This window comes from Drosophila busckii, chromosome 2L (genome assembly GCF_011750605.1).
Source record: "Drosophila busckii strain San Diego stock center, stock number 13000-0081.31 chromosome 2L, ASM1175060v1, whole genome shotgun sequence".
Lineage (NCBI taxonomy): Eukaryota > Metazoa > Arthropoda > Insecta > Diptera > Drosophilidae > Drosophila > Drosophila busckii.
In genome coordinates, this window is record NC_046604.1 from 8,393,862 (window position 1) to 8,448,082 (window position 54,221).

Below are 54,221 nucleotides of genomic sequence, written 5' to 3' on the forward strand. Positions count from 1 at the left end.
GCTGTCGCTGCTAATACCACCGCTAATAAAATCTTACTGCCATTGCGTCGCAGAGCCATGAAGCACAGCTGTGTGCAGTCATTTTTACTGCTGCAGTAGAAAATGGTCATGGCCGCTGGCTGGAGGCAACAGAAGAAACTGAGAAACGTTGAAAACAAAAGGCCAAAAGGCCAACGCAAGTGGCGAAAAGACACATTTAGAGGCGTCTCAACTAGCTGGGAGAGTAATTTGATCGCAAATGCAGTTTTCAAGATAACCAACTGCTTAATTTTTACTAAATATATTTTCCCACTTAACTATAAGCTTCTTTTTTATCCATTACAATGCAAACTATTTCTGTCTTTGTCTTACTTTCCGCACAGGCAGCTTACAATTTTCTAATACTCTTACATAATAAAATTTGTATAATCTTTTCTTTTTCCACACATTGCTTTCAAAGGCGCAATAATAAGATCAAAAACTAAACACAGGGTATATCTGAGCAAATCAGAAATCTGAGCACAACACTAATTTTAACTTCTTTCTAGGTAGATATAGTAAATTTACGAGCATTAAGAATAATACCTATTTGACGAAATTAGAAAGATATTTATACATATTTATACAAAAGGAGGAATGGTCACCAATGTTAGTAAATGACAGCTAAGCAACGTGAAGTTGGGTTCAGTTGTTGACACGGTGCAACTTCTCTCTTTTCCTGCAAAACGTGCGAAAACTCGTTGTACTCGAGTGTTAGCTAAATAATTAAACTAAATTATTTAACTGATTAAAAATGAAAACCAACAATAACAACAATGCCAATTTGGGCCTAACTGACAACCATAACGCGACTTATACATATATGTACATATATACTGAAAATCTCTTGCATTAAACAAAACGTCAGTTTCAATATGGTTTAAAATTGTCGAATGAAACTTATTTTTATTGTATCAAACGAACCTCAGAATCAACACATTAAGGTTGGAAAATCGTCGAGTACAAAGGACGCATCTCGGCCATAAGACGTGGACGAAGCTACGGTTACGTCTGGTGATTCCTTTTGGCTTTGTGGGAGCTACAGTTGACCTGAGAGCACGTTGCAACTGCTTGGGCTGGAAGCGCTGCTTGGTCTTTACATTATTTCCTTTCTTCTGTGTACAAAATATCAATTACGACACATTTTGTAAGTCTTCCACTAGGATTTATGGTATACCAGCCTTGATTCAGCTTGATGCACCTACTATATAAAGCACAATCGATTAAATAAATATATATCGTCAAATAATTGATTAAAAGTATCCACTGTTTAATTTCCTATTCCTCAATCCAAGGCTTTAAACTAATACATTTATATAATTATTCTGTACGAAATACAGCAGTAACTATTAGAAACAATTAAGCTTTGCTGATGGTACGATGTTCACCGAGTCCACTAGTAGTCAATAAAAAACATTAAGCAAAATCAACATAAGTGTTCCAAATTAATTGTTGGGAGTCTTGATTGCAAGGATTAACAAAAAAAGGCGCATTTGCCAAAAATATTGTGCTATTCGATTTCTTATTATAGTAAGCAATTTATTAAATTATTTTTTATTACTCTTATTACACATATTAGTCAACAGCTGTATTATGCCATTTAGACGCACCCACGGACATGTTCTTGTCCACGTCTGTTGATCTGCCATTTCGTTTAAATACAAATTAAAAGTTGACAACCTCGCCACTATGCTTGTTGTAGCAATTTTTATTTTTTTTTTGTGTTGTTGTTTGCTCTTTGTTACCGCTTAGCGTTTACATCTAATGAAACTTTATGGCGAACACTGTAGCTAAGGGCACAGGTCATTGGGCAGGGCACGGACTTGAGCCACACCTTTAAGTGGCTGCTTTCCTTGGCTGTTTGCGGCTTTCACTAATTTGTCCGGCAATTTACATAAAGGCCGCAGCGGCCAAAGTTGTCAGCCAGCGTAATTTTTGCATATATTTGAAGCTACGCAAAAAAAATATATATATACCTAACTTTCCGGTCTTTGCACTTGCACATAACTTGATTAAATTACTTGTGTAGGGTGGTGGCGGGACAGTAGGCGGTTAGTCTAATGACAGGCAGCTGCATTTTAGTGCCCGTCGAAGAATATTTCCTGGACAGCTGCCTGACGTTACATTTTGGTAGTTATGAGCCGTAATACGCCGTTTTATTTATGCATGAAATGCAAACAAAATCTGAATAATTACCAACAATAGCCCAAGCAACACTGACTGACAGCCAAACAAAAGCTTCAGCAGCTTCACTATATGCACATATGCCCAGACAGACAGACAGATAGACAGACAAACAGACAGATATTCAAAAGCTTCGTCTGTTGAGCTCTCCCATGTGGGCAAAGAGTTAAAATTTCTGATTTGCGCATTTGAATACAACTGTCATTTCTACGCTTCTACAAGTGGAATGTGTTTGAGAAGTGCAACTGACGTTTTTTAGACAGCACTCAGCAAAATGGACATTAATTGTCTGAAATAAAATATTTTTCAATTGCAAACAGTAGAGAAAACTTTAAGTCAATAAAGCTTAACACATTGTAATTGGCTAAATATTGTGACAAGTATCATCTTCCAGTTATGAGATATACCTAATATAAATTTTAGATATGATAGAAATTTAGTTTGTGCTAAACCAATTGTTGCAAACACTTATGCAAATATTAATAATATCAATTTAAATTAAAAAACAATTTTATTATTAATATATTCAAAATTAAGCTAATTTTCGTAGTAAGTCTTTGTAAAGCAATAAACTTGTAAATGTATTTGAATTTTTTACCTAACCAAAATCATTTTTAATAACCAAGATTTTCAAGATACATAAGCAGTTGATATTATTTAGAGCATAAAGTATGTGCTTTATATGAAAATAAATTTACTAAGAAATTGAAATTCTTTGTTAGCTCGTTTTCATCTTCTTCAGCTCAACGTGAAGCACTTCAAATCAACTTTAGCGTTTGCTATTAAACTTAAATAGCTTACAGGCTTACAGCTCACGGATATTCGACTAATCCCGCTCGTTTTGTTTGCCCATTAAACACGCCAATAATCCACGCACACACACATATACACACACTCATGCAGTTACACCTAGAGAGTTTTGCAGTTTGGTTGTCATCAGCATCAAATGTTGCCCAGGCTAACAATTAACAATCGAAACCCCAGAGCGCACAACTCAATTTTGTCAAACACCCGCAATATTCACACACACGCACACAGACACACAATTTCATATACTTTTGAGATAGCTGACGTCGATAGCAACCGCAGGAGCAGCAACAACAACAGCAATTGGCCACTGTGAAAACTCGAGAAGCGCAAGCTGAAGCTGAAGCCGAAGCCAAGCCAAGTTCTGTGGACTCGAAACTCAGCGCACTTACAACTAAAAACTTGTTACGTATTTAATTGCAATTAAAAAGTTGTTTGTAGTTGCAAATGTTTCGTTGTATTTATATGTTCTTGCTGTTGTTGTTATTGTTATTGTTGATGTTGCTGTTGCTGTTGTTGTTACAGTTGCTGTTACAGTTGCCGTTGGGTAGAGGAGAGTTGCCGTTTGGCTAAGAAGAACGCTGCCAAATTGTCTCCAACCAAAGCAGGACAGAGCCACAAAGATGAAGTCATTAGAAGGCGAGCCAAAAGGGTTTGCGCTTAATGAGTTTGTTGTTTGGCCAGGCGCGGGAGCTGCTGCTAACCAGCTTTGTGCAAATCCCTAACCATGCTTTATATAAAGATCTGATACTGATGTTAGCGATAGCTTTCATACGACTTTTGGTAATTTCGGCTTAAACACAAAACTTTGCTCATAACAATTGGCCATGAACGCAACTGTCCAAAGAGCTATGAAAAGTATGGGGCAAGCAAATTAATAAACTTAATTGATTCGTCTAAAAATGAATTCAAAATTTAGCAAAATTTATAAGTATTTCATTTTCACAGACTTTCGAGCTTAATTTGTTAATTTGTTAGATAAGTTACTATGCTGTTTATTTCTAGAAATTAACAAAATTTTTATTAACTATTTATTATTTGTTATAATATTATCATTAGTGCTGCAGACACAATTGCAACGCATTTTTGGCTCCTGCTGATTATCAAAATTTAGTTGCTGGGACTTGCCTACAATTAAAGCAACACTTTACTTCACTTGGTTGTTCATCTGCCCTGTAGTAATTTAAGTATCCTGGCGGTGGCTGCTGCTGTCCAGTCAAATCCCAGCCCCATTCCGCCATTGTGACCAGCAAACTAGCAATAGCAATGCAAATAATTAGCTGCAATAGACTTTGATAGAAAAAATAGTTTGTTGCTAAACTATAACTTACAAGGAACTTCATTTTTGTTTAGCCGGTTAGGGCTTTCTACACAATGAAAGCAAAATTGAAACTGCTGCGACTTTCGCTACCTAAGGCCTCTTTAAATAAATTTACACAAGCTCTTATCTGTAATGAGTATGCCTTAGTACTTCACATGTGACCCTTCATAGATTCAATTAATTACATTGATTTACATTTTAATTATTAATTAGTATTCAAATGCGCACAATAATGATGAGCTAATGCTGCAATCGCGAGAACCAGATTATAAATAAGTATACTTGAGCCCAGATGCCCAATCTATTTGTTTCTCAACTGTTAAGGATGGTCAGTGTAGAAAAGCAGACTAAACCGATTTTAGGGAAGAATGTAATGCCCGAAAGTCAAGCCTTTGTTTGTTGAGGAAGAATATTATTTTTGCTTAGATGGAAAGAACTTTTTACACGACTAGCAATTGTTTCGACCGACTGTACAAAAAATGTATTTAATTATTTCTTATCTTTAATGATGTAAACTGTACTCAATGTGTGACCCACTGATGCAAAATCTCACTGTATTGCATTATTTTTATATTTTATTAACTAATTAGTATTAAGATGTGCAGTCATGATGATCTCACGGCCTTAACAGGGTCAGCAGTTGATGATGTAAATATGATACAAATATAAATAAATATGATAAATATGATAAAAAAAATACAATAAGATGACCGACTAAGCACAGTCGGTGTAAGAAAGCAGACTTAAAAGGAACTGCTGTCCAGTGATGTCGACTGTATATTAAACTAAGTAAACAACCGGTAATCATTGCCAGATATACATATGTTAAGTAGCAGCCGATAATGTCCGACGTGTTTGACTGAGTCCTGCAGTCGGCTGTTTTTCTATCTATTTTACCGGTGCCTGCGACATATACCTAAAGAATTCAATCTTTCGGACCAAGAGCATTAATTAGGTTTGCATTGATAAACGATAGACAGATTTAGCCACTGTTAATTGTAAATATTACTTAAATAACATAAGTCTCAATAATTTGCAATCGTAGCTAAATATCAATAAATATTAATTTAATTAAATAGACGTGGCTATGATACTGTGTGATTAAAGCCTTCTCCAAGTCCTGGTTTGTGCTCATAGCTGAATCCAAATTCTGACTCCTGTGAAAATTTTCCAGTAAATGCAAACAGTTACCCCAGCTCACTTGATTATCAAACTCCCTTACCATAGTCCATCCCAAACCATCCCATTATAAATTCTCTTCTGAAAAGCTCTTAGCCGTATAATAATAAGCATACCACAGCACTTAAAATGTGGTCTTTTGATGTATTTTTCATTGATTCAATTGATTACTTTAATTTATATATTAATTATAGAAGTATATTATGTTTAGTATAAAGCTGTATATATAGTAGATTGGATTAGATTAGATTACACCTCTGGAAAGTCCTTGTAAAAACGTAGACTAATTAAATTGCTGAATAATATAAATTCAATTGACTTATCACAAAATTATGATAGACTTTTCCTTGGAAAATACAAGAGATAATAACTTTCAGCTTTATTTTTGTAAACTGTGCATTATTAAAAAATAATTACTGCAGCCGCTCAATGAGTTGTGTACATTAAAATCAACATCAGTATAATCAGTTCTACGGTAATAGACTAAGTAGAAGAGCTAATGCTGAAAGATCCATTAGTGGCCTAAGAAGAGGTTAAACTCTATTGCTTGTTGTTTGTATATTTCTGTACCTTTGCAAGATTGATTAAAATCTGGCTACGCCCATGCTTCTTTCCATTTATATAAAAGGCCAAAGATATAAAGAAATAAAAGTTTGTTTAAAATTTCATGCGTAAGCGACTAAAAACCTGTTCTAAATTCAATAAAAAGTTCTTAAGTATGTTTTCCATTAATAAAAGAAAATCAAAAGGTGCAGAGAAAATGTTTTGAATTTTTTTTATTTACTTGAGCGCTACCATTCTAAATCTTCAAAGTCTTCTGGCCCTTGTTGTGGATTGAGACCAAATCTCATAAAGCCAGCTGGCTGCTGTCCGAAACCGTCACCAAATGTGGACTGCTGCTCAAGTCCAGCATCAAATCCCAGCTGTTGTCCAAAGCCGCCTTCAAATCCGGGCTGCTGCTCAACAGCGCCATCAACAAGTGCAGACTGCTGCTGCACAGATTCTTCAACAAATGCAAGCTGCTGTTCCAGTTCACTTGGCTGTCCATATGCATTGCCAAAGTCCTGCGCAGAGAGTCCTAGCAGTGGTGCACCCGAGTTCCAACCCCATTGCGCTGCTGTGACTGCCAAGCTGGCAATAGCAATGCAGCCAATTAACTGAAAATTACTCGGTATAAAAAACAGCTTGGCATAGACTATGCATAACTTACAAGGAATTTCATGTTGATTTGGCTGGAAAGAACTTTCTACACTATTAGAAGCAGCGCTGTTACTGTGGCAACTAACGCTGCCTAGGGGGTATTTATATAAAATTCTGAGTTTAGTGACAAATTCTTCTTTAGTTATCACAAACTGGTTACCAAGAAGTTGAATAATAAATGCTGCTACCTGCTTTATGCAGTTAGTTTACCCGGCCGTGACAACAAATGGTTTGAACTGAGTGCAGCAAATGGTTTAAAATTTAAAGCATTTGACTAATGGAACATAATTTATACAAAATTATTGAAAATTGACGGTAATTGAAATGAATTTTGTACAAATTTGAATGGCATGGCCATGTGTCGTGTTGGGCAACCATCAAAATAACCAAAAGTGTCGAAACCAAAAACGCTTCAAGTCAATGGCACGCGATAAGAAAACTTCACTCACTTCCTTTTTGCCAGCACTGCAATTTAAAGGCCCGAAAGCGCACATTAGTCAGTTTACCAAAAGCTGTAGAAATTATGTAGAGCTGCACTATGATTAGGCAGGCTCTTGTGGATTTTGGCTATGCGTGGCTAGCACAAAAGTGCATTTAAAAATTTTACCAACTGCTGTAAAATGCAATTGAAGCGGTTTACTTATATAATGCATTTAATCGCAGCTGTTTTGCTTGTTATTGCCTTGGGGTTCCCAACTAAGCTCAATAAATATAAAAATAAATTAACTGCAACTAAATGAGCCAAATAAATTCATTTACCGCTTACACGCGTCAATAGTGTTGCAATCCCCTATGCTGCATATATAGCTGCAACCCCTCGGACTGCGCTGCTCTGCACTAAACTCAATTGCCAGCGGCCACCCCAGAGCGCATTTGGGGCCCAGCACAACCTGTGCACTTGAGCCAGGGACACAAACTGTCAAGACTTGAAGCAAAAAAAATAAAAAATGAATACTTATAAGTTACGCAAACAGTTTGCAATGTATTATTATTAATAATTAAAGCTTGCCACTCCTACTCTGTAGTTGCAGCTACTTGGCATTATATCTGTTACCATGGCTCACTGCCTTTCGTTTGCTGCGCTCTTGTCTAGCGATTTCTCTCTACTTTTCTTTGTGTAAAAGCCACTTTGGTCTAAGCCAATTTGAAAGCCAAACTCCCACACTCGCTGCAACATCAATTTGAATGACATTCATAGAAAACGACGCAAAAGAAATTGTGACATTTGTGTATAGAAATAGTTTTGCAGTTTGTCGTAAAATAGTTGTGCGAATTGTTAACTACGTATCATATATTTAACGTAGTTTAAATTAATTAATCGAGTGCCAGAATAACAAATTTTCATATGTGTTTATTAAAGTTAACACTTTAATTATGTGATGCAGCAAGAAATATTTAATATTTATATATATTTTAGGAATCACTACAATTATATTCTTAAAATAAATTAATTGATTAGTCATGGTAATTGAAACCATTTTCAGTTGAATTTGTATTCGGTTCAAATTTGTGTCTGAACTGTTCCATTTGAAATTTAATAAACAAAATAAATTAAATATAACTTAGTTCATTTAAGTGCTGTAATTCAAAAAATTATTATCGCTTATTTAGTTTAATTTATCTTGACCGCACTACATTGCATTGAGAGCTTGTGCCGGACCATCCCAACATGTTGGCTAGTAATATAGCCAATCCGCTACAGATAAGAAGACTGAATCCACTCATTAGATTTACCTAACAGAAAGAAAAAATTGCCATAAATACAAACACCAATCATTTTTAACCTTGACGGCCCTAAAGTGCCACAAATACCTTCCCATACTGAGTACTGGTCAAATTCAAAGAGTGAATGATTCCGGACACAATAAATGATTTAATTAATATAAAAAATAAAGAAATAGAACTTGTGCATTACAACTTTACTTTCTACCCAACGGATTGCCTTTGTGGCGATATTGTGTCTGTAATCTGTGAACAAGGCCATAACTAAGGCTCAAGATGATGACTTGTGCCCAATACTTGCCTAAGTGAATATTAGCTTTTTATTCGTCAGCTTATTAAACGTTTAAAATTCACTTTTAGTTATATTATTATTATGTAAGACGACAATTGAATAGAATTTGATTAATTACGTTCGAATACATTTTAATTAATAAAACGTACAATATTCTGACCAAGCTCATTTTACATGTAACTAAATCTATTATTGTAATATTTAAATTTTTATTTATATATTAAGAAAGACATTATTAATTTTTGTAAGTAATATTTAAGACAAAGTTTTAATTTACCGCATCCTCAAAAGATATCACACTGTGTGTCAATTTTATGCTACGAAAAAAATTAAGATATGCAGTTAGGAAATCCAGGTACGTTTAATTTTAAACTTTTGATGTGGCAACTTTCTGACTGCGCCTGCATGAGTACGGAGTGCACTGTAGGTTATTTGGCTTGGTAATGCATTAGCTTGGCGCTGTATTTTATGTGCAATGCCTTCTCGCTCTCTCGCTCGCGTCGCAGGTGTAAAATGCGAGCCAACAGGGCTCGGCTAGCAAGGCATAAGGACTCTGGCAACGGATTTTTGCCATCCGGCTGTGCACTCATATGAATTTCACATGCTTAAGCCGCAAACTTATGTATGTGCGCGCACAGCTTGAAATCCACGACGCCACGTAAACTAAACTTCAACAAACCTAAAACTCCGCTACCCACTAACTCATATCTAAAGTACACTGTATGTGTGTGTCCTGAACTTTGCTTTTCATCGTCATCGCCGCTGCATTTGGGCTTTGACTCGACTCTCAGATGTTAGCAGAGCTTAGGGCTCACAGCTCACAGCTTAGAACTGCGAACTGCGTGCTTGCAGCAGCGTTGCCAAGTCAATGAGCAATTGACTAGCAACGCATAAACGTTTTGCATTGGCATAAGCCGCACCTGCTCAAATGCATATTTATTTATTACAGCGACCGCTTGCTGGCCCCCATTCACATTTTGAGGTACAACGTTTGGGCGCACCATGCGGACAAAGTTTTTTCAAGTGCATTGCGAGGGCGCAGCAAAATTTAATTTACTCTTGATAGATAAAGAAGAGAGCGGATGCGTCAGTGTGCACCGCAGCTGAAGCGTTGAAATTTCTCATATTATGCCTAGAAGTATGCAACGCGAAATTCAGCAAAGTACCAACAATTTTGGTAGAAATTTTAAAAATTAAAAATAAATTAAAGCACATATAACAAATATTGCATATGAAATGATTACAATGTAATGAAAGGCAACCTTACTTATAGGTAATCAAATTACAAGAACTAATATAAAAATTCAATACCATTAGACTAAAATCTTGAGAACACTTGCAGATTTTGAGAATTCTAAACTTTATCAGCGAGATTGATGTCTTGAAAGATTAAATATATCAATAGTTTTTTTTATAGACTTAATAAAAACAATTACCATCTAAGGTATTCGGGCTAACATTTTCTATTTCTAGTTCTACTTCTAAGCATAATTCTACACTCCCATAGGGGAGTGTAGTAGTAACTCAAATATCACGTATCTTATAATATGTCTACATATTTATGAATAAAGTGTAAATTTGCCAGTGACCACAGTTTTATTGAACGAGACGCTTGTCGAATTCATTTATTGCTGTTGACTCTCAAACAAGAAATAATACATGAGATGGTAAAAAATAAAATATCGCTTGCAATGTCTTTGGCTATCGGTTCGTGTGTGCAACCTACTGCTGCTTGTTGTCGCCTTGCGCATATTGCAGGGCATTGAAGTTGGCAACTAGGCTTTGGGCCTGCTCGACTAGTTGCTTCATTTCCTCGAACGCTGGCTCCACATCCTGCACATACTTGAGCAGACTCTCGTTCTGTTCTAACGGCAGGCTGTTCACAATTTGATCAAAGTTTTGCTTGCAATCCCCCACGAATTTGAAAAGCGCCTCTTGCTGCACGATTATTTCCATTAGTTGCATTTCGGGAGAATCTTCTTTGAGATCAATATTGTAAACGCTGTCACACGCCTCCATTTCTCCCTTGCCGACAGTCTTGTCTGCTTCGTTGTAGGACGATACAGAATCATTGTCCGTACCGTTGTACTCAGGACTGTAGCGTGGAGTTTTTTTTAGCTGCTGCATGGGCGTAAGCTCATCCTCCTTGGCCACCAAGGCCTTCACGCGATCAGCGTAGCGCAATGTGTTTAGCGTATTCTCCACAGAGCCCAAGCCAGGCGAGATCATTGCTATCATGCAAGTCTTGTTCTGCTGACCGCCAATGAACGAATCACGCAACACCTGCGTCAGCTTCGAGCCACGAAAGGGTAAATGCGTAGAATGGCGGCTCATAGCGCGTATGCACTCCTTGAGCGCCAGCAAGGACTTGTTTATTTCGGCGCCCTCGCGACGTGTTTGCAAACTGGCCGACTGCGTATCCGCACCACGCTCATTGCCTGCCAAGTCCACAAAGGAACATTTTCCACAAGGCTCCCAATCGCCAGGCTTGACCAAACCAATCTGGAAGATTGCATGCGAGCGGGAGGACTTTATGTTCACCGAGGTCTGACCCGACGTACGCACACGATTGCCACGCTCGATGAGCTGCATTATCTCATCCACCTTGGAGACGGGCGTACGTGTCAGGCCCACTATGACCACCTGCTGGCGACCATCTTCCAGCACGCGCAGCTGCGGCTTGCCAGGCACCAGCAAATCAAATACCTAAAACAATAAGCAAATAGATCAAGATTGTTATGCCTTATAATTTGTTTGTAAGAAAGTTCTCTAAATTCAAAGATGTTCCTCAGTCTAGGCATGGTCTTGTCGGGACTTGAATTTGATCCTCAATGTTGAGTTTTGACCATTTCTACGGTAAAAAGATATAAGCACAGGATCCAACAACTTCGCTGGCTGATTAAGGGCACTTTGCGCTTATGTGCAAATGGGCGGTATATGTACATTGTATCTTGCCAATATGGCAATATTTGGGCAAAGTCAAATTATAAACGAATCCAGATTGCAGACTGCCCCTGGTATGTGCGAGGCTCTACACTCCACAGATATATGAAGCTCTAGACAGTGGAGGAACAAATTGGACGACACACAAGCCGATACACGGACAAATTGATGGGGCACTCCAGCTTGCTAGCAAGAGGCCTATTATCCGCTAAACCCTTAAGGCGACTACGTCAGCAAGTGTTTGGTTAACCTACTGGGTTAACTCCTCATTAGGCTTAATCACATTCCATAACTGTGATGCTATAGTACGCTTTATAGTATCTTTAAAAAAAAAAGTAAATCATGAATAAATGACAAGACTCTTCTCGAAATGTAAATCTGTATGATAAAATCAGATTGTAGTATCTACTAGTAGTATTCTTCCACAGAATTATTGCACGAGTTAAAATTCTCATAGCAGAGCAATTTTGTTTCTAGACATTTTCAGCTATCAACGATATATTGCCTACTAAAACTTTCTGAGCCCATTATCTTTTGCAATCTTAAATTAATGAATAAAAAGAACGATATACGTTTTATGTCTGTTGTGCATACCTTACTGCCATAAATCTCAAAGTAGCTGCAAGTGATCTGGGCTCCCTTGTGGGCAACATCCTTCTTGTGCATCTCGAAGACATCGCGTGCAGCCAAAGCATAAATTCCAGTGGTGCAGTCCTGGGACTTGCCGCTGAATTCGCCACTCATGGTATGGGTCTTGCCGCTGCCTGTCTGACCATAGGCAAAGCAAGTAGCGTTGCCGCCCTCGAACATGGTACGGATGAGCGGACGCGCCGTATACTCGTAGACCAATTTATTGCTGCAGCCCTCGTCAAAGGTGTAGTCGAAACGAAAGCGATGATGATCCAGCAGCTTTGTCAAGTCCACCTTGTTGCGCAGCTCGTGCACTATGAGCGAATCGAGTGTGGGCACCGAGATAATGTCAACGCTCTTCGCCTCGCGGTCACGCAGACTCATGGGACGCTTGCGCACACAGACCGTGATCTGCTGGGTGCGAGCGCCACGTGGGCTGATGTTGCGCAAAGGACGCAGCACTAGCTGATCGCGATATTCACGCACCATTAGAGCCACCTCCCAGTTAGGATTGTCCGGATCCTTGCTCATCAGCACATTCTTCTCGCGTCGCTGTTCAGCCTGCAGTGCGCGTCGACGCTCACGCTGCTCCTTCAGACGCTCCACGACGTGCACGACATTCGAGCAGGGCATGGTATTGGAGTCTTGTCTTTTCGGCAGGGCCTTGAGCTGATTGGGCTTCAGCGGCGAGTTCTTGTTGGCCAGCGCCTTGTTTGACGCCTTCATGAGTGAAGCAGGCTTAATGCTGTTAGTGGATTTGCAATTGGCATTGGCATTGGCCAGGGCTGGCCGCAAGCGCCTGTTGTACGGACTATTGCCCGGCTTCTTGTTGTACATGCTGAGGTTGATGGGTGTTGGTGGCGCCGTGGCTGCTGCTATTGTGGGCACTATGCGTACTACAACTTGTAGCTTGTCCTGGTCCAAATGCAGCTGGTCGGCTATGCTGGGATTATGTTGCAGCACTGCGCTCCAGGGAATCTCCTTGCCTCTGAGCTGCTCTTGCTCGGACCACTCAACGGTGACACACTGCTGCTCGTGATGAAGTGAGACAACTGTCGCCGGGTGTATGCATCCGTTGGTTCGCTTGATGTTGATCTCCTGACCGGTCTTTATCAGTTCCATATAGCGCTGGCTTCTGAAAAAATTGCAATGAGCACAGTAAGCCACTGTTACTTATTTAGTTGAATATCAGGTTGGACGTTGTATTAAAAATTTAGTAAAACAAATTTTCACAAACAATTTTAAAAAGATACTGTATGATTAAAATTACAAAGCGAATGTTAAGTTAGCTTGTTCCAAATAGACAGTTATTGCAAAGTATAAAAAATAATAACTCGTTTGTCTTGCAAAGTTTTTCAGTGATCGCTCTCAAAGAAGTTCGTCATTGAAATTAATTGGTCATTTATAATTCAATGAAGATGAACTTCTAAATTGAGATATATAATTGTAAGTAAACATTAAACTTAAGTTTCAGTTAAGAATTCTAAAACTCGAAAGTCAAATTAAATGTAAATAGATATGAAAAAAAAATTCAAAATCTAATTCGCTATACATTTTTCTTAAATTTTTCTGCGAGTTAATAATACACAAAAAAAATATTTTAACTCATATTATTCAGTTGAGTTTCTTCAAAAGATTTTCCAAGCCTCATGGCTATTTGTACAGAGATGAAAAAACAAGAAGCAATTGATTCTACGAAATACGCGCTTGGATACACAATAAATTCCATTTAATATTTTTACTAACATTCAATACTAAATTAATAGAATAAACAATGCAAATTTATAAGAAATATACTGGGCATAGATGCTCTGCTTGCTTGCTCTAGTAACTAAACATATTAAGTATACGTATATGCAAAATGCAAGTATGACTTTCAATTGATTGACAGCTGATTCGTATTAAAGGCACTATGCCTAATTAACTTACAATAAGCTTGGGCTACTGCGGCTTGCTTCCCTGCTTTGTTCCACGACCTTTAGCAACTTTGCTCTTGAGCGACTTGATGGCTTCCGTTCGTTTTCAATTTACTGTTCTTTCTTTGCCAATTTCCCACGATTGGGCACATTTATTTTGATTAAGTGTAAATGTGTAACTGTTGAAGGCAATTGAAAACAAAAATTGTTTAAGCCCTGACAACTGTCAGCGCCTGCTGAAGTTTCGAGTAAATTTAAAACAAATTCAGAGGGCTTGAAATTATTGAATATAAATTTCGGTATATGCTTAATTTTATCTAAAGCAATTAAGCAATGGAAATCTACAACAAGCAAGAAAACTAACTAAGCTGATGACAACTATAGTTGGAGTAGGTGCCAAGTTGGAAGTTTGTTAGTCGATCAAGAGTGTGTGTGTTTGTGTGTGTGTGTGTGGGCGCACACAAGGGCCTAGATAAAGTCTTAAAAGTTAAGTTTTAATTAAAGGAAATTTGCGTGCAAGACACTTGATTTGTAGTGTTTCCGTTTCGTGTGTGAGTGTGGCAGCCCTCATAAAAATATAAATATAATTGAAATTCTAAATTGCAATTGCCACAAGCAGCGGCACTGGCAACGACACTGGCAGCATCCCGATGCGGGCAAAGCACCCTGCATCTGCCGCTGTAGGCCTCAACCAATTGCTTTCACGTGCTGTTCTACGTAATTAGAAGCAAATGCAAATTTACACGTCGAGTGTGTTGGTGATGACGGAAGTCATTGAAAGCGCCGATGCGTTCGCTCGCATTGTGGCAGCAACAGCAGCAGCAGCAGCAGTACTGCCTCAGCTAAAAGTTTCCAACTTGTAAGTGTGCACATACATATATGTGTGTGTGTGGATATAATGAGAAAAGTTTGAGGTGTCTGAGATGTTGCAGGATGTGTGCTCAGCTTGGCTTGCGCACTCTCGTAAGGTGAAACCATTTCCGGCCCAAGAAGTACAAAATATTTGAATTTATAGTTGCCTGATGGTTTGGCTCAAGACTTGCCGCACAACGGAATTTACTTATGATAGATTAAAAGCTTACTTACTTACGTATGAGGTGATTTTAGAGCTGCTAAGAGAAACTCAATGATAAGGATATTCCAATTTTTTTCTAAAAATCATCACGTTATACATAGCCTAAGAAGTCAGCTAATTATAATAGTCAGCTAAATATTAAGTAATAAACCAGGCAGAAACTGTTGTTGCTTTAGTAAGATCCAGTGAAATCAAAATGAATTCATATTCTGAACCGCAAGCCAAACTAACTTTGAATTGATCACATCCTATGTCGGAGGATAACAAGATTTGACCCTCTGGTGTATATTTACCAATTCAATTCAAAAGCCTGAAAAAAAAAACAAACTTTAGAGGCTTTTATGAAATGAATCCACAAAATTTATGAGCAAATTCTCAAATAATAAGGAAAGGTCCCATCTAAATTTAATTTGGGATTTTAATTATAAAATTATTCATTCTTATGTAAGCGTCGAGCTTAAAGCAATCTATGGATTTCAAAGTCTAAATGTTGAAAATATTGAAAATTTCCCATGAAGCGTATGAAGCTTGCATTGAATTTTATTTTTGTATATTTCAGCAAATATATGTATTTAATTTTTTTGAATAACAAGACTAATTGTTGATTCATGTAATAAATCCGAGCACATAAGATAAACAAGAACACATAAGGAACACACAGGTTCATTAGAATGCCTGCTATACTTTGCTAACTTGTAGATATCATCTAGAACTAGAGGTGTTGATTATCCAACTATCTTGCCTACAGGTCCGTCCCTAGTAACGCTCTATCTTGCCTACAGGTCCGTCCCTAGTAACGCTATAGTATGTTGCATATATTTATATTAAATTTGTATACATATTCACTACATAAAAACCAATTTCGCAAATAAAAATTTCGCATCCTTTTACTAAGTAAATTGTAAATTATACATTTATATATATATTTTTGTTGTCGGACTAAAATATAATTAAAAATCTTATTAAAACATTTTCACTTAAGCTACTTAATAGGTAGTTAAATTTTTCACACTGTCCGCAATTAAAGCTTTGATGGATTTAAATTTAACACTCTAACGAGATTAGCTATAAATGCATATTAAACCTTAATGCATGCACAATTAAATAACAACACACATACACAGACACAAATACAAATACATATCAGTTGCTTGTGTTCAACGCTTCACTTCATTCAAGCCAAATTAATTACCACAAAGCTATTTATCAATGCGAAGCGAGATAAACGGCAGATAAAATTCGCGTCTCGCTTGTAGACAAGTGACAAATCGTAAATGCTGCTGGTGGGGCTAATGGGTGGTCGTGGTCGGATGTGGTGCGGTGGGTGGACTGTGCCGTGGTGTGGTTAAGCCACCCTAGAAAGTTAATTTAGTGTATTAAAAGTAGCCACAGCAATAAGTTGTAATGGGCATTGTGATAGACATCAACGCAAGTCTTTCAAGTGTAAAATGCGCCCAAAAAGAAAAATGAAAATATAAATGAAAATGAAAATGGAAATGAAAATGCCATTGTCAGTTCAACTTTGTTTCAACTTTTAACTGTTGGGCAACAAGTGGAAATAAATGAGGCTAAATGCAGCGCAGACCGAAAAGTAATTAAAATTTGCCAACTGCGACGGCTTTGATATTCTCAATAACGGATGTTGCTTCAAAACACACAAGTTTCCATACATTTCAGCCTTGTTAGCGCTGCTAACGTGGCCTAAAACGGCAGCACACTTGAGCGACTCCAAATGATTAGCAAGCCACACGTAATTCTCTCTCTCTCTCTCTCTGTCTCTCTTTTCGTGTATCACTTTGGCAACTGCGAGATCCAATCTTCTATTGATGTCGTTGGCGTCGAGTTGATTTTATAACGCGCGTCAAGGACGTAAAAACAACCACAAGCAAATGAGTTCTGATATTGACATGAATTATGCGCCTCACTGACTCCCACAAATACGGGAAATGCGACTTATCCTTATACATGTGTCTATGTGGATGTGGGTGAGTTTTTCTAGAGTGCGCTTGTTAAATTCAGTTTTACTCTGTTTAATTTTAATGGGCACTTGGAAGCATTTATTAGGAACAGCACTTGTGCTTATGAAGCATTCTCAATATTGAGAACTCTGTATATTTAGTGCAAATGATTAATACTGTTGTTAATTGGCACAGCTTCAAAATGAAAACAAATTACAGCACTCGCAATAGTCTAATTTATATATGTGAATTTGTTGTAGATTCATAGTGACCATTCTAAATAGCGGAATTGTCGGTTGCAGTCACCTTTTTTAATTTTATATTTAATAATTACATTTTATTCAATATTCAATAAAAACCAAATTTATATTATTGTCTCACTTAACAATATTAGTAAGCTTACTTTATGTCGCTTTTAACAATGGCTCAACAATAAGTAAATTAGACAATCTTTTAGAAGCTTTTGTTTCAAGTTCACATAAACAATTAATTTTCCCATGTATGAATTATATGTATTATTTTGTATATATCCGCGAATGTACTCTTTATAATTAATTATAACTTTAAAAATCAATATCGAGTTTTTTGGGTTTAAATTTATATTTTATAATTCAAAATGAATCAGAACACTTTTCACCATTCTGGTGATATAAAAACAAGAATAAACAATTTGCAATTTATTAGAACAAGAAAATAAATATTACATTACGCGTCTAGCATTTTATAGATGTGTGTCCTATTTACGTGGCGAGGAGTGTAAGTCCAAAGAGCTCGTAACTGAAGATACACAAAGTAATTATTTTCATAAAATATCGACTCCTAGTATCGAAGGAGTTGACGAAACCACATACCTTGAAATGAGAAATTTTACCAGCATTAAATTATATCTTTATAATTATCTTATAACTAGACTTTCGTCCTAATATTTCGTAGCCACAGTTTATAAAAGATTTATGGTTTAAGTTTCTTAAAGTTGTCGTTTTTATTTGAAATAAATGTAATACTTATAATTAAGGCATGTATAGTATTTCAAAAACTAAATTTAAAACAAACCCAGCTCTAGAGCTCTGTCGTTGCCACGCCCCAATACTTGCGCATGCGACTTTCATGCTCAGCATAAACATCCCCATCCTCATCCAACTCCTCTTCATCCAAAATATTATGATCTCGCTCCTGCGCAGTTGGGAAGTCATATTCCAAGTTGCTGGGCATTCGCCGTTGGAGCGAGCCAAAGTAGGCGGCATGTGGACCACCGCCCAATTTGGAATAAGCTGAGCTTGGGCTCTCGCGCAATTTGCCATCGAAGAGATTGTAGCCAAAGGTGTGCGACTGCTGAAAGGAGCGCATGCTGCCGAAATGATCGGTGAGCGATTGCTTGGGCTGCTGATAGTTGGCGCCAAGCGGCGACAGAGGCTGTGGCAACTGCGGCGTGCTGCTCGAAATGAACTTGTTGGTCACATTGCGTATGAGATTGGACTTCAGATCATTGCAATCGGCAGTGGTCAGCTTAGCTGTGGGCAGACGTTGTTTTGTAAACGATTTCGATATGGTGTTTAGCTCCTTGTCGAAGAGCAGTTGTGTGTTCTGCTCCAGCATATACTCCCAGCACTTGAATTGCTCCTCCGAGAGCACAGATTCGGTCTCATCCAGCATCTCCAGCTGCTGTTCCTCTTGCAGCACACGCGCATGCGCCAAAATGAACTCATCCTTGGCTACGGCTTTCAGCTCCTTGCCCAGCAGCTCTGGATTGCTTTGGCCACTGGGCGAGGAACGCCCCGTCAGCAGCTCCTGCTCCATCGCGCGATGCCTACACGCATTGCTGCGATCGCAACAGGTTCGCTTGCTAACCGACACACAAGGCGGACTGGGCGCCACCAGCGGCGGCTTCTTGCGCACACTCTGCTTGAGTTCACGTATCAAGTGATCCACATCCGTGCTTAGATGACTGAAGCGCAGCACAATGACGCTTAGATTGCCAGTGGCTCCAAAACTCTGCGCTATCTCCAGCAATCGCTTGGCGGCCAGCAGCGCATTATCCTCCTTGCGTAGCTCACGGGCTGCTCGGGTTATATCCATGACTGACCAGAGCTCATTGTTGGCCACCACCAGGTACTCATCATCGTTGCTGAGAGTTAACTGTAATTAAGTGAATTTATTTAAAATTAATACGGATTGCTACTAAAAGTAAACTATCGCATACTAATGAGCATTTTGTAATATTCAGTTTCCAATTCAAATATTAAATATTCTAAAAAAAAAAACTTGAATATAATAATCTTAAAATAAAAATGTAACTTTAATTCATTAATTTGAATAATAATTTCCAAATTTAGAATTAATACTATAGAATAAGTCTGATTAATTATTTTAGGGTGCCACAGAATCCAAATTAAACTCAACTGACCTGAAAAGAACTTTGAGCTCCTTTTAGGAGGCACAGATTCCTCTTTTTATAGTCTGAATGGTAACATCGCAACTTAATTTTCTTAACAATGAACTCTTTTAGAGTTCTGCACCTCCTACGATTTGGTATTGATTAAATGCAGCCTACTATTTCTAAAAATATCTATGACACCCTTGATGATGTATTTGCAAAGTATAATCGGCTAAGGCTTGGAAATAATATGTTAGGACTGAATTGTTTCCATTAAATAATGTAGCCCTAAATTTTGTATCTGATTTTTAATCAGAACTACATTTTGGAATCGTCTCTCGACTGCAACAAACATAAATTTCTTACTAATTGAATCGAACCTATAGAATATTCTAAACTTCGTAACTCTAAAATATAATAAAATATATAATACATATGTACGCACCTCTAAAATATCGGGCTCGCTTAGAGCATGGGACTGAAGGCGCGTATTTTTACCCGAACTGACGGCATTTTCAGTTAGATACAGATGATTGGTGCGCCGCACTAGATAGGCATCGAAGCCAGCCAAGCTGGCCATGCGCAGCACATAGCGCTTGGACTTGAGTGGACGCACCTTGGAGGGCATGCGAATCAAATGCAAGAGCGTTGCACTGTGAGCACTGCCGCCGCTCTTGCGCTGTGCGGTCAGCAGGGTATACTTCATGTAATCATTGGAATTGGTTTCCTTAAGAGATTGCTCCTGCTTGAGCAGTCCTGGGACAAGCTGTGCCATTTGCTGAGCTATGCGCGCATCGCCTGCAGATTCAAACATGCCAAAGAGCGCCTCATCCGGACTATTGAAGTGAGCAAAGCGCAGCTGACGCACAAGCAGCTTGCGTTGGTCGCCTGGCGTTTCGGCAAAGCCCACGCTCCAAGGCGCCGACTTGCCCTTGAGCTGTTTACCAGACTCCGCGGGCACACGACGTGTGCAAGTGGGCAGAGCCTCTCGATTGTTGCCAGACACATCCACCAAGCTCCAGACACGCTGGCTTTGCGTCTGGCACATCTTCATCTGTTGCTCATCTACCTGCAGCTGCAGATTGCCGGACAGGTCCAAATGCTTGAGATTGCGCACCGGCACTAGCGACAACAGATTTATGCGATCCAGATGATTGTGCGCCAGATCCAGAATCTTAAGCTTGCTTAGCTTCGCCAACGGCGGCGTGCTAAGCAGCAGATTGTTGCAGCAACGCAGCACCTTGAGCTGACTCAACGTGGACACCTGCTCCGGCAGCTGTTGCAGCATGTTGCCGGATAAAACCAACACGCTCAGCTCTGGCCAATTGCGCACACATTCCGCCGGCAGCAGCCCAATGCGATTGTAGGCCAGGCGCAGCGTCTTCAATCTGCCCGCATGCAGCAGAGCATCGAATATGCTGTCGTTGAGCTGATTGGCTGTCAGTGTTAATTGCTCCAAGGCTGCGCTGTTGTTCTGCTCGTAGCGTGGCAAAGCCGAGAGTCGATTGCAGGCGGCATTTAGAGTCTTGAGCTGCGCATGCGTAACGGCAAAGAAATTATCCGGCAGACGCTGCAGCTCGTTGCTTTGCAGTTGCAACTGCGTCACGCTGCTAAAAGCCTCCGGTAAGTTCTCCAGCTGTTGCAGCCCATTAAAGGATATGTCAAGTGTGCGCAGGCTATCAATTTGGTAGTTCCTTAGCAGCTCCTTGATGTTGTTCAAATGATTGTGTGCTGCATTCAATGAGTTCAGAGCCTCGCACTTGCCAATCCATGCGGGCAGCTCGCTAAAGTAATTATGTGAAATGTCTATGTGTTCCAGTTTTAAAGGCACTGTCTTGCATATGGATAACCGCTGCAAGCCTAGAAAATAAATGTGCTTATTAATCAATTAATTACAAATATGAAATTCAGCTAAAGTTTGAAACACAGTGCTTTCAAAACTGTACAGCGCTACGCAACACTTCCGCTCTTTAGAAACTGAGAGGCTTTTGTGTTGATAGCAACATGTTGCCTACTCGCTTACACACATGCTTTACGCATAATGCCCAAGCTGTTACATTTGACCCGCTCTCTTTCTCATGCTCTCGCTCGCTCTCTTAATGCAACGCTCTCATTTAAGCTAAACAAATTATGACACCACCAGCAACAAATAAACAAAAACATTTATCAGTTCATAAGCATAATGTACTCTTTAAACTCAAATGTGACTAATTAGATTTAATAAAATTAATGTATGGTTGATACGATCGCATTATGGTACTCTATAACAAAACCACTTTCATCTTTTATCCCCAACAGCTGAACTTCTTTTTTAAATTTTATTCTTATCGAATTTTTGAGTTCTTTCCTCTTCCGGCAATCTTAGTGAAAGTTAAACTCGATTATATACCAAACACTTTTTAGCAACTAGAATTTGAAACCGCTTTAGCTGCCCAATATACATACAGTTATGATCCGCTATGAGTGTCTGTAGACTAGTGCCATTTAAAATGAGCTCCATTAGTTTATTGCGACTGCATTTCAATGTCTCCAACTGTGCCAACGTGCTTAGATCTAGCACTTCCATCTCATTCTCTTCCACCTCCAACTGGGTCAAGTACTAATACAATGAGTTCGAGAACATGTCAAATCAAGAGTTGTTTATATCGTGCTATAGCTTCTTGACTTACGTTATAGTTGTCGATCAGAATGCTGCCGCACAGTTGGTTGCCCTTCAAGCTGAGCTTCTTAAGCGGTGGACTATCACTGCCTTGTTGTTGCTCCAATGACTGTAGTTGCTGCAACTGCTGCTTGCCACAGATGGAGGCACGTTTCATAGTCAATTCTGGGACATTATTATTGTTGTTGTTGTTGTTGTTTTTTATGTTACACGCACTTTGCTCGTGGCCATTGCTGGCAGCAACTTTTAATTTCGATTTGTTTACCGTGGTGGATTTTTTTGTGGCTTTTAGCATGGCTTATAGATGTTTTCGTTTTTTTCTCAAAACTTGCTATGGTTATAAGTCTGTGTGTAAGTGTAGGTGGGAGCTCCAAAACAACTTGCAACTTACCACACAGCATGCATGAACGAACACGCTCAAGTCAAACTCAAATTTACTACATGGGCCACAGAAAATATATTTTTGAAATGTATAAGTTAACTTATATAGTATGTCTCGAGAAAAGTCTATAAAGATAGAATTTACTTTTGTGTAATCTTAAAACACTTTAATTAATGTCAACACTGCTGAAAATTGTAACAATTTTTGATAATGTATTCTTAACTGCGTCCACACCGGATTCAAGTCTATGCTCAACTGAAGTCGACTTGCCGTTAAGAGTAGTCAAAACTGATACGCTTCAGAGAACGTGACGGTTGCTTCCTCAGCAATACACTCCACCAAACTTCAAAAACACAGATACAAACACACATACATACATACATATGTATAAATGCATGTTTTTGAAGCTTTTGTTGCAATATTCGTAGGTATAAAGACACTGGCGCAACTACGATATCCAAGTTTTGGTAAGTACAGTAGTAACTAAGTCACACTTTAAAAATTAAACTTGGTTTAAAACATAACTGTTAAATAATAATTGTATTAATTACTTATTAAATTATTTTCATTTTAAGGCTGAGCTACACTTCTTCGGGCTTCCTTTGTTTTCAAATTATTTTATAATTTTATCTTATATAAATTTGAATTATTTTTCTACAAAACTAATACACATTTCTTACAAGAAAGATTGCTTAAATAATATTTTATTGTTGAAAATAAACTAAAAATATAAACTATCTAATAATGTCAAATAGTTGCGAATTAGTTTTCAATTCCTTGTAATCCTAATCATTAATAACTGAAATTATTTCACCTGAATTTATGTATAAATATTTTCCAGAAATATTTAGTTGTAGTTTAGACCTCGCCATTAAAGAATACTGTCAAAATGCGTTTCGTGATCATTGACTTCTTAGCGAATACTCACTGTAAATGAAGTTGCGTTATTTTTGCAGCTCACCATTCTAGCATATTGCCCTGTATAATTTTCAAGAGCGTACATCCAATATCCACCATACAGGCTGTTACCTCAGCACACATACACACACGCACATACATGTATGCGTGTGTGTGTTTATCCGCTCATCAAATTGGCACATCTTTATAACAGTGAATGTGTCAGTTGGATCACCTGGCTTAAGAAATGAATTCATCTTTTGTTTGTTAAAGAAAAAAGAAAAAACATTGCACATGTAGCTTTGTGTTTTTTACACGAATTTAAGAAACAATTTGTTTTTTGTTTTATTTTTCACTGAAATATAATAATTGTTTTGTACTGCATTTATTGGCAGCAACGCTCTCATAATAATGTTGTATATTAGATTAACTTTTTTGTTTTGGAATTTATTCTTTTTTTGTTGTTATTTTACTGAATCTTGTGTAACTTTTGTTTGTTTGCTTCGATAAAAATGGTTAACAACGTTTTTACATAAGAAACCAAAACGCAGGTAATTACATGGATTCTTTTTTGTTTAACTGTGGGCGAGTTTGGAGTGATCAGTATATAAACATAATATGGATCTCGAAACTTGACTGCAAACAATTTCATAATTTCTATACGTATGGATAAAGTTTGTATACGGAGGGGGTCAAGTTTAAAAATTTACATACATATGAATCACAAGAAATGTTATTTATATATAAATATTATTTATATAAATTCTGTTTGCCATAATGCAGTTATATGTATGTATGTTTATATATTTAAAAAATACAGTTTATGAACTAATTCTAATAAAAATCAATTTAAACAAGGACGCAGCAAATAAATAGTAACTAATTAGGTAGAGAGAGAGAGAGAAATAGAGTGGGGTGGAGAAAAAAAAATAAAGTAAACGTAATGTATTACAATTAGAATAATAGTTAACGTTAACTACGATCAATTGTTTATACACATTTTGCATAATATTAACTGTTTTTGCTAATGTTGCTATTTCTTGCTTGCTTGCTTGTAATTCTTTATATATTTAATATAACGCTACATTATGTTTTATGCTTAAAATTATAGTGTTGACGTGCGCAAGCTTACGTTACGTGTAGTCCTATGCATTTTGCTTTAGATGCTTTACAAATGTCATTAAATTTGTTGTTCTTTTGTTTTTGATAATTGCTTGCTGATTTTTGTTTTCTTTCACATTTTTGTTTGTTTATACTTATGAATTGTTTTTTTTTGTTGTTTTGTTTTGTTTTGTTTTGTTTTGCACTAAGCTTAAGTGAGGCTAAATAAAACTGCGTTTCTGATTAACTCGAGCTAATTATTTTTTACATACAACTTAATTATAAGTATTCATTTTTTTTGTTTTCTTTTTTGTTTTCAGTTTTCAGTTGATTTTGTGGGAATATATATGTATATGTTAGATAAGTAGTATGACTACAGTTTACTGTATACACATGTACTGTCGGCAATTAATATCCCTGGTTAGCTAATTATTTCTTTTTAAATTAGTGTTTCAACTTGACAAAGGTTCTTAACGAGCTAAGAGACGTGTGTGTTTGTTTGTGGGTTTGTGGGCTAAGGCGTGAAATTTGATTTCCGCACTTGACATTCGTAGTAAATGTTGCATATAGCCTTACTAGCAAGTATTATTTGTTTCCATATATATAGATATATATATAATAATGTATGCTGGTTTATAAGTATTAATTATGCATATATGTATGTGTGTGTGTATGCTGCCGCATATTCAACATGCCCTATTTGCCCATGCTGGTCACAGCGGCGACTGTTGTTGCTGCCGTTGGTGTCGTCACTCCTGCACTTTTGAGCATGGGCATAGCCATTCCCATATCCTTGTGTTCCATGCTGGCATCAATGTTGCCGCTATGCGCATTCGTTGTTGTGCTATAGTCCAGCTTATAGGTGGCGCTGCGCGTCACATCCTCCATGGATGCATCCTGGCATTCACGTCCCGTATGCGTCTGCGAGCCGCAATTGTAACAAGAGATAATCTTTTGCGCCAGCGTCGTATAAGGTACTGCTGCTGCCACTGTAGCCGCCAACAGTTGCTGTTGCTGTTGCTGTTGTTGCTGTTGCTGCTGCTGCTGTTGCTGTTGTTGCAGCTGTGGCGTGGCAGGTAACGTTTGAGTTTGCACGTTAACAGCTGCATTGCTGCTAACTACTGTATTTCGCGCGGGGGCACCAACAGTGGGCGTGGCTGTTACAGGCACAGGTGTGAACGTTAATGCGGCGGGATATGTTGAATAGAGCAGTTCGCCGTTATGCAGCGGCGGCAATGGAAAGCGAAACGGGCCATGCAACGCTGTTGGCGGTGCACCCGCATGCGTCTGGATTAGTGTCTGTGGCGGTCCACGGGAATTTGCGGTATGATATGGATATGTGGCTGGATTATACGCGCTTGTTGTTACCTGTTGCTGTTGTGGTGGTTGCTGCTGCAGCAGCACTGTGGTTGTTGGCGTGCTTACTGCTGAGGGACTAATAAGCAATGCCTGCTGCTGCTGCTGCTGCTGTTGTTGCAACGCTTGCGTATCGCTGGCATTGCTGGGCGCATACATTTGCGCCTGCGCAAAATTTTTCTCCACGCCATTGCGTCCATTAATGCGCTGCTGCAGATTCACCTGCTGCTGCTGTTGTTTGTAACTTAAATGATGCTTCTGTTGTTGTTGCTGCTGTTGCTGTTGGTGCTGCTGTTGCTGTTGCTGATATCCAGCTATGGCTGTGTTTACCATGGCAATTGTTGCCCCCGCTGCGTTATGCGCCTGCAGCGGCGTTGGGGTTTCGGGTGGCGATATATCACCACACGAGCCATTCGAGCTGCCCGGTTCGCTGCCAGTTTGTGGCACATTCTTGCTGCGATACGCAATGCCATCATCACTTAACTGCATATTATGCATAGCATGCACCAGCTGCTTGCTCGGCTTCATGCCCACATTGTTGCTAACTTGATAATGTTGCTGCTGCTGTTGCTGCTGCTGATTCACCGACGACTGTTGCAGCTGTTGTTGCATGTAATTGTTGACATTGTTGCGCTGATGGAGTGCGCGCGGAAAACTGTTGCGTATTTTGCTGGACAAGCTGCCACTGTCGATTATATTCTGCAATAAAACAAATTTCATTATTAATCAAAAGTAAATGTGACTAGTGGCCGACGCACTTCTTCCATATGCTTCACATGATGCGTATTAAGCTCGCTCAACGCTGGCGGTGGCGGTGTGGTTTCAACTGAAGGTCTACGCACATTTTTCATGCGACTTTGTGTCAGTGTACGCATCTGTTGTTGCTGTGCTGCTGCTGCTGCTGTTGCAGTGGCATGCTGTTGACTCGCTCACGTTGCGGACTTGTGGTGCGACTGCTTGATGGCGATGATTGCTGACTGCTTAGCATGGGCGAACTGGCTGGCGGTGGCATTTGATGCTCCAAGCTTTGTGGGGGCAGAGATGACGGCTGCTGCGGCGTGTACATGGACCATGCTGTAGTGGGCGTTGTCATTGGATTATATGTTTCACCTGGAATGGATATATGTGCCTGAAATAAATGAGGCGCGCACTCAACGTCCTGTAAATAAATAAGAACAAGCATGAGTTAATTTGTATACATTTTCCTATTTACTCTTTGCTACCTTGGGCCACGTCTGCGCATAGAGCAATGGATTTGGCATTTGTGGCAGTTGTATCATATCGCGGCGATAATACGCAGGCTGCGGCTGCTGCTGACGCTGATGTTGCTGTTGCTGAAGGGCTACATGCGACTGTTGTTGCTGGCACTGTTGCTGCTGGCACTGTGGCTGCTGACATTGTTGCTGCTGGCACTGTTGCTGCTGCTGCTGCTGCTGCTGTTGTTGTTGCTGTTGTTGTTGCTGCTGTTGCAGTTGCTGCTGCTGCTGCTGTTGCTCAAACTGTGCAGATTCCTTAAGCTTGGCCAATATCTCACCACACTTGGTATTTTGATGATAGGAAAAGACCGGATGCTTCGCTGCCATAGTATAAACCAGTAACAGCTCCAGCAATGTATCCTTATCATTAACGCTACTAAAATCCATTTCGCCCCAACACTCAAGCGTGCGAAATATTTCGCTAATGCAATTGCGATTGCAGGCACGGATAAGCGCCAAGTAGAGCGCCATTTTGCGTCGATGCTTGATGTCTGTGGGTTCGCCCTTTTGGCAGTTGTACATGTCGACAGCCAGATCTTGCGGATTATTGGCGCGCAATTCCATCTCCCGCAATTTGCTGGAATCGCGCCGGCCTAGCTCCTCGAGACAGGTGCCCAAGAAGCGCAGCTCAAACGGCAGGCAGGCTTCGAATAGTGAACACATGGTATCAATGCGCTTGTAGCTCTCCAGAGTCGTAAACCACTGCAGCACGTCTTTGGGACAAATCATTTCCAATGTTGTTGTGGCACGAACGCATCTACTATGAAGTCCAGCCTGGAGAGTGTGTGTGTATTTGTTTCTGTTAGCAAATGTATTTTCTTCTTTTTGTATGGATGGTGGCTGCTGCTCTAGTTACGTGTGTGGTGTGTGCTTTAGTATTTGTGTTTGTATGTGTGTGTGGTGGGTGCAAAAACCACAACAACAATATAAGCACACCAACAACAATAACTATTAATGTCGCTTTACGCTTCTCTCTCTCTCTTTCTCTCTCTCCCAGTTCCACTCTCCCTCTCACTTCCTACTGCTTTCGTAGGAACGTTTTGATTCGCGTTTAACTCTTACGCACGTTTTTAGCGTTCAGTTTCAACTGATCCGTTGTTTTTGTCGCTTTTTAATGTGTTTGCCTTCACAAAGAGTTTTGCTGCTTTTGCCCACTACAACTAGTCGCGGGCGCTGCTGCACCAATGTGGCCAGAGAGACTCCAATTTACTCGCTACTCGACCGACTCGTCGCTGCCACAGAAATGCTGTGGCTGCTGTTTCTTGCATGTAAGTTTTAAACAATAAACGCTCCCATTTATTGCTTAATACTATTGATCCGCGTTTAACGTTGTATGACATACTTTTTGCGTATTAATTTTGCGCATTCACATTTTTTCGCTTTGTATAGTTTTCACAAAAATTTTCTACTTGCTGCTGCTGATAATAATAATAATCCAGCTAAAACTGTGCAGTGCTTCTAAAACCTCAAACAGTGCTGCATTTTTAAGAAACGTGAGTTTGCCAACACTGAGCAACTATCGTTTATACATGCGCTTTAAATGTAACTGTTTGTTTCTCTGTTTTGACATTAACAGCGCTCACTTTCCCGCTGTTTTAACATTAACAGCGCTAATTTTTCCACCGTTTCAATTAAATTATTGCATTTATTTAAGCAAAAACTGAGTATTTATTATTTGGATTTTGCATACTCAAAAAATTACTAGCATTTCTATTTTGCGGTTTGTCATTTACAAAACTAGCGTGCTTACAATTTGAAAATTAATTTTATTAGCGTTATTAAATGTTTTGTTAGACAGCTATGAATATGTTTACAGATTTATGCAAAACAACACACGCAGTGTGCTTAAAAACCATCTTCATCATCTTCGGCCATTTCCTTAGCTAACTCCAGATCCTGCTGCTCACGTTCACGACGCTCCTCTGCGCTCTCCAGGTCTTTGCCATACGACTTGGGTGGATAGCGCATAGCCTTGACGCTCTGATTGTGCAGATTAAGGCAAAATGAGATGCGCTCATGGAAAGCTAGCTGCGGCTCGCGCGTGCTATAAATATCAGTGCTCTCCTTGCTGCGCATGAAGTTCTGTGCCGGATCTAGTGTCGCTTCAATCACACCATCGCGTATGGCCTTAGCCACAATGAACTCGGCATCCTCCGCAGAGTCAAGTACCAATCGCTTGGCAATATCCTGCGGTGAGATGCGCGAATATGACAGTCCAATGGAACGAATAGCAGTCTTGATGACATTGTGACGCAAGCGTATGATCAAAGTAAATGTGTGATCCAGCTGGAACTTGGGTCCGTACTGCGAGACAACATCACCAAAACGCTTTAGATTTCCCAGACGCACTGCTTGAGTTAGCTGGAAGTAAGGCGTCAGCGACTGACGCAAGCCTGCTTGACGGAACACCACACGCTCAGGTATGTTGCCCAGCAGCAGCTCCACTACAATGATGAGCTTTTGTACTGTCTGACGGAAACCAATGGCTGCATGTTGCGGTGATTTGCGCAGCGCCTGAACCAGATGCTTGTGAGCATCGCTATACTCCAGCTTGGCAGCCTTAATGCGTCCCAAGTAGTACAGGAAACGAGCCCACTCATTATTGCTGGCTGACTCCGGATAGATGGACTTCTTTACCAGCTTATCCGCCTGATCGTACAGCGCATAATGCAAATAATTGCGCAGCAGGCAGTTTAACAACACAGCCTGTCCCTCAAAGTCGTTGCGCAGCGTTGCCGTGCGCAGGCGAGCGTGGAGGAAGGCGCGTATGCCTTCTAAAGCATTGTTTAGCTCCGCTACGCGCGAATAATAGAAATATGACTTGGCGCCAATAAGATCCAATGTACGACGATTCTGTATGGATATCTTGGACATCAAAGCATCTGCACAAGTGCCCGAACGCTTTAAATCGCCAGCGTCGATGAGCTTAACAAGCAGCAATAAATAGAAATAAGCATCAACTTCAGCAATAGGAGCCTTGGTGGCCACCTGCTTCTTGACTACATCTGGGAGCTCAGTGGCATCCTTGTCTAATGCTGGTGTCAATGCAAGTGCAGCTTCACGCTCTGCGCCCACTGGATAAATGCTTTGTGCCAAATTGCGGAATACAACTCCGTTCAGCTTGCGTCGTGTATTGGGCAAGTTACGCAGCACACGCAATATAAAACTAATAATAACCAATTAGAGCTGCAGACTTCGTTAAATAAATTCATATGTAACTACACTCACCGCGATTCCTTCGAGGCGACAGACTTTTCAATTTGTTTTATTTGTTCACGTATTTCCTGCACTGTGGCAAGATCTTGATTTTTTTTCTCATCCGCTAAGGTTTCAACTGTAGCATCCACCTCCATTTCGACGTCATGTGTACCAACATCTGCAGCCTTTGTCATTATTAAGCACTTGCAATTTGCTGTTTCTTATTAATTATTGTATTATATTTTAGTTTTGCTTTGCGGCAACAAATTTTGCCAAGTAATGCCAGGATTTAGTGTTGTGCAATGCATAAATATGAAATCAATTACAGTTACATTGTGAAGTGATTAAATAAAGACATTATTGTTGAGTAGCAGTTACTTAAAAGCGCCTAAACAGCTGTTATTTAATGCACTGCACGTTATGTATAATCAACAAAAATAATAGAAATATAGTGTTTTTTAATTAATATTAGGTTAATATTAAAGCTTGTTGAAATTGTTTTAAATATGTTACGATATGCAACTGTTACACGGCTGCTGCGAAAGCCGGCAGCAACGAGTATGCAACGCGCCTATTCAAACGGCACGAATAAAGAAGGTTCAGGAGCTGATGGTCAAGAGGACAATCATCCCATAAGGCGCACTCTCCGTTTGCTTGGAAATGATATGCGCAGAGTAAAAGAATTCTTTGTGCCCAAGGACCCACTACCAGAGGATGATAATCCAAAAGAAGCTCTGGCACAGAGCAAGTTCAAATTCAAGGGTCAGGAGGGACCGGCAGATGAATTTCAGACCCACTGCGATGTGCTTGTGGTGGGCGGCGGCACAATGGGCAGCTCTATAGCTTACTGGCTAAAAGAAAAGGCTCGCAATGGTCTCAATGTGGTAGTTGTGGAAAAAGATGATACGGTAACAAGAATAATTTTATATTTTAAGTTATTGTTAATCATTTACATAATTCATTTTAGTATGCCAAATCCTCCACACATGTGTCGGTGGGTGCGTTAAGCCAACAGTTTTCACTGCCAGAAAACATACAGATGTCGTTATTTGGCGCTGACTTCTTGCGTAATTCAGGGGAATATTTTGGCGAGGATATACCGATGGGATATACACCACATGGACAATTGACGCTAGCTAATGAAGCGGATGCGGCAATTCTTAAGCAATCTTCGCAGCTGCAAAATGAACTGGGTGCACGCAATGAACTCTTAAGCCCAGAAAGACTAGCCTCACGATTTCCTTGGTTGCGTACAAAAGACGTAGCGCTGGGTTGTCTGAGTGTTGAGCGTGAAGGCTGGTTTGACTCCTGGGCACTGCTAGCAAACCTACGACGCGCTGCCAGCGGTTATGGCGCTCACTTTGTTCATGGTGAACTTAAAAGTTTTGAATTCCAAAGCCAGGCAGACATTATTGTGACTGGTGAGGGGGGAGCTAATGCCGGCGGCTATGAAAGTTTAGACAAAGCCGTAATCCAGCTGCCTGACGGCACGGAGCGCTCTTTAAAGTTTGCTCTCTGCATAATTGCAGCTGGCGTCGGCTCTAGCGACGTGGCCCGCTTGGCGCACATTGGCATGGGCAGAGGCATGCTACAGGTGCCTTTGCCTATAGCTCCGCGTAAGCGGTTTTTATATGCGCTAAACACACAAGCGGAAGAAGCGCCTAGCCTCGGCATGCCCATGCTTGTGGACACTAATGGCAGTTTTATACGCAGAGACGGCTTGGGTGGTCAATACATCTATGGCTACAATGCGGAGCATGCAGAAGCAGCTGACAATGAGTTGGCCTACTTTGAATCCAAACTAAGACCGGCGTTAGCTGAACGTTTGCCCGTCTTCGCAGCGGCTGAAGTGGCGGGTAGCATGAGCGGCTTATACGACTACAATGTGTACGATGAGAATGGTATTGTTGGCCCGCATCCATACTATCATAATCTATACATTGCCAGTGGCTTCGGTGGACAAGGTGTGCAACAGGCGCCGGCTGTAGGTCGCGCTATATCCGAGCTTATTATCGATGGACAGTTTAGAACGCTTGACTTGTCACGTTTAAGCTTCGATAGACTAATTGTGGATAAACCCATGTTTGAATACAATGCTTTAAATTAAATTGCAATTTATTTAAAAAGAAAAAACAAAAAACAATGATTGTTAAGAAATTTATCTATTTAAATTGGCCCGGCGCAGGTCCAAATAGTCCGCCTCCTTGTTTGCTTGCCGCACGGGATGGGGCAAAGCCCAACAACTTTTGTATGTTTTGGCGTATGGACATGGTACATAGTATATATAAAAATATAAACGAGCAGTCGGTATAATCATCGCCAGAAAGATTACGATGACTCAAGCCCTGAATCCAGGAGATGGGCGTAAATGGTAGCTGTGCGACCACACGGCCGTCAAATATACTATTAAACATGCTAAGCAACGCGGTAAATGCAAAGCCAGTGGCAAACATAGATTTCATCTTGACTAGCGACAGATCGCGGTTGTTGTTCTTCAACTTCTCCTCATAGCGTTCAATTTTCTTCTTAACTGACTTGTCTAATGAATCGCCATGCGTCTCCTTGCGGCGCTCCACTAATAAAAGTACACGTTACTAAATGGTTGCTTAATTTATTTTCATTTGTAGGTCACTTACGCTTTTTGCTCTGTTTATCTACCTCTGCCTTTAGCCTTTGGTACTTTTCTGTGCGGTACACCAGAACCCAGGTAAGGGCTATAAATTACGAATACATGTGAGCTCACATAAATATTTATTTTTCTGAATTATAAACCACTTACCTTCACCCAAAAATGCAGTGCATATTGATATAAATACTATCAAAATGGTATCAGACCACATTTTTCTGATTTTACAATTTTTTATAAATTAATTAAGTGCTGGCTACTTTTTTAGTGTTGAACAATTTCTTCTTTTCACTTGCGTTCTCGGTGGAGGTCAGCCGACAATTATGAAATACGTTTTTACAACACGCGCGTAGATTCGAACAGTACGCATTGAATAACGTTTGAAGTCTCTATGATCTCTAGTTTCTCAATGACTTCTTAATAAAAGTTAAAAAATTGTATTTTTGTTTAACATGAAGACGTGGTGTTTATTTTAAAATAATTTTTCAGATGAATTTGAATACTACAGTTTTATCAATAACTTAACTGAAAATTTTCAGTTGAAGATGGACAATTCTTGTAAAGATTATACAAGCACTTATATTGTTGGAAAACATGGGTTATTTGGATGAGTTAAAGCTTTTCGAATTGAAAATTAAGCTCATTTGGTAAGTTGGACTGATTCAACTTACAATCGTCTATGATCTAATAAAATATTCGTTGCAAATTTAAATATTTCCATTTCCTGGTATTTTATGCAAATTATTCTCAATTTTGTATAATATTCTTATCCTATCCTTATTCTTATTATATGTTGATCCAATTAACAACGAATTTAGATTTATGCACTTGCATAATTTAAATTGTTTAATGCTTTTCTTTTCATTTAAAAAAATCCAAGAGCAAACAAGCGGATTGATTTGAAATCCGACTTTATCTGCCTACTAGACGTATCATTTTTAATTTCTGGAAAAATCGGTTGAATTTTAAAAACTTGCCGAATATTATATTCTTATATCAGATTGTTCAATTCTGCCAATTCGAATTGCTTGACACTTTTATTTTAAATTTTACATTGTTTGCCGCACTAAAATAAAACTTTTCTTTTTAATTTTGGCATTGTCACAAACGTGCCATTTTGTGATTTATATTTCTAGGTTCTTTAAAATTTCATAGTTACAATACAATAATTCAGTTAATTAAGTTATTTCTGTTTGAATATATAGTTATGCATGGATTGGTTAGAAAAATTGCCAGCGCTTGCGGCATGAGTACTTAGCACTCCGGACACGAATTAATCCACGTGCGTCGCAGTCGCTATATTATTGATAGACACCTGTATTGTGGTTGTGGTTGATGTTGTTCAAGAAGTAGTTGATCTTGTTGTTGTGGAAACGCGCTGTAAAAAGCTACATTTGGGAAAGAAATCATATCAAGTTATGTTTGTTTTGCAGATATTATAGAACCGCAGAAAGAAATGTGGGGAGAAAATAAATTGAAATCTCATAGTTAGGTTTTTGTGAGTCTGCATAAATATTCAATTTGAAGTGGGTTTTAAGTATCAAACTTCAAGTTGAACATTTTCCAACTCAAAACTTAAAAAAACAAAAAAATAAGGCGAAAACAAATTTGTTTCTTGGGGACGTTTCTATGCGAAACCATTCCAGCTTGCTTCAATTGTTTGCTGTTGTGTTTGTTTCTTTAAAATTGGTTGTCGAGGAGACACAATTTTGTATTTATTTTGCTTGTTCAGAGATAGTTACTGCCTTAGTAACGTCGTCGCTCACGCTCGCGACTGCGAGAGCGTCGCCGTTCATTTGAACGTCGACGAGTATCTCGTTGCCTATCGCGATCCTTTTCACGGTCGCGCTCTTTCATGCGCTCTTCACGCTCCTTTATTCGCTGTTTGTGCTCTTCGATGCGTTTCTGACGGAAGGCCTCCTTTTCAGCGATCTAAACACAGAACATTCCATAACCATGAAAGTAAAGTAAAATCTGAACTATAAACTTACAGCTTCCGGCGTTAAAGGCAGCCAGTAAATACAAGGTGTACTTTTTGTTTTACGAAACAGATCGTCCAATAGTCTAACTGGTGGTTCATTCTCCTTCTTCCTCGACTTTGTAGCTGTACATAGAATTTGTTAAGTAATTACTGCAAATATGTGGCAGTTCTGCTGCTTACCTGGTGAGCCGCTTCGGCTACGTCCATGTTGATCAATACGATCGCGTCCACTGCGCTCACGTTCTCTAGAACGCTTTCGCTCCTGTCCAGCTCTGTCGGCATCATCACCGCCCCGACCACGCTCGCCCAAACGTGCATCCACACGCTCCTTGCTGCTGCGCCGCCTGTCATTGATAGACTTTTCACGATCATTGGGCTCTTTTTTGCCCACATCCCATTCGCGTACAGGACGCGCTGCCTACAAAAGACAAAAACAAATATATATATATTTAACAAATCGTTGCAATTTAAGAATAAAGACAATATAACGTTACCTTTATATCGCTGGCATCGAGGCGAGACCAAGTATTGCCTGCATGTTGATTATCTCTGGTGTTGTCATGTGGATATTTGGGAGCATCGTTTTGTGTCGATTGAATGGCACGATCCATATCTGTACGACTGCCAAAGTCAACATTCAAACACTTGGGATTGGATACTGGCCAGCGTACACCATGGAGCGCGTGGCGTGTTTCAATAGCCTCACTAAAAATTTTTTAAAATAATATAAATATTTATAAATTTTACCAAATTTCATTTAGACTTACTCCTCTGTGGCGTAGGCCACGAAGCACTTGGACTTTATGCGATCAATCCAGAAGCCATTATCGTCAACGATTTTACCTGTGCGTGCCAACAGTCCTTTCAATTGTAGCACTGTAAACGGACGCACCAAATTGGTAATGTAGAGCACATGGCTAGTGTGATTGCGTGCCGGACTTGGGGAGCGGGCAACGGATGAAGTTTTGGGCGCAGATTCAGCCGCCGGCGGCACTGTTAATGGTGCATCTTTGTCCGTGGTGTGCTTTAGGGACGCTTGAGGTTTCGTTGCCTCATCATCGGTCTCATTAGTTTGCTCTTGCTCCTTGCCGACACGCATTTCGGGCGTTAATGACCGCTCCTCTGACTCATGATCACTGGTAACCAGGCCCTCCTCCTCAGAGGATGACTCCAACTGCACATCACTGAGCGGCACCGGTTTGACCACATCAGCTATAATATTCTTTAATGAATCCGTTGATATGGCTAGCACGGGTGGTGCACGCTCAGCAACCTTTTTGCTAAACCATTTGCGTTTACGCACGCAACGCGGATTTAAATTTGTTTCATTTTTGTCGTTATCATTATTCTCTGGCTGCTCCTTGGCCACCGACTCTGTTACAATTGTTTCTTCCTTATGGTTCTCCTTGTGCTCGTCAGTTTTGAGTGACTTGGCATTGTTGTTGTTTATCTTTTTCTGTTTATCATTTGCCGCTTCTTCCACGCTTCCAGTGTTCCGCTCTTCAACGTCTTCTGTTTGAATGTCTAATACATCGCTTGTAGTTTTTAACTGTTCCTCATCCTTACTAGCTGTAAAGCCTAAAGAACCAGCAACCTTTACCTCTTCCTTACTCCGTTTGCTTCCTTCCTTGGGTTTGTCTCCATTAGCATCAGGGTCTTCCTGTTCCTTGATATTCTTGGGCGACTCTACTTCCTTCTGAGTTTCCGGCTTGACGGCCTCTGGTTCCTCTGTTACTTCCTCTTCCTTCTGTATTGCAGGCTCAACGACTTTAACGCTATTTTGCTCATTTTCTAGCGGCTCTGGCTTATTTTCAGTCTCCCCACTAGCGCTTGCCACATGTACCTCGGCACCATTTTCCGCTTCTTCGGGTATGGTCTCAACCTTGTTATCGTGGCTTTTGTCGCGTTGATTGCTTATGCTGGTGTTACGCTTTTTTGGTGTAGTGCGTGTACTGCGGCTTTTGCGCACTGGCGATGCTGCTGGTGCCACATGCTCGTCACTGGAGCCGCGTTCACGTTCTGTTTTATCAGCATTGGGTTCTTCTATAATAACTGTTTCTTTTGCTGGTGATTTTACATCCACTGCATTTTCCACTGCATTTTCCGCGACTTTCTCATTTTCCGATATTTTGCGCGATCTTCGGCTGCGTCGTGCCGGCAATGGCGCGGGGGATGAAGATTTTTTGCGCTCGCTTCGACGTCTCATAGTTTTTGGAAAAATGCTTTTCGCACACTAATGCACTTATGAAAATGCTGTTTTAAAATTCGATTGCACTGCTCATAAATGCCGGCCAGCAATTTATTAAATCAGACGCTTAGAATTTTGCTTCTTATAACGTTTTCAACCTTTTTGTTTGTTCGGAAAAGAAAATTTGTTGCCAGCGAAAAGCGTCAACTCCGCCATCAATAAACAGGGTTGCTTCTCATTCTTAGATGACAGTGTGTCGCGCACAACGTGAGCGTGTTTTGGATTGGCTAATGCTTGGGAAAAACATGTTATCTTGTATTTTGTATGGTCTTCGCATTTTCACAGCATTCACGTATTATTTAACTATCGAAGAAATGCCTATACTTCATTTATATTTAATAAATTAGCTGTAAATGGAACATCAGCGAATGTCGTTAGACAGCACTGTCCTCGAAAGTATTTACTTTGCAGCACTGGGTTGACGCAACAAAACATTAATTTCAATTTTTTTTTAATAAAATGATATAAACAGTCAAAATGATAATTAAAAATGTTGGTAGAATAACACAGATCTTATCACGTTTGTGTGCGCTGCGAAATTTGAACACAAATCCAATTGACATACAAGCGATAGTGCATCAAAGATCTGCAAAAGCTTTGGCAGCGGCTCAGATACGATCTCTGTGTGTCATTAGCACAAACTATCAACAACGACAACGCTCCAGCTCCTCTTCCGACCACCCGCACACAGGCTTAGTGCTTACAGCGGCTATTAGTTTCAGTCTCTTTGACAGCAAAGACAAGGATGAGGAGGAGACACCCGAGGCAAAACTAATAAATACAATCAAACGTTCTATACTGTGCATACAACGGGAACAGTATGAGAAGGCGGAGCAAATGTTACACTTATGCTTGCGTATGGCCCAAGATATTCAGTCTACCCATGGTATTACGTATGTCTATGATCTAATGGCTAACTTGGCAATGGAACGCCAGCAGTTCAAAAAGGCTGAAAAGATATTTGTGGATGTGATGAGGCGTTTAATGAACGAAGGTTATGCTGATGACAGTCCAAAAATACTGCATATAAGTTCTAAGATAGCTCACATGTCGCAGATGCAGGGAGAGCTAGAGAAAAGCCTCCAGGGTTTTACGTGGACAATGCAAAAACTCGCCAAGTTAGTGGAAAAAATGCCGGAAGACAAAGATATACTCGAACTATATGGTCTGACTAAGAACTGGTATTGAAGGTTGTTCCATACTTCACTAATTTCAAATCTGCTTAAACCGGTTTGAAGACAATTTAAAGTTCTCATTGCTTTCGTCTTACACAGGTTTGGTCAATTACTGATGAAGCAGGGTAAATATGCTGAAGCCAAAAATCTTTTCAAGGAGGCTTTGGAAATCCTTGTAGACATATATGGCACCGTCAACGATGCCTCTGTGACCATATTGAACAACATTAGCGTGGCATATGTTAATGTATGCTGAAATTGAAACAATTCAATTGACTTTTAACTGAAGAGTGCTATATTTTGACAGCTGGAAAACTATGCTGAGGCGAAGGAAACGTTGCTAAATGCACTGATCATAGCCAAGGAGCTGAAGGATGTTACTCAGGAGGGCATTTTACAAGCCAATCTGGGACTTGTTTATTTACGTGAAGGTCTGCTCAAGGAAGCTGAGAAATTCTGCAAGCTAGCTTGGAAAATTGGTAAAAAGGAGAACAATGGCGACGCTATTGAGCAGGCGGAGTATTGTCTGAATGAAATCAAATCCTCGCTAAATAAGTAAAAACAGTTTTTGCAAAATTCTTAGTGCTGACTAAATGAAACCAACAAAAGGTTTGTAAACATATATACTTAAAAGAATAACCGTACAATTGAAAGTTATTTATTAAGGCGCATTCATATATTTATTATAATATCCAAAAAGCCGAGACATTATTATATTTTCGACAGAGCATTAAAGCTTTTAACATATCTATAAACAATTTTAAGTTTCTCTGCATTACACAATTCTATAAAAAATTGAAATTCTATTCTTAAGTCCGTAGAACTTTACTGGAAGTTACTCGAATTTGGCTATAACAATCATTAAGGCCACTCCAGTTAGAAGCGCAAAAATTTCCTTTAAGGACTGCTTCAGTTTTGTCGATTCCTCCAACAGTTCGGGCAAAACACTAACTGTAGCTATATAAATAAAACCACCCGCTGTAAATGGAAGCACCCAAGGCGCTGAGCTGTCATCACCGCTACCGGCACCCAACAGCGCCAAGGCAGTGCCCGCTAAAGCACCAAGCGCTGTGACCAACTGCAGCATCATGGCCTTGCGGCGAGAGCATCCAGATTTAATGAGTATAGCAAAGTCGCCAATTTCATGTGGCACTTCATGCAGCAATATGGTAATTGTGGTTACAATTCCAATGCTATTGCCTGCCAAATAGGATGCACCAATAGCTAGGCCATCAGTAAAGTTGTGCGCAAAATCTGCGGCTAAATTCAAGTAGCCTGAGATTTCTACTTCACCTTCTTCGTCTTGCTTTTTGGCAACTGCCTTGGTGGGTTTATCACTAGACTTTTTCTTATCTGCTGGCGGTGTTTCCTTTACAGGCTTGGGCTTGGGTTTGGCTGCACCATGGCTGTGTCCATGTCCACCAGAGCCGCCTTTAAGAATGCGTACAAGTTTCTCCACCGACAAAAACGCAATAATGCCGCCTAATACCCAGAGTCCAATACTCATGTCATGTGCATGTGCATGTTCGTGCTCGCCATGCTCGTGCGTATGACCATGTTCATGGTCGTGCGAGTGTCCGTGTCCATGTGAGTGATCCCCATGGCTATGTGGATGCGTTGCATGTGGAATCAAGTGCAGAAAAGCATCACCCAACAGACCGCCTGAGGCAAAGGCAAGCAATACTTTCAATCTCGGTTTCATTGCCTCGCTATTGTCTAATGGAATGATATATAGTAGCACAAAGGGAGCGGCACTGATAAGCAAGGTTGAGCCCATTGAGTGAAGCCAAATGTTGGTCATATCTGTAAGAGCGGGCAAAACTAGAGCAATAAATAATACACTTGTTTTGTTATCAGCAATGCACATACCCTTTGGTCCGCTGTGGGGATGCTCTTTGTGCTCATGCTCGTGATGATGATGATGTTCATCGTCATGGTGGTGGTGATGGTGATGTTCATCCTCATGGTGGTGATGATGATGCTCATCATCATGATGATGATGATGATCGTGTTTAGCCGGTGCTTGCTTTGCATCAAAGTTTTCGTTTGCTTCGCGGGAGTATTTAAAACTGGGATTTCCTTGGCCCTGACATATTGTGGGCAGTGATAGCAGAACGACTGCGATAAGGATGCCCAACGCTACTTTTTGATAAAATTGAAAGCTAGACGGCTGAAAATCAGCCACTTGTTTAGACATATTTAGTTTTGTTTTCAACAGTAAACACGTACACGTCGGTCTTTTTTTCTTCTACTTGTATGAATGTGTGAGCGAGATGGAAAGTACACGACATTTTAGCGTGTATTATCTAGAATAGTTTTGTACGAACAGTGCGGCTGCAAAAGGTGCGAGCGAGAAAATACAAGTGTAAACGAAAGTTTCGATTAAATTGAAATACCAGCAAATATACCTATATCGATAAGGCGCGAAAGTTTAAGCTTGATGCAAAAGTATGACAGTTTTGTCACGCAAAAATTAAACGTATATATATAAATATATTTAAGCAAATTTAATTTATGAGGTGTATGAACAAAAATACTAAAAGCACTGGGGAAAAAAATAAACCAACTAAGCGATTGATTATAAACAAGCAGTAAATTTTAATATAGTTTCAATATTTTAATTTTATAATTCTGAATACTTATTTTACGTTGACGTTGTTGACACTTTTGCTTTGACTAATTATGAAAAAAGAAAATACACACACAATCAGAATCAAAAATAAATAAAGCACCTTATTTTTAGCTCACTCTTCAGGGTACTCGTGCCTCGATAACGCCGACGCTCTCCACAACTGTTGGATAAATTAAGAGTAATATAGCAAAGTAAAAGGTAAAAATAGTTTATTAAATAATTTATTTATACGAGATATTAATTATTTAATATTAAGGGAGCCTTTAAAATGCCCATTATACGCTTGGAATCTTCAGATAAGGAAATTTTCGATACAGACATTGAGATTGCCAAATGTTCGGAGACCATAAAGACGGCACTAGAAGACTTGGGTGATGAAAGTGACAATAGTGTGTTGCCGATACCCAATGTTACTTCTGTGATTTTGAGAAAGGTGCTGCATTGGGCCACATATCACAAGGATGATCCACAGCAAACATTGGAGGATGAGAATAAGGAAAAACGCACCGATGACATTTCTTCCTGGGATGCGGACTTTCTAAAAGTTGACCAGGGCACACTGTTTGAGCTAATTCTGGCGGCGAATTATTTGAATATACAGGGACTGCTGGATGTGACTTGCAAAACGTGTGCGAATATGATAAAGGGCAAATCGTTACAGGATATACGTGAGACTTTTGCCATAGCAAACGATTTCTCACCCGCCGAGGAGGAGCAGGTGCGGAAGGAGAACGAATGGTGCGAAGAGAAGTAGTGGACGAGTATTTGAAACTCTTAAACATCAAAATTTTGTTGTTGTTGCTGTCCATTAAATTTTATAGTTTAAAAAATGTACATTTAAAGTCTACATCAATTGTCAAATATTGGCACTTAGTTTGCTAGTTAAATATTGTAAAGACTATAAAAGCCTTGGCAGCCTGAAATAATGTCACTCAATTACTTTTGTATTTGCTTATTATTTACAAAAAATTAGTAAACATGGCTAATAAAGTAAGACATTTCGTGGTTATAATTTAACTGCGAAAAATGTGTGTTTATGCTTTAATTTCTTTATGTTAAATGGTCTGCGTTATAGATAACAGCAAAAAATTCGTTAGTGTGTTTTGTTTTTAATTAAATAATGTTTTGAGTGAATTTGCAAAGTAAGTTCCATAAGGTATATACTATATTTACAAAAAGGCACTTTGGTTGTGCGCTGCTCTTTCAGTACAGATTGATCTTTTTTCGTATAGTCTTGCGGCATATGTGGCAAGTGCTCAAGGGTTCGGTGCAATGCGAGCAGGCGCTATGACCACACAAGAAGGCAACATCACGTTTACGCTCCATGCAAATGCCACACAAGTGCGACTCCTCATTTTCTTGCAGCTGCAACAATACCTGCTGTTGCTGCAACAGTAGCTGCTCCTGCTGCAGTAGCTGCTTTTGCTGCTCCAGTAGCAGCTTTTCTTGGTGTTGCTGCCCCTCATGCAGCTGCAACAGTAACCGTCGCAGCTGTAGCCATTGCTGCGGCTCTGGAGGCTGCTCAGGTGGCAGCTGCTCCAGCACCTGCGGTTCCGGCGACTGCTCCACCACCTGCGGCTGTCGTGGCTGCGGCTGCTCCGGCTGCACTGGCAGCCATTGCTGCTTTGGCTGATGCGGCTGCGGTTGTTGTTGAAATAGCAATTGTTGCTGTGGCTGCGGATGTTGTTGCTGTTGCAGCCATTGCTGCTTTTGCTGCGGCTGCGGCTGTTGTTGCTGTTGGAGACATTGCTGCTGTTGCTGCGGCTGCAGCTGTTGTTGCAGTAGCAATTGTTGCTGTGGCTGCGGCTGTTGTTGCTGTTGCAGCCATTGCTGCTTTTGCTCTGGCTGCTGCGGCTGCGGCTGTTGTTGCTGTTGCAGCCATTGCTGCTGTTGCTGCGGCTGCATCTGTTGCAGCCATTGCTGATGTGGTTGCGGCTGTTGCAGACAGTGCTGCTTTTGCTGTGGCTGCTGCGACTGTTGTTGCTGCCGTGGCTGCAGCTGTTGTTGCTGTAGCAATTGTTGCTGCGGCTGTAGTAGCCATTGTTGCCTCTGTTGCTGCGGCTGCTGCTGCATCTGCGGCTGTAGCAGCCATTGCTGTTGCTGCGGCTGCTGCTGTTGGCGCCTTTCAATGAAATAATTTATTATTAATACTGTGACATATTAAAACGCTTAAGCTACGAGCAGCTGATCTGATCTAATTTTAATCTCGTATTTTTTGGCTTTGCAGAGTCCTAAAGGAGTTCATGCGCTCTCTGCTTTGTACGTGCATTCTGCACTGCGCTTACAACTTTGCTCTCTCGCTTTGCACTAGCTTCTGCACAGCTGCGCTCGTTCTCATTTTAATCTTCTTCACTAACTTTACTTCTTAAAAAAACAATTGTCAACTTTTAAGTAAGAAAAAGTACTATGCTAATAAGATTAAGGACTAGAAAGTTAAACAAATAATATAATAGATTACTTACCACACTGTCCCTGTAACCTGCATTTTTAAAAAATTTATTAACTTGCACTGACTGACAACTCATTCGCCATCAAAGAAACTTCACAAATGACACGAATAGCAAAGATAAAGAAACAAAGAAACATCTTAGCGCCTTATTTTTAAGCTATGTAGCTATAAACAGCTATAAATTTGAAATTATCCTTTTCGTTAAGCAGCCCATCCACAGTAGAGCATGTTGGCCGAGCTGCTCGTCGAGCTAAAATTTCATTTGCCACTAACTAGTGCCAACATTGCTTGCCAAAACAAACAAGAAAGAATGATTTCAATTTCTTTCGAGCGGCTCGGCCAAAAACACAAAATTTGGAGGCGAGCATTACCACCAACGATGAAAATTTCGTCGTGCCCAACATGCTCTACTGTGGATGGCCGCTTAACTCACCAAAATAAATCTGATGGAGAAGCATAAAAGCGAATACCAAACTAAATCAGAATCATCTAATCTAATTTTAATATCGTATTTTTTGGCTTTGCAGAGTCCTAAAGGAGTTCATGCGCTCTCTGCTTTGTGCGTGCATTCTGCACTGCCCTTTCAACTTTGCTCTCTCGCTTTGCACTAGCTTCTGTACAGCGGCACTCGCTCTCATTTTAATCTTCTTCACTTACTTTACCTCTTTAAAAAAAATTGTCAACTTTAACTTAGAAAAAGTACTATGCTAGTAAAGTACTAGAAAGTTAAAGAAATGATATGGATTACTTACCATACTGTCCCTGTAACCTGCATTTTTAAAAAATTTATTAACTTTAAAATTTAAGCCAATGCAAATTTTTCGTATTTCTTTTTCTTGTTTCGACTGCGCGAGCGTGGCAAGAACAGAGTTGCCGAAAATTTTTAAACAATAAGCCCTAGATTTAGGGTTTATTTTTGGGGAAAAACCCCAATATAATATTATAATAAATATAATAATATTTACAAATTTATAGTTTTTCCTTATTTTTTTTCATAAGTTTAACTTTACAGGTATGCAACCTTTTTTTTTTTTTTTGGCTCACCAAGTGAGTTTTGACGCAAAAATCGTGAAAATATGAAAGCTGAATTAGATTGTTCCCCCTAGATGCAAAATTTTCACTCCAGACCAATTAAAAAAACAATTAAACCCCAAATCTGGGATATAAAACCCCAAAACGGCAACACTGGGCAAGAACACTTTGCGTTTGTTGTTTTCGAAATATTATTTGTTTGCCTTACCATTCTCAGCTGCTTGATTACATGTAAATATAATATTTGAGTTTATTAAAAATGTTTGGATGTACGTGAGATTTTTGCCACAGCTAATGATTTCTCACCCGCTGAGGGGGAGCAGGTGCGGAAGGAGAACGAATGGTGCGAAGAGAATATTTGAAACTCTTAGATATCATAATGTTCTTTGTTGTTGCTGTCCAATAAATTTTATAGTTTAGAAAATTAACATTTAAAGTCTACATCAATTGCCAAATATTGGCGCTAAGTTTGCTAGTTAAATATTGTTAAGACTATAAGAGCCTTGGCAGCCTGAAATAATTTACAATAAGTCACTCAATTACTTTTGTATTTGCTTATTATTTAGAAAAAATTAGTAAACCAAACGCATGCAATTTGTATTAACATGGCTAATAAATTAAGACATTTCGTGGTTATAATTTAGGTGCGAAAAATGTGTTTTATGTTTTGATTTGTTTTATGTTAAATGGTCAGCGTTATAGATAACAGCAAAAAATTCGTTGGTGTGTTTTGTTTTTAAATAAATAATAATGTGTTGAGTGAATTTTGCAAAGTAAGTTCCATAAAATGTTACTTATTTTTCTCTTGATGTATGTGTGTGTATGTGTGTAGGTATATACTATATATACAAAAAGCCACTTTGGTTGTGCGCTGCTCCTTCAGTACAGATTGATCTTCTTTAGTATAGTCTTGCGGCACATGTGGCAAGTGCGCAAGGTTTCGGCGCAATGCGAGCAGGCGCCATGACCACACAAGAAGGCAACATCACGTTTACGCTCCATGCAAATGCCACAAAAGTGCGACTCCTCGAACTCCTGCACCTTGTTCTCCAAATAGCGCAGCAGATCGCCAGGCGGGACACGCGCCTGATCACTAGGCGAGGCTGTTGACGATAATTGATTGCTGACCGGTCGTCCCTGTCCGTCCAGTCGCCGGTCGATGGCAACGCCACAGCGTAAACATTTTTTCATGCGTATGCTGCACTCATCGCAAGCAATTTGATGCAGGCAGGGCTCTGTAATGGAATTCAAAATAGATTAATATACATATACAACAGTCAGAAGCAAAGGGAGACTCTTACCAAAACGCACTAGCGGCAGCTGCTCATTGCAGACAATGCACTCCTGCGGACCCACTATAAGACCCGGCAAGGCAGCTGCCACAGCGCTGCTGCTTTCCACGCTGATTGCCTGGACTTCCGCACAAGCGCTTGTCGTTGTTGTTGCTGCAGCAACTGTTGGCACTGGTGGTTTTGGTGCTTTTTTGCGTGGCGCCACTTGCGGCGACACGCTGGAGCTGCTGCTGCTGCCACCGCCGTTTGCGCCATTGGCATCCGAGTTAAGCTTCTTGGCGCCAGGCGAGCAGGCTTCACCAGCTGCTCTGGGCTGCGTTGCAGGCGCTGCTAGAGTTAGTGCTGCCGCTGCGGGCGTTGCTGCTTCGTCCGTTGCAGCAGGCGTTTCATCCGTCGTATTAATGTCCAACGCTTGCATATTACGCTGCAAGGGTCTGGGCACTGATGCGGCGCTCTCCTCCGCCTGCTGTCCAAAGATAAGTTGGCGTATATTGCGATCGGTGATCCATTCAAAAATGCTTGCATTCGCATTGTTCAGCTCCACGCGGCAGCCATGACGCGACAAATAGATGAGTATGCTGTACATCAAGCGATCCTCGCTGCGCACGCTGGTCTGCTGCAGGCTAGTGAAGAACTTGTGTATCTCAGGCGCCTCCTCTGCATTGGGCTCGGCGGCTTGTTGTAGATTCGATTTCTTGATGACGCACAAATGCATCGCATTGTCGCCATCCTCATCCTTGGCATTGACGTCGCACGACAGCTTGACCAGGCGCTCAATAACGCTCGCATGTCCTTGGGAAACGGCTAGCAAGAAGGGCGTCTGGCGTCGATTGTTGCGTATATCCAGCTCCGCTTGGCCTTCTGTGACCAGCGTTTCCACCACCTGCGCATGTCCATTCAGTGCCGCCAAATGCAGCGCTGCAAAGCCATCGTCCTTGCGCACATTGACCAGCTGCCGCGAGAGCTGCAGGATGCGTCGCGTGGCCACGACGTTGCCCTTAAGCGCCGCATGATGCAGCACATTGAAGCCGCGATTGTTCTTCACTGTAAAGTCCAAGTTGGGCGCATTGCACAGCAGCTCCACCACCTCCGTGTTCTCCTTGCCTATGGCATCGTGCAGCGCTGTGTCGCCATATGAGTCCTGTATGTTAACATTGGCATTATGCTGCAGCAGCTCACGCACGCAATGTGGCGTCTTTTTATGCGCGCATATATGCAGTGCGGAGCAGTGGCTGGAGTTCAGGAAATTCACCTCGGCGCCGTGCTCAAGCAGCACACGCATCGTTTCCGGCTGATTGCCAAATGCTGCATAATGCAGCGCCGAGTCGCCTTCCTTGTCCACCACATTCACGTTGGCGCCCTTGGATATGAGGTAGGTAACCAGCTCCACATAGCCCTGATGCGAGGCCACCTGTATGCAGGCCTTGCCGCCACTCATGACATCCACCTGACTGGGATTTATATCCAGATATTGCTTGACAAAGTCCAAATGCCCTTGGGCTGCCTCGCGCACCAGCTTGTCGGCCACTGAGCTGCCGGATAGGCCAGAGAGCGGGGTCATTACATGATCGGTGCGGCGATGACTCAAGTCCATCATGCTATTGGAACGTTCCGCTGCCGTCGCCAAAGGCGAACGCTCCAGTTTAACACATTTCGGATTGAGAGTCCATTCGAAGCCATCGTCCAGCTGCTGTATGCGCAGGTCGCCGTCGGAGTAGACTTTCACCACCTTGCAAAGCTTGCCCAGCGCCTATAAAATTATATCGCATATTAAAATCAAGTTGGAGATTATTCAATTGTCATTTATACATAGCGCATGATATCAATCCATTCGCCGTGTCCTTTCTGCAGCTGCTGCACCTTGTGCGCATCGTTTATAATGGTGACAAGATCGCCCACACGAAAGGAAACAACCTTGACCAAAGCGGCGGGATGAAAGGTCCAGCGATTCGGGCAGTTCTCATACTGCACGCTATAGTAATAAACTTTATGTTAAACTATTAAAAATCTAATTTATATTTGAACCCACCGTATATCTCCCTTGTCCGTAATGCGATGCACTGTGCCCAGCTTGGCTAAGTGCTCGACCATGCGCGGATTCCAGCCACCATGACCCTGCTGTAGCTTCATTAACGCGTCCACCTCCAAGCAAACCTTGACACGATCGCCCACAGAGAAGCTCGGCTTCACCATGGTTACAATCGGTTGTTGCTCCTCCGGCTGCCCTAGCACTGGCATATGATCCTTGTAATAGTGTCCGCCACACGTGGCTGATATATACTTCAAATCGACGTTTCCCTTGTGACCGAGACGATAAACGTTCGTTGAACCCGTTACCCAAGATACGTTGGCTACGCTGCGACAAGATTCATTATCCCAGCCACGTATTTCCATAACACGCCCAGTTTTTCCCTCGCCGCCGTCCTGGTCGTTCCACTCCCAGTCCGGACCGCGCACCACTTTGGCACCCACAAAAATCCCACGCAGCTGTATACGCTTCGAAGCTTTGCGTGGCGGTACGCGTACGCCCAAGGAAGTGGGCGTGGTATAGCGCACAAATGGATGCTCCAAATCGTGCAAATCGGCGCCGTAGCAAAAGGCACAAAGGTGATAATTGGTGCACTGCGCGCACTTGAACACAATGCCAGCTATGCCCGCCTTGGAGCAGCCATCACAAACAACATTCGAATGGCGCACACCTAAAAGAAACGCACACACAAAGTAATATTAAAAAGATATAAAAACATTTTATACGCATACAACTTACCAACTTGTGCATTATCCACAATTATAAGATCGTATTGATTTTGATAGCCTACTCTGTAATTGGTTCGATGTCCGGAATCCCAGTTGACCACAACAGTATTCTCTGGCGAGTGTGTAGATCCACAGCGTCCTATTTCGCAAACGGTGCCAACATGACCTTCTCCGTCGTCTGTTCAAAGGCAAATGAAATTGAAAATTAAATGCAATTGAGTAAACATTTTCCCAAGCTATTTATAACTGAAGCGCACCCCACAAAATAAACCGTTAAATGTGGAGTTTGACAGCCCAAAGGAAATGCTCCATCCGCCGCACAGACCCCACAACACATTGTACATTGTACTTGGAATGGATGGAAATATATACACAGACATAAAGTTTGGACTGCAGCTGCAGTTTTCTAATTTTAAACACACGTGGCGCAATGCATCTGTTTTATTTCAGTTATAGCAACATTATTCTATACCTTGTTGTTTGACTTATGCCTCGCGCTATAGCGTAAGAATCTGAGAGATGTCAGGTACCCCCTTTGAATTTCAAATGAACTTTGTAAATTATTTTGTTTGATTTGTTTTTGTGTCGTCAGAAGAGCGAAGCTTAGTATAAGTTGAAGGAGCCAACGCGCTCTTCAGCTCTCGTGAATTATTTGGTGCTCTTAAGCGTACACTCTTCGAAAAATCCCGTTGATTTTTCTTTGAAATAACAATAAGTCATTCCAACAGCTGCGGTCCTGAACTGTTTCCCCCCAAATTCTAAATTTACACCGCCGCAAGACAAATGGCACGCGCCTTGGAAACTCATGCGCTGCTCAGACTTCTTTTATGACAGCGCCAGATCAGAGCCACATGTATGCTCCCCATGCCCAACTCACACAGACACACACACGTATGCATGTATGTATGTGTGATGTGCGTGTAAAGCGGCAGACGCCATTTGGGAAGAGTGTGCGACGATGAAGAAGACGACGACGACGGTGAGTGCTAAAAATAGCAACGTCCTCTTTACATTCACTGGCACCCAAAGTGCGGATCGTTTGGTATGTGAGAATATACATACATACATATAGACACCTAAATATGCATGCGCATGTGTGTGTGTGTGTGTATAAACAAATGATTATAGCAAGTTAATTCTTTAAATGGGTAAACAAAGTGTTGCGTATGCCGCAGGGCTCCGCTCCTTACCTTGATTATGCCATATCCAATTTGGACCGCGTACAACACGTACGCCGGGTGGAATGGAGGCACGCATTTCGGTGCTCAATTGTTGAGTGCTCGACGCCTATAAAAAAGCACAGAGTGTGAAATATTAACAATTTAATATTAAGAAAAAAGAATAACAAAATTAACAATAGTTGCTCTTAAAAGCGTTTGTGATAAATGTGGGTAAGGCAAGGGTAGATGCACTTATTTGGGTCAACGACAAAATCAGCGCATGTCTAACTGTGTATATATGTATAAACTATTGAACTTGCATACTGGTAACTGATTGTAGTAGAAAGTCTTTCAATTCGATAAGAGCAATTGCTTTTGTTTATCAGACAGATAATGTTATGCTTATAAATTTCAAAACTACAATCGTATGGTAAACATGATATCAGCGCTACAAAAATGTTCACTTCCGTAATTGCTGATTAAAAATTAGTACTTAGTATTACACATTGCACTTGCACTACTTTGTCATTTATTAAAATGAAAAGTGTAAGCTGATAAGATTTTCTATCTTTCCAAGTCCGACATTCACTTTCTCTAGCGAAGAGTAAACAAATCATGTTTAAAACATACTTCAAAGTCAATTGTTTAAATTTTAGCGCTCATCTCCGTTAGCTGCCACATGACCAACGTTTGAAATTGAGGCAATACCCAGATATACTTTGAATTGTTTATGAATCATTCGTTCAATCATGCGGGAGCGCATGATTAAGCTTTTTAATTGAAAACAACGCCAAAAGCTTGTTATCCTCAGAGTTATGTCTGCAGAGTGCGCACTGAAGCTGCAGGATACGCAGTTAATAAAATAAACCAAATGACGCACAAGATAAGCCATATATATATATACATAAGTATACCCTACATTCGCACTCATGAATACTCGGCATTGTTTATAAAAGGTGGGGGTGTGTATATACACACTTACACACATGCGGGTGTGTGTGTATGTGTGTGCACCTTGCAGCTAAAAGTCATTATTATAAAATAATTGCAATTTGTTTTGCCTTTTGTGATAGCACACACTATTTATGCACATATGCGCTTGTTTGTAACTTACCAATGCAATTTTTCGCTTCCGTCAAACGAACTTATATGTAGGTATGTATTATGTGTTGTATATTTGTATGTACGTATGTCTCTATATTTACTTGGCAATTGCTAAACCATTTAACTAGTTCTTATTAAATTCATTGGTCTATCTAAATATTAATGCATATTCATGTGCGTTTCAATGCTTTAATTGCTTAACGAATTTTTCGCGTTTATTCCTAATACATACGCATATGTACACAAAAGTCTAAAATCATACACAATTTGCTAACCAGTTGTGCATAATAGTTTGCGTTCTGCTTTATATATTCACTTTGGACTATTGTAATTTAGTAAAACTTGTTCTCTATCTTTTACTTTGTAAATCTAATCATGCTATTTATTTAATTTAATTACTATGTACCAAAATGTAATTTTTTTAACTTTAATTTTTTAATGAATATAAGACAGTGTGACCGCAGCTGGTGAACTAAAAAACGTTGCCGACAGCAACATCGATAGTGGTTGCTCGATAAGTTCGCAATACCGATACTCTTAAGTGAATAAATCTGGTCCCACTTCACAATATCTATCGATACCGGCATATTTGCAGTTGTTTACCTTTGTTTATGTTGAAATTGTTTAATGTTTGTGTTAGAATGGCGTCAACAAATAAAAATAAGAAATCACTATCCAGCAAGTTGGCTAAACAGGGTAGAGTCATTAAGCCTACATCGATAATAATGAAGCAAGAACTAAGGGTAATGCGAAATATATAATGCGTAGTTATTGACACTAATTATATTTATTTTCAAGCACAGGATATTGAAGACTTACCTGGCACTGCTTCATCTTTATTTTCCCCAATACAAACACGCCATCAACGTCTTATAAAAAAGGAACCAAATGTTAATTTGCCCGCCAAACGAGCAGCACCAAAAAAAGATTCAAAAATTTCAAAGATAAAGATGGGCTCAGCTACAATTATAAAATGTGAAGTTGTGCCTCAGAGCGAGCTAATGAAGGACCTAATTAAAGTAGAGCCCGCTGCAATAAAAACTGAGCTAACAGAGATTAAAGTCAAAGTTGAAGGAAATGAATCTCCTGCTCCAAACGAGCAGTGGGGCGAGCATCTTGCAAATATACGTTTAATGCGCTCCATAAAGCCAGCACCAGTGGATACACTCGGTTGTCATCAATGTGCCGACAACAATGCTGATGAAAAGGTAATAAACATATACTTATATATACATATAAATAATAGCTTCTCAATATGCGTTATTTACAGACGCAACGATTTCAAAAATTGGTGGCGCTAATGTTGTCTAGCCAGACAAAAGATGAAACGACTTTTGAGGCTATGAAACGTTTAAAGGCACACGGTTGTACGCCTGCGAGCATACAAGAAATTCCAGTTGCTGATTTGGAGAAATTGCTGCATCCCGTATCCTTTTACAAAGTGAGTATCCAATACAAACAATCAATGGCAAAAATAGGAAATTATTATTTTCAGAATAAAGCCAAGTATTTGAAGCAAACCTCACAGTTACTTTTGGATAAATATGCTGCAGATATTCCAGATAATATAAAGGAATTGCTAAAACTGCCAGGCGTTGGTCCTAAAATGGCGCATATATGCATGGCTTCAGCTTGGCAGCAGATCACAGGCATCGGCGTGGATACTCATGTGCATCGCATTTCCAATCGTCTTAACTGGGTGAAGAAACCAACTAAGGAACCGGAGCAAACGCGCATACAACTGGAGAGCTGGTTGCCACACAGTCTTTGGGCCGAGGTTAATCATTTATTAGTGGGCTTTGGTCAGACCATTTGCACGCCCGTAAAGCCCAATTGCGCCGAATGCCTTAATAGATATATATGTCCATCATCTACAGCTAAGAAAAACTAAAATTGTCATTGTCGTAAGAATGATTGTTATCAGATTAAAAGCATTTATTGTATTATGTTTAAGACAAGCAGAAAAGTTCCTAAAATTAAATATAGTTTAATAAATAAGAGAGCAGAGTTGCCAAAACTTATTACTCAGTTGTGTGTATTGACCCTTATATAGCCGTATTATTGAATAAATTGCTCTTCATTTCAGCTCCGCCACATGAATTATGTGCGACAGCAAGAAAAGCAGCAGCATCAGCAACAAGGGGCTAGCGCACGTGACACCTTAAGTCCTCCTCCCACACCAAAGCAACAACCACAACCATTAAGTTTTGGCTGGCGTGTACTCATCAACAGCTACGACTACGGCTGGGCTAGGGAGGGAGTGAGCATAGCAAATGGGCTAAAGTTGAAGCGCTGGCGCTGTGTCGAGACAATCTGTGGCCTAGCACATGGCTTATAAATGATGCAGAGGGCAGGCAGTGAGCAGGGTGCAAACCGAGACGAAGACGGCGACGGGGGCAGACGCGCGTACACAGACATAACTTTTAAGTTCGAGACTTCAACGCCCCGTTTGTCAGGCTGTAATTCAACGCTATTTACGTGTTCTCGCACCCCAACTCCCAAGCCCAATCCCAATCCCAAGCAAGTCAGACGTCGGCGTGCGTAGCAAGTCATCTGTGTCCTGTGGGTGGCGTGGCTTGACTCTGAATGTGGGTGTCTGTGCCATAGAAGGCTATACTACTTAAGCGTGCAACAGCAACAGCAGCAACAACAACAACAACAACACACCATCAGCAACAGCAACAAGGATAACGTCCATCTGTCGGCACGAGCACAAAGTCATGCCAAAATGCTTGCCTGTGTGTGTGTGTGTGTGTGCTTGAGTTTGTCTGTGTATTTGTGTGTGGGTGTGCACACACATACAAATAGACAGGGATAAGCGAACTCACTGCTGCCTGTAGTCAAGTCCCGCAGTCGCACAGTCAAGTGGAACTCCAAATGCGTCAAGTGAACACAGCGCGATATGCCCCCAGCTCTTATGTCCTCGTGTCCCTTTGGCCTCTTGTCGTTGCACACACAGACACAGAAACACACACACACACACACAGACACAAAACAGCAGCAAAGTTTGCTTGAAGTGGAGCAGACATCCTGTGGCGAATTATGGGGTTTTTGATTTAAGCTCCCGCACTTGCAAGTCCAGCGCTGCAAAACACTTCAAAAATGCGAAACCCTTTGCAGCTTTTGTTGCTATTTTATTTATTTTTTTGCATTTTTTTATGCTGAATGCATAAATGATGCGGTGAACCGGTTTTATTTTAATTTTTTTATGCAATGTTGCGTGACAAGTAGAATCATATTTGTGGCTTTAAATGACATATGTACACATGTGTTTAATGTTTTGTAGATGCTTAGCTT

At 40.4% G+C, this 54,221-nt stretch overlaps 13 protein-coding genes and 1 long non-coding RNA gene across 19 annotated transcripts; 5 read left to right on the forward strand and 9 right to left on the reverse strand.

Moving 5' to 3' along the window:
* Positions 1-6,278: 6,278 nt before the first annotated feature.
* Positions 6,279-6,800, reverse strand: LOC117135045. Its single transcript, XM_033294899.1, has 2 exons — positions 6,720-6,800; positions 6,279-6,666 (listed from the first exon to the last, which is right to left on the reverse strand). The coding sequence occupies exons 1-2, from the start codon at positions 6,729-6,731 to the stop codon at positions 6,301-6,303; spliced, it is 378 nt and encodes a 125-aa protein (XP_033150790.1). The 5' UTR covers positions 6,732-6,800; the 3' UTR covers positions 6,279-6,300.
* Positions 6,801-10,309: 3,509 nt separating this feature from the next.
* LOC108594493 (kinesin-like protein Klp59C) lies at positions 10,310-14,428 on the reverse strand. 3 transcript variants are annotated; one of them, XM_017979688.2, is made up of 3 exons: positions 14,226-14,428; positions 12,261-13,431; positions 10,310-11,429 (listed from the first exon to the last, which is right to left on the reverse strand). In XM_017979688.2, exons 2-3 carry the CDS (start codon positions 13,416-13,418, stop codon positions 10,446-10,448), a joined length of 2,142 nt encoding a protein of 713 aa, XP_017835177.2. In that variant the 5' UTR covers positions 13,419-13,431; positions 14,226-14,428; the 3' UTR covers positions 10,310-10,445. The 3 variants fall into 3 exon arrangements, with proteins under 3 accessions (XP_017835177.2, XP_017835178.2, XP_017835176.2); XM_017979689.2 differs by having other exon boundaries at positions 12,261-13,462; XM_017979687.2 differs by lacking the exon at positions 14,226-14,428 and having other exon boundaries at positions 12,261-13,534.
* Positions 14,429-18,303: 3,875 nt separating this feature from the next.
* LOC108605028 (protein phosphatase PHLPP-like protein) lies at positions 18,304-22,751 on the reverse strand. The gene is made up of 6 exons (XM_033294878.1): positions 22,670-22,751; positions 22,493-22,623; positions 22,289-22,405; positions 22,065-22,218; positions 20,065-21,479; positions 18,304-19,381 (listed from the first exon to the last, which is right to left on the reverse strand). Exons 2-6 carry the CDS (start codon positions 22,571-22,573, stop codon positions 18,305-18,307), a joined length of 2,844 nt encoding a protein of 947 aa, XP_033150769.1. The 5' UTR covers positions 22,574-22,623; positions 22,670-22,751; the 3' UTR covers position 18,304.
* A 2,087-nt stretch (positions 22,752-24,838) lies between these two features.
* Positions 24,839-28,111, reverse strand: LOC108594418 (transcription factor SPT20 homolog). Its single transcript, XM_033294158.1, is given in 5 exon segments — positions 24,839-26,713; positions 26,773-26,900; positions 26,903-27,173; positions 27,238-27,381; positions 27,448-28,111. Coding segments are annotated over 5 exon segments (2,454 nt in total). The 5' UTR covers positions 28,000-28,111; the 3' UTR covers positions 24,839-25,354.
* Positions 28,112-29,060: 949 nt separating this feature from the next.
* Positions 29,061-30,735, reverse strand: LOC108597183 (probable 26S proteasome non-ATPase regulatory subunit 3). Its single transcript, XM_017983613.2, has 2 exons — positions 30,499-30,735; positions 29,061-30,436 (listed from the first exon to the last, which is right to left on the reverse strand). Exons 1-2 carry the CDS (start codon positions 30,660-30,662, stop codon positions 29,116-29,118), a joined length of 1,485 nt encoding a protein of 494 aa, XP_017839102.1. The 5' UTR covers positions 30,663-30,735; the 3' UTR covers positions 29,061-29,115.
* A 190-nt stretch (positions 30,736-30,925) lies between these two features.
* LOC108597626 (FAD-dependent oxidoreductase domain-containing protein 1) lies at positions 30,926-32,593 on the forward strand. The gene is made up of 2 exons (XM_017984273.2): positions 30,926-31,376; positions 31,436-32,593. The coding sequence occupies exons 1-2, from the start codon at positions 30,975-30,977 to the stop codon at positions 32,573-32,575; spliced, it is 1,542 nt and encodes a 513-aa protein (XP_017839762.2). The 5' UTR covers positions 30,926-30,974; the 3' UTR covers positions 32,576-32,593.
* An 8-nt stretch (positions 32,594-32,601) lies between these two features.
* On the reverse strand, positions 32,602-33,365 carry LOC108597636 (calcium load-activated calcium channel). Its single transcript, XM_017984285.2, has 3 exons — positions 33,248-33,365; positions 33,105-33,182; positions 32,602-33,043 (listed from the first exon to the last, which is right to left on the reverse strand). Exons 1-3 carry the CDS (start codon positions 33,306-33,308, stop codon positions 32,631-32,633), a joined length of 552 nt encoding a protein of 183 aa, XP_017839774.1. The 5' UTR covers positions 33,309-33,365; the 3' UTR covers positions 32,602-32,630.
* Positions 33,366-34,193: 828 nt separating this feature from the next.
* Positions 34,194-37,467, reverse strand: LOC108607853 (apoptotic chromatin condensation inducer in the nucleus). The gene is made up of 5 exons (XM_017998935.2): positions 35,843-37,467; positions 35,570-35,780; positions 35,256-35,493; positions 35,086-35,198; positions 34,194-35,026 (listed from the first exon to the last, which is right to left on the reverse strand). The coding sequence occupies exons 1-5, from the start codon at positions 37,279-37,281 to the stop codon at positions 34,841-34,843; spliced, it is 2,187 nt and encodes a 728-aa protein (XP_017854424.2). The 5' UTR covers positions 37,282-37,467; the 3' UTR covers positions 34,194-34,840.
* Positions 37,468-37,759: 292 nt separating this feature from the next.
* LOC108607855 (tetratricopeptide repeat protein 19 homolog, mitochondrial) lies at positions 37,760-39,074 on the forward strand. Of its 3 annotated transcripts, none has more exons than XM_017998937.2 (3): positions 37,764-38,504; positions 38,598-38,745; positions 38,806-39,074. In XM_017998937.2, exons 1-3 carry the CDS (start codon positions 37,801-37,803, stop codon positions 39,055-39,057), a joined length of 1,104 nt encoding a protein of 367 aa, XP_017854426.2. In that variant the 5' UTR covers positions 37,764-37,800; the 3' UTR covers positions 39,058-39,074. The 3 variants fall into 3 exon arrangements, with proteins under 3 accessions (XP_017854427.2, XP_017854426.2, XP_017854428.1); XM_017998939.1 differs by having other exon boundaries at positions 38,437-38,513; XM_017998938.2 differs by lacking the exon at positions 38,806-39,074 and having other exon boundaries at positions 37,760-38,513; positions 38,598-38,688.
* Positions 39,075-39,307: 233 nt separating this feature from the next.
* LOC108607854 (protein catecholamines up) lies at positions 39,308-40,768 on the reverse strand. The gene is made up of 2 exons (XM_017998936.2): positions 40,368-40,768; positions 39,308-40,301 (listed from the first exon to the last, which is right to left on the reverse strand). Exons 1-2 carry the CDS (start codon positions 40,693-40,695, stop codon positions 39,334-39,336), a joined length of 1,296 nt encoding a protein of 431 aa, XP_017854425.1. The 5' UTR covers positions 40,696-40,768; the 3' UTR covers positions 39,308-39,333.
* Positions 40,769-41,181: 413 nt separating this feature from the next.
* Positions 41,182-42,139, forward strand: LOC108607856 (S-phase kinase-associated protein 1). The gene is made up of 2 exons (XM_017998940.2): positions 41,182-41,328; positions 41,387-42,139. Exon 2 carries the CDS (start codon positions 41,399-41,401, stop codon positions 41,882-41,884), a length of 486 nt encoding a protein of 161 aa, XP_017854429.1. The 5' UTR covers positions 41,182-41,328; positions 41,387-41,398; the 3' UTR covers positions 41,885-42,139.
* A 2,665-nt stretch (positions 42,140-44,804) lies between these two features.
* LOC108608394 lies at positions 44,805-45,431 on the forward strand. Its single transcript, XR_001915549.2, has 2 exons — positions 44,805-44,842; positions 44,903-45,431. It is a non-coding gene; the product is annotated as an uncharacterized LOC108608394 (long non-coding RNA).
* On the reverse strand, positions 45,160-51,280 carry LOC108608393 (E3 ubiquitin-protein ligase MIB2). 2 transcript variants are annotated; one of them, XM_017999749.2, is made up of 8 exons: positions 50,935-51,280; positions 49,851-49,947; positions 48,671-48,838; positions 47,933-48,602; positions 47,713-47,875; positions 46,040-47,653; positions 45,913-46,009; positions 45,160-45,846 (listed from the first exon to the last, which is right to left on the reverse strand). In XM_017999749.2, the coding sequence occupies exons 2-8, from the start codon at positions 49,915-49,917 to the stop codon at positions 45,491-45,493; spliced, it is 3,135 nt and encodes a 1,044-aa protein (XP_017855238.2). In that variant the 5' UTR covers positions 49,918-49,947; positions 50,935-51,280; the 3' UTR covers positions 45,160-45,490. The 2 variants fall into 2 exon arrangements, with proteins under 2 accessions (XP_017855238.2, XP_017855237.2); XM_017999748.2 differs by having other exon boundaries at positions 45,913-47,653.
* Positions 51,281-51,378: 98 nt separating this feature from the next.
* Positions 51,379-52,889, forward strand: LOC108603050 (endonuclease III-like protein 1). The gene is made up of 4 exons (XM_017991479.1): positions 51,379-51,667; positions 51,728-52,132; positions 52,195-52,365; positions 52,420-52,889. Exons 1-4 carry the CDS (start codon positions 51,536-51,538, stop codon positions 52,813-52,815), a joined length of 1,104 nt encoding a protein of 367 aa, XP_017846968.1. The 5' UTR covers positions 51,379-51,535; the 3' UTR covers positions 52,816-52,889.
* The last annotated feature ends 1,332 nt before the right edge of the window (positions 52,890-54,221 follow it).

What these genes read in the sequence shown, in the direction of transcription:
- LOC108594493 (XM_017979688.2), bottom strand. Translation starts at nt 13,418, where the DNA reads ATGGAACTGATAAAGACCGGTCAGGAGATCAACATCAAGCGAACCAAC. An exon ending in TTGAGATTTATGGCAGTAAG is followed by an intron (nt 11,430 to 12,260) that starts GTATGCACAACA and finishes TTATTGTTTTAG; the next exon opens with GTATTTGATTTGCTGGTGCC.
- LOC108605028 (XM_033294878.1), bottom strand. Translation starts at nt 22,573, where the DNA reads ATGCTAAAAGCCACAAAAAAATCCACCACGGTAAACAAATCGAAATTA. An exon ending in ACTCATAGCGGATCATAACT is followed by an intron (nt 21,480 to 22,064) that starts GTATGTATATTG and finishes TTTATTTTCTAG; the next exon opens with GCTTGCAGCGGTTATCCATA. An exon ending in GCGAGCCCGATATTTTAGAG is followed by an intron (nt 19,382 to 20,064) that starts GTGCGTACATAT and finishes ACTTAATTACAG; the next exon opens with TTAACTCTCAGCAACGATGA.
- LOC108597183 (XM_017983613.2), bottom strand. Translation starts at nt 30,662, where the DNA reads ATGACAAAGGCTGCAGATGTTGGTACACATGACGTCGAAATGGAGGTG. An exon ending in GTCGCCTCGAAGGAATCGCG is followed by an intron (nt 30,437 to 30,498) that starts GTGAGTGTAGTT and finishes GGTTATTATTAG; the next exon opens with TTTTATATTGCGTGTGCTGC.
- LOC108597626 (XM_017984273.2), top strand. Translation starts at nt 30,975, where the DNA reads ATGTTACGATATGCAACTGTTACACGGCTGCTGCGAAAGCCGGCAGCA. An exon ending in TTGTGGAAAAAGATGATACG is followed by an intron (nt 31,377 to 31,435) that starts GTAACAAGAATA and finishes AATTCATTTTAG; the next exon opens with TATGCCAAATCCTCCACACA.
- LOC108597636 (XM_017984285.2), bottom strand. Translation starts at nt 33,308, where the DNA reads ATGTGGTCTGATACCATTTTGATAGTATTTATATCAATATGCACTGCA. An exon ending in CACTGCATTTTTGGGTGAAG is followed by an intron (nt 33,183 to 33,247) that starts GTAAGTGGTTTA and finishes CGTAATTTATAG; the next exon opens with CCCTTACCTGGGTTCTGGTG. An exon ending in AGATAAACAGAGCAAAAAGC is followed by an intron (nt 33,044 to 33,104) that starts GTAAGTGACCTA and finishes TACTTTTATTAG; the next exon opens with TGGAGCGCCGCAAGGAGACG.
- LOC108607853 (XM_017998935.2), bottom strand. Translation starts at nt 37,281, where the DNA reads ATGAGACGTCGAAGCGAGCGCAAAAAATCTTCATCCCCCGCGCCATTG. An exon ending in TCGATGCCAGCGATATAAAG is followed by an intron (nt 35,494 to 35,569) that starts GTAACGTTATAT and finishes TGTCTTTTGTAG; the next exon opens with GCAGCGCGTCCTGTACGCGA. An exon ending in TGCCTTTAACGCCGGAAGCT is followed by an intron (nt 35,027 to 35,085) that starts GTAAGTTTATAG and finishes TTCTGTGTTTAG; the next exon opens with ATCGCTGAAAAGGAGGCCTT.
- LOC108607855 (XM_017998937.2), top strand. Translation starts at nt 37,801, where the DNA reads ATGATAATTAAAAATGTTGGTAGAATAACACAGATCTTATCACGTTTG. An exon ending in TATGGTCTGACTAAGAACTG is followed by an intron (nt 38,505 to 38,597) that starts GTATTGAAGGTT and finishes CGTCTTACACAG; the next exon opens with GTTTGGTCAATTACTGATGA. An exon ending in TTAGCGTGGCATATGTTAAT is followed by an intron (nt 38,746 to 38,805) that starts GTATGCTGAAAT and finishes ATATTTTGACAG; the next exon opens with CTGGAAAACTATGCTGAGGC.
- LOC108607854 (XM_017998936.2), bottom strand. Translation starts at nt 40,695, where the DNA reads ATGTCTAAACAAGTGGCTGATTTTCAGCCGTCTAGCTTTCAATTTTAT. An exon ending in TCCCCACAGCGGACCAAAGG is followed by an intron (nt 40,302 to 40,367) that starts GTATGTGCATTG and finishes CCGCTCTTACAG; the next exon opens with ATATGACCAACATTTGGCTT.
- LOC108607856 (XM_017998940.2), top strand. Translation starts at nt 41,399, where the DNA reads ATGCCCATTATACGCTTGGAATCTTCAGATAAGGAAATTTTCGATACA.
- LOC108608393 (XM_017999748.2), bottom strand. Translation starts at nt 49,917, where the DNA reads ATGCGTGCCTCCATTCCACCCGGCGTACGTGTTGTACGCGGTCCAAAT. An exon ending in ACGGACAAGGGAGATATACG is followed by an intron (nt 47,876 to 47,932) that starts GTGGGTTCAAAT and finishes TTATTACTATAG; the next exon opens with CGTGCAGTATGAGAACTGCC. An exon ending in GGATTGATATCATGCGCTAT is followed by an intron (nt 47,654 to 47,712) that starts GTATAAATGACA and finishes ATAATTTTATAG; the next exon opens with GCGCTGGGCAAGCTTTGCAA.
- LOC108603050 (XM_017991479.1), top strand. Translation starts at nt 51,536, where the DNA reads ATGTTGAAATTGTTTAATGTTTGTGTTAGAATGGCGTCAACAAATAAA. An exon ending in TAATGAAGCAAGAACTAAGG is followed by an intron (nt 51,668 to 51,727) that starts GTAATGCGAAAT and finishes TTTCAAGCACAG; the next exon opens with GATATTGAAGACTTACCTGG. An exon ending in ACAACAATGCTGATGAAAAG is followed by an intron (nt 52,133 to 52,194) that starts GTAATAAACATA and finishes CGTTATTTACAG; the next exon opens with ACGCAACGATTTCAAAAATT.